Source organism: Gobio gobio (assembly GCF_949357685.1).
Source record: "Gobio gobio genome assembly, chromosome: 15".
NCBI classification, from domain to species: domain Eukaryota; kingdom Metazoa; phylum Chordata; class Actinopteri; order Cypriniformes; family Gobionidae; genus Gobio; species Gobio gobio.
Genome location: NC_137108.1, coordinates 14,601,827 through 14,673,915, shown reverse-complemented (window position 1 = coordinate 14,673,915; position 72,089 = coordinate 14,601,827). Strand labels below are relative to the sequence as shown.

Sequence of the window (72,089 nt, the reverse complement as noted above, 5' to 3'; positions counted from 1 at the left end):
GAGTGCAATCGTGCTCCAAGGCTTTTTTCACAATCAATGTGTGCAACCATGGGAGTTGAGAAGAGCATTGCGGCATCCCAAGGCGGGCTCAACAGACACTATGATGTGAGATTTAGGTCAGGCAGTCAAAAGACAAGAGAGAAAGTAGCACACACATTGAGAGTGAGTATCTAAACAGGGGTTGATGCCATACTGTGAAACGTTGCTTACTTATTTACTCCCTGATCTCCCTAATGCATTAGAGCTCATTTAACAGGGTGAAATTTATACACTTATATTGTCCTGTAGATTCTAGATATTTTAAAACATGATTGGCCTTAAAATTGAGGGGAAAGCAAACAGAAATTTTGGACAGCACTCTCATGCATCCTGTCCACATGAATTCTGCTTTTAGGCCAGGCAGTCAAATGGTGATGGAAATACCTCAAAACTTCTGGGAAAACCTGTGTAAACTGTCTCAGCATGTGAGCCAGCAATATATGTACAAAACTCTGATTCAGACATCCTGACAACAGCAGCTATTTATCCTCGGTTCCATAATCCCTTTCTGCTTCATCTACAAGTGGCACATAGACTCTTCTGAACTTTAATTGAATCAGTGTTGATATTATGAGGTATTAGTACAAAACTCAAACATCTGTCTGCAAATAAAACCTAATTTTACTAAAAGAAGCTATGATCTATGCATAAACATACATAGTTTATTCAATTTATTTATTTTTATTTTGTTTTCCATATAATACAAATTACACAGGTAATGGTAAACAAATCACTGGTTGCATTATAGAGAATATTATTAAACAATATGTTGGAATTCACAGGGATTTTCATTTTGCTCCAGCTGAGCTAGACTGAATAAGAGTCAAAAATGCAAACAGCTTTACTGTTGACAGTATAATAGCTTCTACTTAATCTGTTCTGCTTAATTACCCATGACCCATGATTTTCCAAATGTGTTCCCTTTCCTTCCAAACATTGATTACTCCCTGCTGCTTCTTTATGACTTTCACATGAATCACAGAAATGATGCTTTGAAGAGAGATTACATACTGCATAAGGTAAACAAGAGACATATGGTTCCGTCAATCAGAACAAACAGAGCTGATTGGCTGGAACTTCCTCTAAAATGTTACGTTTTTGGGCACTGGAAATGTATTTTCTGATAAACATGGTGCCAGGTGTGAGCTTGTGGAAGTATTGTTAACTGTTTTAAAAAGCCTTAAAGAAATAAGCAAAATATAAGTTATATAACCTTTCCTGTGTCACTTGCTCAGTACAGTAGCAAAAGAGCTCTCTCCCTCAACCAAACTAAACACTGTTTCTCATCAATTTTCTGCCCTTTCCCCAGTCACCTTCCCCCCAGTCTCCAAACACTCACCAGCCCAGAGGCGAAGAAGACAGCCAACAGAGCCAGGCAGGCACCCATCACAATGAGGAGCAGAAAAACAATAAGTGGATGCTGCTGGCTCATGAGATAGTACGAGTCATACAGCCAGTCTGGGGACCTCTGTCTACGGCCACGCACACCTCCTCCTGTTACATCTTCTCCTGTCCGAGAGCCCCTCTCCAGCAAGTAGCTCCGCTTACGCATGGCCTCCCTCCACATGGAGCTGCAGTGGTGCTCCCCTCTGTCGGACGGTGGCTGGGGTTTGTGAGGGTCGCGCTCCTCCTCACACAGGTCCTTCAGATGGAGCACTGACGCTCGGGCTGTGGTGCGCGACCGGTACACCGGCAGGATAGCTTCCATTGTGGAGCGCAGCATCGCTCAGGCAACATGTTGAACTGCAGACTGGAAGAGTGAGAATGAAAGGAGGCAGTGTGTGTGTGCGAGTATGTATGTGTGAGGGAATAAAAGAGAGAGAGAAAATGGGAAGAGGGAGGGTCTGGATTGAGGCAATGAGAGAAGGAGAAAGCAAATGTGAATGAGAAAGACCAGACAGGGATGGAGGGGTGGAACGAGCTTCCTATCCAGATGATGTGCCAGGTTTGCCAAAATTAAAGGAATAATTCACCCCCATTTTTTTCATAATTTACTTATCCTCAAGTTGTTTCAGCCCTGCATTATTATTTTCTTCTGTGGAATACAAAATAACTTCTAAGGTATATGTCAAAGCCTTTGTTTTAAATGCAAGGAAATGGACAGTCGTTTATGCTGCCAATAAAAAACAACAAAAAGCACAATAAAAGTATTATTTAAAAAAAAATGTGTCTATCCTTCCCTTGTGCTGGAGCTTTCAAATCTCATTTTTGTGATTGTGACGCATAGAAATTGTCAATGATTTCACACCTGGCACAATTATTATTATTATTGTTATTATTATTATTATTATTAATAATATTAATACATTATTATTATTATTATTATAATTCTGTTTTATTGTCTCCCTTAGGAGAAATTTATCTTAGGCAATCAAGAGAGCAGGTTAAGCATACAAAAACAATCCAAAAAAAAACAAAAAAAAAACCCACATATACATTACCTATTACGCAGCACTAAATATTACACTAAACATTGCACGTTGCCCATTGCATTACCCACCCCCAATTCATCACTTCTTATTCAATAATGGAATTGATAATGGAATTAGAGAAAATGTGTACCTATTCAACTTACAAGTTGGTAGGCTACCCTATATCTCCTACCCGAAGGCATCAGCTCATACTCCTTATGGAGAATATGACTTGGGTCACCAATAATTTTAAGGCTGCATCTTTACAGACCTCTCAAAAATCTCCTGAAGAGAAAATGGGGGCACCATACCAATTATTTTTCCAGCTCTTCTAACCACATTTTGAAGTTGTGACCTAAGTTTAACAATGTGTCTAAAGATACCACAAATGAGATTTAAGTTGGAGGTCTGCATTCCCATGGGACACAATTTGATTTTTGAGTTGATTGACGATGGAAACATGCAGGACTTTTATGATTTGTAGGCGTAAATGAGCAGCCTGACAGTAGCCTTTCATTTTAAAATTTGTACATATTTGTGTATAGCATCATAAAGCATGCAGCCATGCACACAGCAGCCATGCACACAGCAGCACATGTGTTAAATAAGCCAGTCCTAAGAGCAGGCTAAAGCAGGACAATTACAATTATTAGGATAATGACAGATCAAAGTGTGGATACATTGTAGTCAGACTTTGGATCTAAATTAAGCGGGAGTGGCCAGGAAAAAAAAAACAATGTAAGCAGAGGGCGGGTGTTCAATGAGTAATGCTTAGCAGCAAGAACAGGCGGTGTGGAATAGAGTCTTATGGGAGCTGGATTTTTAAAAAAAAACTTTGAATATGAAAGTTTGGGAGAGTAATTTGTTTTAGAACCATAATGAGGCACCACTCACTCACTACTGACTGCAGACTTCCAATGTAGATTTGCAAGTAAGAAGAAGTAGGAGGGTACAGAGCGAATAGATGGTCTTAATGCAAGCACCTGTGCCTTGAACTTGAGCCACTAGCAGTTAGTGAAGCAAGACAAAGAGAGTAGTGTAAGTACTCTTGTGTTGAAAAACTTGCGATCACATTAATTTCCGCATGCAGCAAAGCAGATTAAAATGGCATACCATAGTCTAGTCTAGAGATAACAAAATCAGTTGTAAAGCCTGCTTAGGTAGTTGTACATTAAAGGGTTAGTTCACCCAAAAATGAAATTTCTTCCATTAATGACTCACCCCAATGTTGTTCCACACCCGTAAGACCTCCGTTCATCCTCGGAACACAGTTTAAGATATTTTAGATTTGCTATCGCACCAGATAACACGTCACAGCGTCTTACGTCAGCAGCGTCACTGTGACGTCGTGAACGCGGATTTAAACAAAACCGGAAGAGAAGACAATGCTTAATAAAGTCTTAGTTTTTGTTATTTTTGGACCAAAATGTATTGTCGACGCTTCAAAAGAGTCTAACTAACCAAATGATGTCACATATGGACTACTTTGATGATGTTTTCATTACCTTTCTGGACGTGGACAGCAAAGTGTGCATACACTTACATTCAAAGGACTGAAAGCCCTCGGACTAAATCTAAAATATCTTAAACTGTGTTCCGAGGATGAACGGAGGTCTTACGGGTGTGGAACAACATTGGGGTGAGTCATTAATGGAAGAAATTTCATTTTTGGGTGAACTAACCCTTTAACAGTACATTAACAGTGTTAATGTACTCTTCTTGTTTACTGTATTGTGGTCTGTGGATTACAAATTACAAATTTGTACACAAATAAAACAATAAAACTACACAGGATAAAATAAACTACAGCACTAAAATTGTTTGTTAGACACATAGATTAAACTCTCTTGTCTTTTCCATACAGTACCTCCCCCCTTCTCCTTCTCCTCTACCACCTCCACCCCCATCTCCCTAGACAGCTTCTAGATTCAGCTTTCTTCCCTCGCCCAGCTTCTTTGTTTATCCGTTAAGGTGGTTGACAGATACTGGTGAGCTTTGTGACAAGTACTGTACACAAGAACGAATACCACACAGAAGTCACAGTCAATAACTGTTTTTTTTTTTTCTGAGACAAGCTGCCATTTATAAATAGAATCTTAAAAAAGACTTCAAATGGGCTCTGCCGGGGACAGAAAAATCATTGCAAATCATGCAAATGTCCACCCGTTTAAGAGCTTATAAATTTACAAATGTGCTTTTGGGGGGAATATGTTTGGAGAATACTTACATCCTACATGGATATTTCCAAAAATCATTCAAATGCTTTCTAGCTGGTACTGTAGACCTTTTGAACTATAAACATACATAATGTGAATAGCTTAACCCTCAGAGCCCGACGGCATCGCCCACAACGTCACACGGCACCTCCGATAAATATCTATATTATTTCATGAAACTTTTATCGATTTTCTTACCGTTTTTTCCAGCAGAAAGCTAACGAGCTAGCCATCACGGGGGTGTCTTTGGTGTCTTTGTAGCCTTTACAGAAGGTTTTCTATCCAGCCTGGAACATGTGCATCTTTTTGGAGTTGTTCAGCAATAAATCAAAACGCTTACATCCAAGATTTATCCACTTGATGTCCATAATTTATACATTTTCCGTCATTTTTGCTGCTAGCGCGATGCTAGCTGCCATTTTGGATGAGGGTTTGACCATTGACAGGCTGATCCGTCATCCACGTTGGTGTGCGTCATTACGCATGAACCACAGCTCTTTTATTGTGAAGAGAGAGAGACGCACGGCAATAGTGTTGAGGATAGAGAGAGAGAGAGACGCGCTGCAGTTTTTAGTAGTTTTGTGGAGAAAGTTTGAGGAGAAAGTTTGAGGAGAAGTTCCTGATAGGAACTGTTTTGAGGCTTGGCACCAGTAAATATCCAAAATCCAAAGAGGCCAAAAGCGCCTGGACTTTTTTTGGAAAAATGTAAATAGTTTTGGTTCTGTATAAGTTATCATGTTTATTCCTGAGTTCCAGGACTCTAAAGACTTGAACAAACTGTTTTCCAGAGGAAATATGCTTAGCTTTTATTTATTTGTGTGTGTTTTAAATAAATATTTGAGTGATTCAATTTCCGTTTTATGTTTTCATTTGTCTTTATGGTCCCATAACTTATTTTACATTCAGGTGACATCAATGCAACACAAATATACTGACAGAGCAACTTGTCTTAAAAAAAAGAGGTGTGTCAATTGTCTGTGCACAACAGGGTTGATGTTTTACAAGCTTTTTTAGTAAATAACACCAGGCGGAAAATTAATTGTAAAAATACCCTTAGGTCTTAAAGGGTTAAAGCATAAGGATGCATTTGAATTCCAACTCTATAGACAGGGGACCTGAGATGCCTTAATGACCGACTTACAAAACAGATTTTTTTTAAATGCAGCAATGTCTTCTCATTTGAAGGCAACAGTGCAAGTAGATGATTTCAAAGAAGAGTGTGTTATCATTGATACTTTTAATTCTGTTCAATGGACTTTCATATTAGAATGTGGTTCTCTGGACATTGATTACAAAATTGTTAAACTTTAAAACTTCTCAGCTATTGTTTAGTCTTAAGTAATTTTAGTCTTAAGTCTTAAGTAATTTGTGTAACTAGGAGCATGGTGAGAACTGTTATGTTAATAAGAATGTCAGGGTTTAGGAAACCCGACATGTACTAATGACACAGTTAATTAATGTGATTGCAGCATAGCTGGGGGCTACTTGTCTTCTCAGAATTTGGTGTCACGTCGACCCTCATTTATTTGAATGAGCTTAATGACCAAAGGGTTTGCACAGTTCACATAGATATCAGCACACAGACACAAAAAATATAATTGGGTTAATTTACCCAAAATAGAACATAATAAACAAATATGCTAAAATCATAGACGCCTTACTTGAGGAATATACAATTGTTGAATAGAGTAGGACTCATTCAATGTTCCTGGTACTCAGAGAGAGAAAACAAATCAAATCATGGAGGAATACATTTTGCAATAAAGATTTCTGAGATGCTTTTGCATTGCCAGTGAAACATGACTGAATATGCTGCCCTATGCTCGAAAAGGAACATGCCCAGACCCTGAAAAAGTGGCTAACTGCCCATCAGTGTCTCACAGTGAACCATCGCCTACTATTAACCCTCTGAATCCGAGAAAAGCACGGACGCGTTTTGCTTGATGTTTCCTCATGACAGTGTAAAACAACTTAAAATACTCTGTCATTTTTGGCCTCACAGACATGAACAATATCAGGGTTGCCAACTCTCACGCATTTGGTGTGATACACACGCTTTCAGGCTCTGTCTCACGGTCTCACTCTGCCCAACTTAATCTCACGCCAAATTGCCAAACCCTGCTTTTGATATTAAACAAAGTCTAAGCTTTTTAAACAATGTGGCATAACAGTTAAAGCCAGAGGCGTTGAAAAACGGAGTTGCGACATGCTCTCATCTCTGCGCGCGGTCACGTGGTTCACTGAGCAAACAAACAAACCAGCGCTGTCAAAATGGCTTAAGCGGGTACGCAACAGCTTCACTATACAGGTATTTGCAGCAAGTTTTGGTTAACAGTACAGTACAGGTTTACCCAGTAGGTGCCTTTATGGCTCTTTAATCAATATGCATGTATCTAGTTGCTCAAAGTATTGCAGTTTTGCATTTGAATAAATATTTAGATATGGTCAAACACTAGATTTCTTTAAATGTGAAATTTTAAAACGTTAATAACTTACATCCTAATATTTTTAATGATCGGGGCGTCAGACTGGGGTTAAAACCAGTACTGATTACCAGGGGCAGAGAGGGCCCTTGAAAAGTCTGGAATATATATAACATGGATTTTGTGCTACGCCCCTGTTAATGATACTTATATAAGCACACACAAGTGAATATTAATGAATGCGAGCACATATAATTTAACCCAAGAACCGTTTAAAATAGTGCTAAACTTATTTTTCCTTATACAGTAGGCTATATACATATGAATTGATACTGAATCAAGATCGAAATCGATATCGATAATTGATATAAAAAAATCTCACTCCAACCTGAACTTAAAAGTTGGCAACCCTGACGATATGTCTTTATAAAGCTTATGTCTACCTTTATTAGTGTACACTCAAAATAAAAACTAAATGTTGTGCTTTTCGCTAAATAAAGAAAACAAACAGGATGCGCGTTCTCCCATCTGTCTCCCTGTGATGTCCACTCTGAAATACATACAGACTGTTGGTCTGGGAACGCCCCCGGGAACGCCCCGTCACATGATTTGAATTTAGCCCGTGGGGGAAAACATTGCCTTGGCACTAATTGAAATACACGGGACAATCATGCCGAAGAGTTGCTGTGTCGTTTTCTGTACCGCCAATAAACAAACAAATAATGAATTGAAGTTCTACATCCTTCCTAATAATTACACTGAACCGGAAAGGAGGACAAAATGGCTACAAGCAATAAGGCGTGAGGATGATCAAGGGAAGTTGTGGAATTCCTATAGGATTACTATAATATTTTGTCCCAAAATACTACAAGATTCCTATAGTTGTTTTTCATAAGGGATGTCTCATTCACATTATCGTTATCAGCTGAAGGCTCGCTTGAAAGGCTCGCTACGTAATGACGCGAGCCGTGGACTTATGGAGTAGTTTGAGGTCTAAACTCAATACAAACTGCAGTCTGTGAGTTAGGGATAACTGTCAGCACAGTCCCTAGGCAACTTCGTATTACTGATCACCGTTTTACAAAAGGATTAATAGTTTGGAGTGAAGCATACGTACAATTGGTAAGTGACAAGGTTTTATGGATTTATGCAACATATACGAAAGTTGATTGAGTTATAGGCTAATGTTACCGCTACAGCTACCGTGATGTCTTACCTGGAGATTCAACCAGATAACAAAATATGTCTGGAAACGACACCTCCGGCCATTTGGTTGGGTCATTGCCTGTGGCTATGCATGGACTGCACACACACATACACATGCACGTTACGCGCATACACTGGCGTCATGTATTACAGTCTTTTAGCCGACATATATTCATGTATGTATGGACCTGTGTAACATTTGATGTCACTGTGTGTTGTAAACTTGTTGTATGATGTCCTGTATGTAGTTCTACCTGAGTTAAATGAGAACTAGTAACTGTAACACGAGTGTAGATTATAAGAGATAATAAGAGAGATACAGATTATGTTTACCACATTTGAAGAGTCATTTGCCAAACCTATTCAGTTAGACATTCGGTCTATTTATAGGTCTTTGTGTCCACCATCTTGTTCATGGGAGTGATGTCACCGGAGAGTCCATTCTCATAGCTGTAGGAGAGAAAGGTTTCTCAAGTTATTTTTTTTCTTTTGAATATGTATGTTATGTATACTGCATATATGATTTCTTGCATGTATGTTTATTTGTATTTATTATTTTTGTTATTGTTTTTGTTATTTTCATATTTATTACGTATTCCTGTGATGAATGTGAAACGTGTTAACTTTCATGTGGTATGTTCCAGAGTAGGAGGAGTCAGGCCTATAAAATGGCTCCAGAAAGTTAGTTGGATAGTTCAGAGAGAGGAGGCAAGGAGAGGTCTAGCCAGACCCTGGACAGTCTGAGTCTGAGTCTGAGTCTGAGTCTGAGTCTGAGTCTGAGTCTGAGTCTGAGTCTGAGTCTGAGTCTGAGTCTGGCTTATGTAGTGCAGTTGCACATACAGGTCAGGTTATGTTTTATTGATATAGATTGCTTTGACCTTATGTTTTGTGCAGTTTATATTCTGTTGCATCTAAGTTTTGTTTTTCTTTTGTTTTTGTTTTCTTCCCACCCATACTGAGTGACTGTCACCGTGCACCGTAATAAAAGCACTGTTAACCATGACCAGTGTTGGGCAAGTTACTTTAAAAAAGTAATTAGTTATAGTTACTAGTTACTACTTAAAAATAGTAACTGAGTTACATCATTATAAAAGTAACTAATTACCAGGGAAAGTAACTACTGAGTTACTTTGTTTTTTTGTTTTTTTTACTTGGATGCCCCCAATATTAAATATGTTAAATTAATGAATTGGACACGAAATAGAATAAATTATTATTATAAAACATTGTACATTAATGTACACTATTGTAATGTTGCTGTGGGACAATGTGAGACACCTATCAAATTAAATACATTATTATAAATATTATCTGTAGGCCTACTGTAGTGTAAATATTGTGTAAATATTATCAGTATGTTGTGAACTTCTGTTGTTTCTTGAAGTAGAGACCAGGGGCCTCATTTATAAAACTTTGCGTAGGATTTGCGTCAGAAGTGGCGTACGGATGAAACATAGGACGTGTGTTATGGGTGTGCTCAGGCAGGCAGGCAAAGACAGGTAGTAGAATACTCAAACAACGTTTAATACTTGGGAAACTCAGGAGATTGACAGATAGCATAACACACCTTACATAAACATACATAAACCGCTCTACATAAACGGACATAAACGGTGACCAGACCAAGACTGAATGAACAAAGAGGAACTTAAATACAAACACAGATGACTAACTAACGAGGGGCACAGGTGATACAGATGAGGGTAACTAAACACAGCTGAACAGAACTAGACTAACGAGGGTAACTAAGGAAAAGTGGCGGGAAACATAGACAAAGGAACATGTGACAAATGAAACCAGGAAGTACAAAAAACAACAGAGACAGACTGGATATGTGACATAACGCCCCCCTCCCAATAGGCGCGTCCTCGCGCCGTAGAAGACACAAATAGGGAGGGAGGGTGGTCACCCTGGAGTCCTGAGGACGGAAGCACTGGGGTCTGACTGGCTGGGGTGCCTCCAGGGTGGAGCCGTGGGCGACCATGGCGGGTCAGGAGCCGTGGGCGGCCATGGCGGGTCAGGAGCCGTGGGCGACCATGGCGGGTCAGGAGGCGTGGGCGGCCATGGCGGGTCAGGAGTCTTTGGGCGCCTTGGCAGGACAGGAGTCTTTGGGCGCCTTGGCAGGACAGGAGTCTTTGGGCACCTTGGCCGGACAGGAGTCTTTGGGCGCCTTGGCGGGACAGGAGTCTTTGGGCGCCTTGGCGGGACAGGAGTCTTTGGGCGCCTTGGCAGGACCAGAGCCCCACCCACATGTGTGCCACCCACATGTCTCCCACCCACAGGTACATAGCCCCCCCAAAAACTTTCTTTGGGAAATTCAGGGCAGGACTGGAGGGCTTGTGGAATGGGACAGTCCTGCGAGGTGGAGCGGCCTCGTGGAAGGCTGGAGCGGCCTCGACGAAGGCTGGAGCGGCCTCGTCGAAGGCTGGAGCGGGCTCGTCGAAGGCTGGAGCGGGCTCGTCGAAGGCTGGAGCGGGCTCGTCGAAGGCTGGAGCGGGCTCGTGGAAGCCTGGAGCGGGCTCGTGGAAGTCTGGAGCGGGCTCGTGGAAGCCTGGAACGGAGTCCGGGAAGTCCAGGGGTGCTGGAGCGGAGTCCAGGAAGTCCAGGGGTGCTGGAGCGGAGTCCAGGAAGTCAAGAGGTGCTGGAGCGGAGTCCAGGAGGGCTGGAGCGGAGTCCAGGAGTGCTGGAGCAGAGTCCAGGAGGGCTGGAGCGGAGTCCAGGAAGTTCAGGAGTGCTGGAGCGGAGTCAATGAGTGCTGGAGCGGAGTCAAGGAGTGCTGGAGCGGAGTCCAGGAAACACGGAGCGGTAGGATCGCTCCCAAAGTCTATCAACCACCGCTCCAGTGAATCTGCCGTGGTAGAGGACGTCACGACCTGAGACGGGCGCTTAGCGGCAGCTCTCCTCTTCCTTCTGGGCTTGGGGACAGGCAGGACCTTCCCGGCAGACCCACTGGAGGGATATGCAGAGGAAACTGGCTGAGGGTGAACTGACCAGGCAGCGAGCTTTTCTGAGGGGACTGGACGAGGAAGACACATATTCATAGGAACCTCTTCTATTATCTCGAACTCGGAACAATTTAGGGACAAAACCAGGTTGATTGTCTCGACTAGGGAAAAGGCCAGGTCCAGGCCCATCAGAAAAACCGCATTAAGCGGCGCATCTGGCCAGTTCACCAGATAAGCTAGCTCAGAAAATTCCTCTACATACCTCTCCAGTGAGCGACCGTTCTGTCGAATCCCCCAAAGGCGATCCTCCGCTGAACCGCCTTCCTCTGGGGATTCTAGAGAGAGTGGGACCAGGAAAATACCCATCCCAGAGAGGTCCTCTTGCTGTTTGGGTCTGGTCATCTGTTACGGGTGTGCTCAGGCAGGCAGGCAAAGACAGGTAGTAGAATACTCAAACAACGTTTAATACTTGGGAAACTCAGGAGACTGACAGATAGCATAACACACCTTACATAAACATACATAAACCGCTCTACATAAACGGACATAAACGGTGACCAGACCAAGACTGAATGAACAAAGAGGAACTTAAATACAAACACAGATGACTAACTAACGAGGGGCACAGGTGATACAGATGAGGGTAACTAAACACAGCTGAACAGAACTAGACTAACGAGGGTAACTAAGGAAACAGAGAAAGTGGCGGGAAACATAGACAAAGGAACATGTGACAAATGAAACCAGGAAGTACATTCCTGTGACACCTAAAGAAACAGTGAGGTAAGGATGGACTAGTGTGGGAATGCCTACAAGGGAATCTTCGCCGCAGGTTTGGCCCCCGAATCCTTATTGCATTCAGTTCTTTCCTGGGCTCCTCACTGGTCCGTGTCCTATCCTATCCCTGTTGGTGGGGGAACAACTTTACAGTGTGACACATGACTCCAGGTTTTCCTTCCCTGACACAACACTGCAGCTGCTGTAATGTTACCTTCAATCACTTGAGCTGAACCATCAACAAACAACTCCAATTCTGCATTCTCAATGGGAATTTCTGCTATTTCATTCGTAGTTGCGTATGTAAGCGTCACACAATCATGAGTCATTTCATCCTCTAACAAAACTTCGGTCATTGCAGACGTACATGAGGATGGGTTTGTGACTGGTGCACGCTGTAAAACAATGTTCGGGGCTGTGACGCTAAATTTCACTGAATCAACAGGCACATCAGATACTGATTGAATGGCTACATCTGTTTCAAAGAAAGCTTGCAAGTCAGGATAAACGTTATCAGGCTGACTAGCTTCATTCACATCAGTTTTCTCTGCAGCTTTGTTGCGGTTCAATTTCTTAGTCAAAGAAGCTACTCTAGCACAGAGTTCTTTGTTCTGTTTCTCTAGCTCTGAGATATGCTGAGACTGTTGTCTAGCTAGCACTAAACCAAATTCTCTGTGACAACAAATAATGCCTTTCACATTGTTCTTGCAAATACATGCTCCTAAAACTTTTTTACATTCATCAATCGACCAAGTGTTGTCTGGATGGATATCATATTTCTGAGTTAGTTTTTGTCTAACTTTCTCTGTGACAATTAAATTCATCTGCACTCCTAACTGTGATTTGAAATCACTGTCTGTCCACAAAGGAGCTGCGAGACCACCTTTTTCAGTTGTGGGGGTCAGTCTAGCATTCTTTCTAAACATTTTTGAATTTCTTTGTTACCACACACTCACAAACACTGACTTCTCTGATAACAATTATTAGCACGTAGTGCTAATCTTCTCTATGAAGAGGCAAACAACTTCCCTGCTTGAAACAGAGGATGACTCATCTCTAAAAACAAACTTTTTTAGAGGGTAACACAAATATTACATTTCTTTGTTACCACACACTCACAAACACTGACTTCTCTGATCATTTCTTTGTTACCACACACTCACAAACACTGACTTCTCTGATCAACAAACTTGTTAACACAGCTCAACTATTGTTAACTTTCTTTGGCAAAACAGAGGACAACACAAATATTAACTAAATGTTTATCTTCCCTGCCTAAAAACAGAGGCAAAACAATTATTAGCACGTAGTGCTAATCTTCTCTATGAAGAGGCAAACAAATGCCCTGCTTGAAACAGAGGATGACTCATCTCTAAAAACAAACTTTTTTAGAGGGTAACACAAAAATTAACTAAATGCTAATCTTCCCTATTTAAAACAGAACAATTATTAGCTTGTGAGGCTAATCTCTTCTGCCTCAAAACAGAGGATAACTTTCATCTCTAAACAAACTTTTTAGAGGATAACTTAGTAAACCAACCCCTACAGCTGTCCGTTAACTCTTCCCTGGCAGCGCAGAGGAAAACAAATTTGTACTGGTCTTTAAGGTTCTTTTGGATAGAGCAGCACTCATCACAACCCTTGGTTGAAAGATTAATTCGGTCTGGAAATCTTTGTTCAGCTGGAAGTTTCGCTCTGGATTCCAGTCTGGAACGTAGGCAGATTTTTGAGCTTGAAGTTTCAATCTGGATTTCAGGTGAGGAAGCTGGAACTCTATCCGGGTCACGGCACCATCTGTTGTGAACTTCTGTTGTTTCTTGAAGTAGAGACCAGGAGTACTTGGATAGGTTTTTCAGCAGGATTCTTTATTGAGAAAACGTGCTGTCTTTCCGCTGAGGTTCCAAGTCTGACTAAAGCCAGTTGAACCTTGTATTTTATATACATTTCAAGGGGAGGGATTATACAGCAGGGGAGGAGACATAGGAAAATAGAGACACACCCCAAACATTCCTGTCTCATCAGCCGTAATTCAATCAGCATAACAGTGTCATTCAAATGCATAGATGCTAATCCAATCACTTAGGCAGTATTGCTCTAAACTTGTCATGGTAAATAGTCAGGAAGTGCATAAAGACAAAAAACGTAATGTCTCAAACACTTACACAGCCTGACGTAATCTCCTTAGAATTTCCTCAAGTTTACTTCAAAATGTAAAACACAAATATAGATAATGTTTTCAGTTATATTATATTACATTTGAACCTATATATAACAATGTATACATTTGTAATCCTACAAGTACTAAACTACTCCTTTGGTAGTGGAGCTCACGTTATCACCTGGGTTTTTAGCCACTAATTTTGTGGCGGCATGTGATGATGTGAGGTGCTTCATTAGATTAGAATTACTTGCCACCGATGTGGAGAGACTCTTTCTTCCTGGGCATAAGTTGCACGATACATAAACATTCTTACCTTTCAACTCAACAAGGGAAAAGTAGCGCTTATACTTCCAGTTTGCGAAAGCTACCTTTTGAAGTCGTTGGACTTGGTGTGTGTGACTCTGCATATGCGTGTGCGTGCGTGTGTGTGTGTGAGAACTCAACCACTATCAACCTCAATGTAACCCATGTAAATATGACATAAATAAGAATAAATAGTTTAAAAGCTGTATAAATAAGTTTGAATGTTAAGTGATTCATTTAATGTAAGTTTATTCATCAGAGTTAAAAATGTTAATACAACAATTTAATGTTTAAGATTACAAGTATGCTGACAGAAAATTAATGTCACTGCCCCTTTAAGAGACTAGTGACGTTAGACGCAGTACTTCAGTGACGCTGCAGCGCGGAAGCCTGAAGGTGAGAGCAGAGGATAGATCGGAGAGAACGAACTGTGTTTAATTAGCAGAGAAAAGAGTGATAAAGTTGATTTTGCAGCTGAAAAACATAACTTACCTGTATGGGAACTGACAGGGATTTTATGAGAACTAAGCCACCCCGGTTTTGGTGAGTTTTGAGTTGTTTTCTTGCATTTTGCCATGTTGTATTTTTTTCTTTTTCTGGCGGAGAGCTAACATTAAAAACGTAGCTGTTTACAAGGAAATGCTTCGCCATAAACTGTTTACCAGTTAATATTTTGGGTTTATGAAAACTGTGAATGTTATAAAAGTGAATGTATGCTTTGTAAATGAAAGATGTGTGCGGTAGTTGTGTGGAAACGGAGCTGTGTTAAAAGAGACCGCTCCGCCGCCATTTTAGAGGTGAAAAAGCACTGTAGCAGTAACGTTACAACTCAGAGACTGAAACATTTATTTGTGTAATTTGAGGATTTAAAAATTTATTTATTGTGCTTATGACCTGTTACACAGGTCAGGTTTTTTGCTTGGTTTGAGGCTCGGTTGGAGCAAGGATTGGCCTGCAGTGTGTGAGTGTGCACATGGCATGCACAGACAGGATTCAAGATGGCGAGCCAGACCCAGACTTTCAACTCATCTTCTCCATCGCATCAGTGAGGAAATCTGCTGCGTATGGTGACTCGCTGCCAGAGTGGTAGGAGTATCAGAAATTGTTTTGAACTGAACTGGAAACCGATTGAACTATCATTTTTGAACTGAACTGAATTGAGCTAAGACTTTTCATTGGACTGAACAATTGAACACACACATTTGGACTTGAACTTGAGTTTAAGGTTTCACACTTTTATTTTTAAATTGAGTTCATATGTTGAATGTTACTTGAAATGCTTGTGGTCCACTTTGATTGGTTGTGTAAATTGAAGGTATTTTCTTACCTGTAAAAGAAAGGAAACAGAGTTAACTCAGGAAGAAATTGGGAATTCTAAGATAGAAAAAGACCGGTCTAACTTAGATTAGTCTGACTATAACTCAGGTGAACTAAAAAACAGTGAAAGAGAGTGAAATACCTTTTCATTTATTATACTTACCTCAATATTAAGAACCTGCAGGGTATTTTTCTTTGTTTTGCATTCTGTTTATTCTATGTGTTTTTGCATTCAGTAAATTGCCGGCCTTTTGTAGTTAAAGCAACGGTCTCTGGTGTAATTATTTTTGCTCCCCACTCCTTAGAACCTAGAACTGGTCCAGTGGCGCAGTAAGTGGTGTGATACCGGTGCTACATCAACCTTGTCTCCCACCCACCAATCATCATCAGTTATGTGTTCCACCCCACCCACCCCCCAACTCGCATGGCATGTACGCCCGCACACACACACACACACACACCAATCAGAGAAAAAAAAACACGTTGCAGGTCCGACTGACAGAGAGCCTGTTCGGATGAAAACCGCTTCAGTGAGCTCAATTATAGTAACGCCGCGTTTTTTTTCCTCAGTAACGCTAACGGCGTTGTAACGGGAGAAACAGTAAATTGTTTGATTACTCATTACTGAAAAAAATAGTTCCGTTAGTAACGCGGTTTATCTATAACGGCGTTATTCCCATCACTGACCATGACCAACTGTTTCCTCTGTCAATTGGAGCCTCCAACCGCTCAAGGCGTTCGTAACAATACCGTTGCCCATCGGCCGGCGTCAATGACTCGCAATACGACATTTTTATCATTCAAATACACACGATGTCCGCGGAGTTCCCCCCACCCGCCGCCTCCACCCTCGCCATGCCAGACCACGCCCCCAACTATGACTACATGCCGACTGTTTGTATGCGTGTGAAAATGAACAGTAACTCCCCAAAAAATTACCACACCGACACAACAGATATCTCTATAAAGCTTGGACTGTCTACTTTTAAATGAAGTAATTTATATACAAAAAAATATTCTCTGTTTATGTAATCCGTATGAAAACAGCGAGAGGCACAGTTCCTCGAGCGGAGCCTCATTATCTTTACCCACGAGCAAAGCGATTCATATGGGGTGCTTCTCAATTCTTATTTGTGCATCCTCGTTTCCTTTCCTAGGTTCCTTTCCTCGCGTCTTATCTCCATCCCTTCAGGATGTGAGGGAAGGACACAAGGAAAAGACGTGAGGACGGAGGAATAGAATCAAGTGAAATGATATATCCCCGCTCCCTTTAGCGTCACTTCAAAGCGTCGTCAAATAATGATGACTCTACACCGCTGGATTTAGTTTGCACATCGGGATTCTTGAACATTATAGATAACTATTTATATTGTATAGTTTCAACCCCTTCAAAACACCACATTTGTCAATATTTTATTTAATATTACCAGTTATTAATAACAACTATTTATTCCCTGTTATTAACTGCATTTTATTTGTTGTTTATAGTATAACAGTTTGTTTCTTTCATTTTCTTGTGCTTTGATATAATTCTGTAACTGTTATTTGACATACATTTGTGTCAATAAACTGTGGCAAGATGTGAAGGGGGAGGAGAATTAATATGTGCGTCAAGTTTAGTCAATAAAACACTTCCTCAAAGGATACACCCATGTATCCTCGCTCATGACTCCTCAGGAAGCCTCCTCACTCCTTGATCCTCGCCTCCTCGCGATGCAATTAGAGAATTGAGATGGCTGAGCTCTGTCGGTTTCCGGGTCATAGGATGGATGAGCGAGGAAACGAGGAGGGATATTGAGAAGTACCCATGCAAATCATCCACATGGAAGGAACGCGAACCTGTAAACGCCCCCCATCACCTCAAAACAAAGCATCATCTTCATCATTCTTCTACTTTTCATCGAGTTTGGAAGAGAGGCTGTGAGTTTACATCGGATTTACCTCAGATGAAGAAGAACGCGATTTTAAAATGAGAATTTTTAAGGTAAAACATTTCTTCTTACTTATATTAGCATTATTGATGCATAAACTTCACATTGTAGGCTACTAGTTGAACTATTGCCAGACTAAAATGTATGAAATCAACAGAAACATGTTGAAAATTGAATATAGACAGGTAGGCAACCTTTCAATGCTAAATAAAGATACACGTACTACACGAGGGTATTTTATGCTCTATAATTTTAAAAACAGCATGATATAAAAGTAGGGTTGCCAACTGTCCCGTATTAGCCCGGACCTCCCGTATATTGGGCCTAAATGTCCTCACCTGTCCAGTTTGACTGCTACACTCATCTAACCATTGACTAAGTGGTCGTTCACATCTCTCACGCTCAAGTTCGTTTTTATTGAACGGCGTGTTGCTCATGTGGTGCGGCGCCCTCGTTTTTCAAAATATTTAAAGGGTTAGTTCACCCAAAAATGAAAATTCTGTCATTAATTACTTGCTCTCATGTTGTTCGACACCCGTAAGACCTCCGTTCATCTTCGGAACAGAAATGAAGATATTTTAGTTGAAATCTGATGGCTCTGAAAGGCCTCCATTGGCACAATGGCACTTTACACTCTCAAGACCCTTAAAAGGTACTAAAGACGTCGTTACAAAGTCCATCTCACTACAGTGGTTCTAAAATAACTTTATGAATCGGCGAGAATAGTTTTTGTGCGCAAAAAAACCCTAAATAACGACTTACATAGTGATGACGATTTCAAAACAAGGCATCATGAAGCTTCGAAGCGTTATGAATCAGCGAGTTGAATCAGCGGTTTGAATCGCCAAATTTCAGCAGTTTGGCGGTTTGACACGCGATCCGAATCATGATTCGGCTCACTGATTCATAACTCTTCGTTCAAATAAAACGCCTTTAAATGTGGCAGGAACATCTGTTTGTGAATGCATTTGTAGATTATTTTGCAAAGAAATCATGATAATCAACTGTGATACTGTAATGGGAGATCCACGTTGAAAACAGTTGTGTTAATTTTTTTCAGGATTCTTTGATTAATAGAAAGCAAAAAAAAACAAAAACAGCATTAATCTGAAATAGAAAGCTTTTGTAACTTTAAAATGTCTTTACTGTCTCTCTTGACATGTTTGCTGCATTGTTGCTGAACAAAACTATTAATTTATTTTTTAAAATATTAATTATTTATAAAACTATTAATTTAAAACAAATTATTACTGACCCCAAACTTTTGAACTGTTGTGTATAATGCTACAAAGGCTTTTAATGGTTTGTGTGTAACAACTGACATTGATTTCTATGATGTTAAAATTCTTTTTAGGATTAAATTGTGCATTAATAGTTTGAGCAAATCAAATGTGTTTATATCTGAGAGCATTTTATACACAAACTTAACTGCTGACACTGAAATAACATACAACCACAAATCAGAAAAAGTTGGGACAGTATGGAAAACGCAAAAATAAATAAAAAAAGAAGTGATTTCTAAATTTAATTTGACTTGTATTTCATTGCAGACAATATGAACAAAAAATATTTCATGTTTTGTCTGGTCAACTTCATGTCATTTGTAAATATGCATCCTTTCCTGTCATTCAGACCTGCAACACATTTAAAATAAAATTGGGACAGTAAAGCATTTAACACTTTGTAATGTTGCCATTCCTTTTCTCAACACTTAAAACAGGGTTCTTGCAGGTTTCAGAAAGTCAAATTTAAGACCATAAAGATTGAAATGTAAGACCTATACGACGCATTACCAAAATTATTTAAATCAAAGAAATAATAAAAAAGCAATAAAGCAATGACATTAGTAACCCTCCACAGCCAACAACGTGCCAAATGCCCAAAACCTTAGGCCCAAAATGAAAATAGGCTAAAACAAACTTGCCCTCAAATAGAATAGATTACAAAACAGCATATTAATAGCCTAATAGAGATTGAACAGGGGATGCACTAGGGAGATAGGATAAACTAGGGATGCACGATTTGGGGAAGATATCTAATTGCGATTATTCTGGTTAAAATGCAAATATTATTTTTTTTTTTTTTTACAAATGAAAAGTTTATGCATATAACATTTTATATATTAACGAGACTAATAATAATGATTATATTCAATAAATACAAATATTTAACTAAATTAGAAATATTACTATTACAATAACATTTTAATTATTAAAAAATTAAAAATAGAGTATTTAAGAATAAATATAACAATATAATAATAATACTAATAAAATAACATTTATATTTTACAGAAAACTTATTTTACAACAAAACCCTGCTGGGTTACCTATTAATATGCAGACAGCCTATGACTAAAAATCATTAGAAAGGTCTAAAGATGTATTGTAAAAAGTAAATTAAAAAATAAAGAAATTCTGTGCTTTTTATCTGTGATATAAATTTCTTAAAGTCTATGTATTTAATATGAAATATGAGCCTCTTATGCATCCACTGTGGGGGAAAAACTGTACATTGGAGAAAAACATATGTTTTTGTCATATACATTTATTTAGAGAGAAGTATTATTTTTCATATTTGTTACCCAAACTTTCATTCATACTGGAAGCCAGAGGGCGTCCTCGAGCAGAAACTCCACATTTCCCTCAAAGAAGTAATCCTTAGCCCTAATGTGAAGCTAGCGATGTAGGATAAACTGAAGATAGAAACGCTTTGACTGATGAAACGAAGACAATAAACACGACTGCATCAAGCTATGGTGTATTTGAGTTCTTCAAGCCTTCACTATTGTCATAATAATAAGGTATGCAGTGCTGATTGAGTGCAGACTTTATCACTGTTTAGAATAATATAAAACAATGCATGTCTGCCTCATTCTGTCCAGAAAAATACAACGTTATTAAACGTAGACGTATTTTGCGGGCAGGTAATTGCATTTATCACAGGATTTGTAGTTTTATCACCGGCTACATGTACCAACACGTAGAAAAGAACTTTCCCCAGAAAGAACTACAACACCGAACGAACGCTCTGAGGGCGGCGCAGCAAAGACTCTAGTGCTCCGCTTTCGCGATTCTATACTTTTTTGCTACAGTGTAACGTTAATAACTTTCTGCAGCCAGCATTTCTGGAAATGAACGAGGATAACACTTCTTTTAAGACCTAACTAAATTAAATTTAAGACCTTGGATCGGGTGAAAATCTGGCCATTTTTAAGACGTTTTAAGGCCTTAAATTTAAAAAAATTAATTTTAGACATTTTAAGACTTTTTAAGACCCGGCGGGAACCCTGTTAAAAGACGTTTAGGGACTGAAGACACCAAGTTATGAAGTGTTTCAGGTGTAATTTTGTCCCATTCTTCCTGCAAACAAGTCTTAAGGTGGGCAACAGTACAGGGTCTTAGTTGTCGCATTTTGCGCTTCAAAATGCGCCACACATTCTCTATTGGAGACAGGTCGGGACTGCAGGCAGGCCAGTCAAGTACCCGTACCCTCTTCCTCCGCAGCCAGGACTTTGTAATGTGTGCAGAATGTGGTTTTTCATTGTCTTGTTGAAATATGCATGGACGTCCCTGGTAGGGATGGGCAACAGTGGTCGAGTAATCGAGTACTCGAACGTGACAGCGATCATCGATCATGAGAACGATGATCGCCCTGAAAAAAATATATTTGTCTCTTTTTTATTGGTTATTGCATCGTTTTGCGGAGGTCTGATTGGTTAGCGTTTTACAGCACGCCTCCAGACCGCGGCGAAATAAAGGCGTGCACTGCATTGATGTCTGGAATCATGAGATCATTAAATGGTTAGTGCAAGATGTGCAGCGCCAATCTGTCATAGCCTACATAGCATTATAATGAAAACACGATGGAAATAGAATGCTGTAAATGATCTGTGTTTAGTTCCCCGTGTATCAGCTGATCCACAGAGAAACTAGCGAGAACACTCAGACTAGCTCGTGAAGTTCAATCAATCAAATCAAATCAAATCAAATCACTTTATTGTCACACAGCCATGTACACAAGTGCAACAGCAGGTGAAATTCTTGGTGCAGTTCCGAGCAACATAGTAGTCACGACATGACATGTACAACATTTAGAGCAGCATCAGATTACACTGATGCGCCCACAATTACTCACAGCACAGTAAACTCTACAATAAACAATAAATAATTTACACAATGTGAGTGTGGTTCTCACAGCTTTAACCAATATACACATACTTACAATATACATATACTTTAGACAATATACTTTAAACAATATACACACTAAAACATACATTAAACAATATACATTACGCTATAATAATAATATACAATGTACAGTATACATTATTATTCACAGTAGAGATCCAATGTACAATAGGTGCTATATGATAAATAATAAATTATAATAAATGTGTATATAATGTGTGTGTATCTACAGTGGGTTGTGCTGAGTGATATTCTGTCCAGTGTGTTATGGTCCTGATGGATCAAGAGTTCAGGAGTCTAATTGCTTGTGGGAAGAAGCTGTTCTGGAGTCGGCTGGTGCGTGTTCTGATGCTGCGGTACCGTCTGCCTGATGGCAGCAGTGAGAGCAGCCCATGGCTCGGGTGGCTAGAGTCTCTGATGATCCTCTGAGCTCTTTTCACACACCGCCTGGCGTAAATGTCCTGGAGGGAGGGAAGCTCACCTCCGATGATGCAGCTGGCCGTACGCACTACCCTTTGCAGGGCTTTGCGGCTGCGGGCGGTACTGTTGCCGTACCAGGTGGTGATGCAGCCAGTCAGCAGGCTCTCTGTAGTGCTGGTGTAGAACCGTGTGAGGATGTGGCGGCTCATTCCAAACCTCCTCAGCCGTCGCAGGAAGAAAAGGCGCTGATGAGCCTTCTTCACAACGGCCTCGGTGTGGACGGACCATGAGAGTTCCTCTGTGATGTGGACACCGAGGAACTTGAAGCTGCTGACTCTCTCCACCGGTGCTCCATCGATGGTGATGGGGCGGTGTTCTCTCTCATTCCTCCTGAAGTCGACCACCAGCTCCTTGGTCTTGCTGACGTTGAGGGAGAGGTTGTGCTCCTGACACCACCGTGTCAGAGTGTGCACCTCCTCTCTGTAGGCCGTTTCATCATTGTCAGTGATGAGACCTACCACCGTCGTATCGTCAGCAAACTTGATGATGGTGTTGGAGCTGTGGGTTGCCACACAGTCATGTGTGTACAAGGAGTACAGGAGTGGGCTGAGAACACAGCCCTGAGGGGCTCCAGTGTTGAGAGTCAGTGGTGAGGAGATGTTACTGCCCATTCTGACCACCTGACGTTTTTTTGACAGGAAGTCCAGGATCCAGCTGCATAACAGGCTGTTTAAGCCGAGAGCCCGGAGTTTAATGTCAAGTATGGAGGGCACAATGGTGTTGAATGCTGAGCTGTAGTCTACAAACAGCATTCTCACATATGTGTTCCTCTTTTCCAGGTGGGAGAGAGCAGTGTGAATAGTGGATGAAATGGCATCATCAGTGGAGCGGTTTTTGCGGTATGCAAACTGCAGTGGGTCCAGTGAGGGGGGGAGAACAGAGCAGATGTGGTTTCTGACTAGTCTCTCAAAGCATTTGCTGATGATGGGGGTCAGAGCAACAGGACGCCAGTCGTTTAAGCAGGTGGTTTTTGCTTGCTTCGGTACAGGAACAATGGTGGACGTTTTGAAGCATGTGGGGACCACAGACAGGGAGAGGGACAGGTTAAAGATGTCCGTGAAAACTCCAGCCAGTTGGCGCGCGCACGCTCTGATGACGCGGCCCGGAATGCCGTCTGGACCCGCGGCTTTACGGACGTTCACCCGCCGGAAGGATCGGGTTACATCCGCGACAGATACGGAGAGTGCACTAACCTCTGTATCTTCAGCCACGAGCTCTCTCTCCGCGAGGGCGGTGTTAGTTCCCTCAAAGCGAGCATAGAAGGTGTTTAGCTCGTCCGGGAGAGAGGCAGCGGTGTTCACGGTGGAGTTTGTGTTCCCTTTGTAGTCCGTGATGATGTTAATTCCCCTCCACATGCTTCTAGAGTCGGTGGTGTTGAACTGTCCTTCAATCTTGTCCCTGTACTGGCGTTTTGCTGCTCTGATGGTTTTCCGGAGGGCATAACTTGCTTGTTTATGCTCCTCCGCATTACCGGAGTTAAAGGCGAAGGTCCGCGCATTGAGTGCCGCGCGAACATCCACATTTAGCCACGGCTTCTGATTTGGGTACAGCCGTACTGTTTTGGTCGGAACAACGTCTTCTACGCACTTCCTGATGAAACACGTTACGCTATCGGCGTAGACCTCGATGTCGTCATCAGAGGCCGACCGGAACATCTCCCAGTCCGCGTGATCAAAACAGTCTTGTAGCATAGAGTCCGATTGGTCCGACCAGCACTGGATGGTTCTGAGGGCGGGTGCTTCCTGTTTCAACCTCTGCCTGTAAGCGGGCAGAAGGAGAATGGAAGAATGATCCGATTTGCCAAATGGTGGGCGCGGGAGTGATTTGTAACCATCCTTGAAGGGAGAGTAACAATGATCCAGAACTCGGTTCCCTCGTGTGTTGAAGCTAACATGTTGGTGGTATTTGGGTGCGATGCGCTTGAAGTTGGCTTTGTTAAAGTCCCCGGTCACAATAAACGCAGCCTCAGGATGCGCGGTTTCCTGCTCGCTCACTGTCCCATACAGTTCCTTCAGTGCCCGGTCTGTGTCGGCTTGTGGGGGAATATACACCGCTGTGATGATGACCGCTGTGAATTCCCTCGGTAGCCAGAATGGTCGACACATAACCGTGAGAAATTCCAGATCAGGAGAACAGAAAGACTTGATAGAATGTACGTTCCTCTGATCACACCAGGATCGGTTGATCATAAAACATACACCCCCGCCTTTGCTTTTCCCGGAGAGATCTTTTTCTCTGTCCATCCGATGCACGGAGAACCCCGTGGTTTCGATGGCCGAATCTGGAATCTCAGCGGACATCCAAGTTTCTGTAAGGCAGATAATGCAGCAGTCCCTCGTCTCTCGTTGGAAAGAGATCCGTGCTCTCAGCTCGCAGAGTTTATTGTCCAGAGACTGAACATTTGCCAGTAAAATACTGGGAAGCGGGGGTCGGTTTGCGCGGCGTCTTACTCTGATGAGCGCCGGCTCTGCTTCCCCTTCTCCGGCGGCGTTTCCGTGGTCGGGCCGCCCAAACAAAAGGATCCGCTGCTGTGTTTGTAAGCAGCGGTTCGTCACTGGAGAATTTAAAGTCCGGTTTTCGGTGTGCGATTGCCGAACCAATGTCCAAAAGTGTCTGTCTGTCGTACGTAGTGAGGCAGACAACATCCAAGACAAAAAACACAAAAACTATAAACAGAACAAACAAAAAACTACAATGTTTCAGCAGAGCTTGCGACGTTGCGGCCATCCTCGGCGCCATCTCGACTAGACTATCATGTGCGCATTCGCGTCCTTATCAGCAGATGCACGTTGTAAGATACTTTTATGTTGTCTATATCTGATTAATCTAATATAAGAAGCGTTTGGTTGAGCTTAATAAGATAGAAAAGCGCTGCCGTTATACCGGCTGTTGTTCATTCTCTTCAGTTTCAGCTCAAACGCATATTTCATGCTCGACATGATGGTTTAGAGACAGTCATATTCTTTTTAGATAGGCTATTTCTTTCTCAGAATCATTGATATTAGTAATGCAGCACTGCTATACTGTTCTCGTATTTTTTAACAGTAGACCTAGTTTAAAGTTGGTTTTTCGCTATGAGTTCGAAAACGCGCAGTGATGTCTGTAAACGCTTCGATCATGAATAATAAAATTAAGTGCATGATGTGCAGAGTCAATCTGTCAAAGCATTATAATGAGAACAGGATTTTAATAAAATGTTGTTTCTGTGTGCTTTCGTTGTCCGTGTATCAGCATTGTTAAGGGAAGAGCGCATTCAAAATGTTCCGTTTCAAACCCACAGCCTGTAAAATCTAGCACGCTGAAGTTCACGTGCGCATTCACGTCCTTTTGTGTTGATTTGTCGTAATAGGTTCATAATAATCTTCATATTAATATTGATATAGGGTGCGTTTGGTTGAGTTTATTAACCAGCTAGCAAGCTCTGCAGGGTGGTGTTATTTCACAGTTTCAGCTCAAAGGCAATGCTCGATATTACTGACTTGGTTATTTGAGACGGTCATTTTATAAAGATGTTTCTTTTTCAAAGACATTTATGCATCATAATCTAGCAGTTATTTTTTGTTTTATATGTTCATGTTTTCATGTCACGTTTGTATTTGTCAACAACCATTTTCATAACAGTATTTTCATTATCTCAATGACGGACATGCCCCGCCCCCTGCACATGCCCCGCCCCCAATTACTCGAGTACTCGTTTTTGAGACCTATCGATGATCGAAATGAGAAATTGACAAAAATGCCCATCCCTAGTCCCTGGAAAATATGTCTTCTTGAAGGCATCATATTATGCTCCAAAATCTCTATGTACTTTTCAGCATTAATAGTCGGGGAGCCAAAGTCTCAAAAGCTCAATAAAATGGGTTGAACCTGACATGGTCTGCCATACTTTTTATTTGTGTTTTTTCTGTTAACTTTGACCCTAGGAACCAATAATTGGAGGGTCTGCTCTGCCGGAAATATCGCGAAAAAAAATTGTGGCCATTTTCATGTATGCACCCTTTATTTTTATCAGAAAAATGTGAACAATTATTTTTTTCCTCAAATCCTCAGTGGGTTGGGTAGGCTGTCAATAAATGCATTCCAGATACACAGAACACGTGCTGACAACATCCACTGAAAAAAATAACTCTTAAAACACATTTCTACATGATTTTGCATCAATTTAATGCAAAAAATAGGCGTTTTCTCACTTTTTTCCAATATTTCAATCTTTACTTCATTGGCAATCAACTATTCCCCCAAGTTATGACATCAGTCAATATGCCATTCTTTTCACCAAATAGTATACTCATTCCACAGAAAAAAATTATAAAAATCCAAACAAAATCAATGGATCTGTGATGATTTCACTACTAGTTGGTGATCAACAAGCTCAGAACCTAAATAGAATTTTAAGCTACTCTCAAAATTATGAAAAACATGCTGGATATTTAGCATCATGGCACACTTATGATCTTAGTCATTTGAATGAGTTTGGAACAACCAACAAACGGTAACCAACGGACTTCGAAGCTGCTCATCATTGTTTGTGGTATGTGACAGGTCTGCCCCAGCATTTTGGGAAAAGAACGGTAGGCCTAATATGGATATTGTACTGGTAATTAACTGAAAGGACCACACCAGTCTTCAAACAAGTACATTTCTGTTGATTCCTCATCCCAAACGTATCCCTGTAGCAGCAGCAGAATTCATTCTCTACTAGTTTACTTAGCTAGCTTTAGCCGTTTTAGCTAATTTCGGTGGTTTCTTTAAACGGCCATAACTCCTCAAAGGGATGTTTTTTTTTTTTTTTTTTAAGTACGTCTACGACTGCTCCCTGCCGGTCAGCTGCTTTAGGGGGTCGGGAACGAGGCTCGGTTGACACCCGAGGCCAACCTTGAGAGGCTGGTTCCCTTAGCAGATTATCTCGGTGCATGGTTATGCCTTCCGAATATATCTGCTTGGGCCCTACAACTGTAGAAAAGGGATACAGACAGCAGTTCGGCTGCCCTCCCCTGAAGTTCAACAGGTTGGTCTGGACTGCAGTGGTCCCAGAGCAGGTTCGGGTAAGGGAACAGGAAGTTCTCTCTCTGTTGGTGAAGGAGGCCATAGAACGTGTTCCTCTGCCAGACAGGGAGTCCAGGTTCTACAGCCGGTACTTCATAGTTCCCAAGAAGGATGGGGGGGTTGCATCCAATTTTAGGTCTGAGGTACTTGAATCGTTCTCTGAGGAGATTCAGATTCGAGATGCTCACAATTCCAACCATCGTGAGTCAGATCCAGTTTGAGGACTGGTTTGTCACGATACTTCCATGTATCCATCCTTCAGGAAGTTCCTGAGGTTTGTTTTCGGGGGCGAAGCGTACCATTATCGGGTTCTTCAGTTTGGCCTGGCTTTTCCCTCTCGCATGTTCACCAAGTGCATGGATGCAGCTCTGGCTCCAACTGAGTCTCCGAGGCATCCGTGTACTGAACTACATCAACGACTGGCTCATATTGGCCCAGTAGTGGCAGTTCGGCATTGAGATGTCGTCCTTGGCCTTCCTGGCACATAAATTGCCTTAAAATCCTGGCGGTCTACAAAGCTCCGAGGAGCTTTTTCCCGGACCTACGCGGCCACCATGTCCTGATATATCAGTAGTCTCATATCTAATTCATCAAGGGGGTCTGAGGTCGCAGTGGTCAGCCCTCTATGCAGACTGGCACACCAGATCCTCCTGTGGTCACAAGGGAGACTGTTGAGCGATATATGTCCCCAGGGACCAAAATCAGGGAACAGACGTCCTGTCAAGGCAGGGGCTGAGGCCTGGGGAGTAGCAACCTTACCCAGAGGTTGTGAAAGCCATGTGCGAGAGGTTCGGCCCAGTGGAAGTGGATCTGTTCGCGTCTCGAGAGACATCCCACTGCCCTCTGTGGTTTTCTCTCAAGTGCAGACGTGGCTGCTGCGTCTATGCATTTCCCCCGTTCACTCTGCTCCCGGGAGTCTTGGAGCGGGTCCGCCAAGAAGGGATCAGCCTACTTTTAATAGCACCCTGCTGGCCGACCCAGGTATGGTTCTAGAACATCGTAGCACTGCTAGCAGGCCTCCCGTCTCAGGCAGGGGGCACAATATTTCACCCCTGGCCAGAGCTGTGGAACCTTTGGATCTGGCCCCTGAGGGGTCTGGTACCTAGAGGCGGGCCTATCGGCAGGTGTAGTTGAGACCTTACTCAGCTCCAGGGCTCCTTCCATGAGGAGATTGTACAGCATGAAGTGGAATGTGTTTTCCACTTGGTGTAGAGAGCATTAGGTGGACCCAGTCAACTGCCCAGTGGCTTCAGTGCTGGAGTTCGTCCAAGATGGTTTCTCCGCCGGTCTTACCCCATCCACACTTAAGATGTACGTGGCTTCCATTGCAGCTTTCCACTCGTCTGTAGGTGATGGGCCTCTGGGTAAGCACCATTTGGTTGTACGTTTCCTCCATGGAGCTCGGAGGATGAGGACTGCGACTCGGTCCAGAGTCCCAACTTGGGATCCGGCAGTGGTTCTGGAAGGGTTGTCTGCGGCTCCCTTCGAACCGTGTCGGCTGAGGCAAAGAACCTGACCTTTTAAGGTGGCCTTTCTTCTTGCTATCACTTACTGAGGAGGGTGGAGGACCGGGGTCGGTTGCGCCAACTTGCCTGGAGTTTGCCCCTGGTGGAGTTAAGGCCATCTTACTTCCGAGGCCGGGCTATGTGCCCAAGGTGCCATCGAGTGTGGCACGGTCAGTGGTTCTTTAGGCCTTCCATCCTCCACCTCACGTGACGGTGGAAGAAAGGAGACTTCACCTGCTCTGCCCGGTCAGAGCAGAGTTCTGGAAAAAAGAGTATCTGGAGAAGTCTTCACAGTGGAGGAAGTCAGACCAGTTGTTGGTGTGCTTTGGCTCACCCAAGAAAGGGCTTCCAGCGTCAAAACAGACAATCAGTAAGTGGATTGTCCAGGCTATAGCCACGACTTATCAGGTGCGTAATTTGCCTTCAATGATAGCCATGAGGGCTCATTCCAGAGACATGGCATCCTCTGTGGCCCTCCTTTCTGGAATCTCGCTTCCTCGCTGGCACTAGGGTGCTCGCGTCCTAAGTGTGCCTGGGTTTCAGCTTCACACTAGGTTGGGCGTGATTCTCGTGTGGCCTAGTGGGTATTCGTTCCCCAAAGTGTCGTTAGATGCAGTGCGAGTTCCCTCGAAAGGGAACGTCTCGGGTTACAACTGTAACCCTTGTTCCCTGAGAAGGGAACGAGACGCATGGAGCGTCTGCTTGATCGCTATGCTTAGGGAGCGTCCCCAAAGTGTCGTTAGATGCAGTGTCTCGTTCCCTTTTCAGGGAACAAGGGTTACAGTCGTAACCTGAGATGATTTCTTTCACCTGAATGCACAATATTTCCCATTTGCAGATTTGGTTCTGATCTTATTGGGTTTGCTGTGGAGGAAAAGATAGTGAGAAGAGAAGGCAGCAGAGGATTGGGACAGTAAAGAGGAGTGGAGTGGAGAGGAGAGTGGAGGATTGAACGGAAGAGAAGCGTGGAATGAGGAGAGAAGAGTGAAGAGGATAGGGGTGGAATGAACAAGAGATAAGAATAGTGGAGGAAAAAGAGGAGTGAATTGACCAAGAAAGAAGAGTGGAGAGGTATGGAGAGGAGAAGAGGGAAGAGGAGAATAGTGGAGAGGAGTAGAAGAGGAGAAGATTGGAGAGGATAGGAGAGGAGAGAAGAGAAGAGTGGTGAGAAGTGGAGTGGATTGGAGAGTAGACTAGAGAGTGAAGAGTACAGGAATGGATTGAACAAGAGAGAAGAGTGGAGAGGAGTGGATGGAATAGGAGTGGAGAGGGGAGAAGAGAAGAGAGGATTAAACAAAAGAGGAGAAGCGTGGAGGAGAGGAGGAGAGGAGTGAACAGGAGAGAACAGGAGAGGAGTGATGTGAATTGGAGAAGAATGAAGGATGAAGCCTGAGTTCTTAACCAAACAGCTGAAGAGAAAGCTGCTCAGTCCTAACTATACTGCTTGCATAATATGTCAGAAAACCGACAGTGACGCTAGTCCTCTTCAGAAACTGACAAATCAAGGCTACCCTTCCCTCCTATATGCTGTAACCAACAGAAAGGATGATGTCTCATACAGACTTGACAATGGGCTGAAACCTCAATGTGACTTTCTGAAGAGGAATACTTTGTGGCACACACAATGTTGTGCGAGGTACACAGATCGTAAAACTGTTGACCAGAAGAGGAAAAAAGTTGAAAAGCCAGAAGTCAAGCTCTTTCATCCAGCTCATTTCAATTATTCCATGGTGACAATGCGGGCAGATCAGTAGAGCATCCCTCATTTTGATCGCCACTTATGACAGACAGAATGCAGTTTGGGAAAAAGCAAACAAACTTGAAGATGAAGAGATACTACACAAGATTTGTGGTCCTGATGGAAACAAGTGTTCTGATATGATTGCTGAGGTGTTCCGGTACCACAAGGAATTCATGACCAACTACCTGCCAAAGCGTCTTCGTTCACAGGGAAGGACTAGTACTGCCACCACTCCATATGATGCTGCACTAAACCAACTCATATCTCGGATAGATGAGCCCTTTTTCAAAGAGCCATATTCTTAGTTACAGCTTTGAGGGATGAATTCTGTAAATACTTGGAAAGCCTTGGAGTTCAGAATGTTACCTCATACAGATGTCAGTCCTTGATTGCCCGCCTTAGAAGGCACAATGAAGTAGGTGGCAATTGTAAAATAATGGTTGTTCCACAGAAAAGATGTTCCAGCCTGAATGTTCCAGCAGATATTAATGTTGGCTGCATGCTCTCAAATTTGAAGGAACTTTAAGGGTTACTTCAGTGATTAAGCATTAAGCTTTGTATCAGTAGAAACCCAGTAGTATATTCAAATTATGGTACTTTCCCCCCTCATATCCCCCTGAGACGAGATAATTATGCATTTTATTTCTGGAAAAAATCCTCAGATGATGCAAATATCTGAGTTGACAGCACCAGATGATACCATAGTCTCTTCCTACAACACTGCAAAGAGAATATGGAAGGACCTCCAGAACCAACGTAAGCAGATCCGGAAGGAAGCAAGAGAATCCAGAACAGCTCAAGCCAGTGGAAGTCAGCGGATGCCTGGAAGTATGACTGAAGACCCGTCACTGCAGCTAGAGATATCATACCTGGACACATCCCGAAGAGTGAGCTCTAACCTGTATAACCATCTGGCATGGATGATAACAGATGCAACACCACAGTTAGGCGAGGACGACCGGGTGAAAGTCAGTCCTAAGCAGCAAGAGCAAGAACATTCCACTTCATGCTGTCTGAACCTTGCCCAGGATGACGCCAAGCAGTTGCCAAGATCCCAACACTCTTCCATTGGGAGAAAAGGGTTATGTTGAAATTAAAAAGATGCCTAGGCCATGATGTTTAACAATGTGGACATTTACAACCATGTTAAATATCCAGTATATCCAGAGTAGCCTAAAATTCTATTGAGGTTCTGAGATTGTTGATCGCCAAATAGTAGTGAAATCATCACAGATCCATTGATTTTGGTTGGATTTTTATAATTTTTTCTGTGGAATGAGTATACTATTTGGTGAAAAGAATGGCATATTGACAGATGTCATAACTTGGGGGAATAGTTGATTGCCAATGAAGTAAAGATGAAAATACTGGAAAAAAAGTGAGAAAACGCCTATTTTTTGCATTAAATTGATGCAAAATCATCTAGAAATGTTTTTTAAGAGTTATTTTTTCAGTGGATGTTGTCAGCACATGTGTTCTGTATATCTGGAATGCATTTATTAACACCCTACCCAACCCACTGAGGATTTGAGGGAAAAAAAATCATTTTTCAAATTTTTCTGATAAAAAATAAAGGGTGCATACTCTAAAATGGCCACAATTTTTTTTCGCGATATTTCCGGCAGAGCAGACCCTCCAATTATTGGTTCTTAGGGTCAACGTTAACAGAAAAAACACAAATAAAAAGTATGGCAGACCATGTCAGGTTCAACCCATTTTTGAGACTTTGGCTCCCCGACTATAATGGTGCCTTCACAGAAGTGCAAGTTACCTTTGCCAAGGGCACTGACACAACACCATACCATGACAGGCCCTGGATTTTGGACTTGTTGCTGGTAACAGTCTGGATGATCATTTTCTTCTTTGGTCCGGAGCACACAGCGTCCATTCCTCCCAAAAAATACCTCAAATACTGATTCATTTGACCACAGTACACGTTTCCACTGTGTGATGGTCCATCCCAGATGCCTCCGAGCCCAGAGAAGTATATTTACAAATTACATGAAGTTGACCAGACAAAACATGAAATATTTTGTGTTCATATAGTCTGCAATGAAATACAAGTCAAAGTAAATTTAGAAATCACTTTTTTTTTTTTTTTTTTTTTTTGCATTTTCCATACTGTCCCAACTTTTTCTGATTTGGGGTTGTACACTTTGAGTGTCCCTTATAAAGAACCACTATTTTCCCTTATTTTTGTCCCACTTTTTGTCCTTTGTGGTGTATGTATCTTCCTGAGCGCTGGCTCGCGGCGCCTCGCTGACAGATATTTCTAGAGCTGCGGGCTGGGCGACATCTAACACGTTCACTAGATTCTAGAGCCTCCATGTAGAGCCGGTATCTTCTTGCGTGCTCACTTCCCATAGTCAGTAACCCTGAAGTGCCCGTTCTAGTGTCGGCTTGCTGCGCCACTCCCTTCCCCACAGAACGGATACGTGCGCTTATATGCTTTTTATGCTTATATGTTCCCCAGTATGGCGAACCCTGTCAAGTCCTCCGCACCCCGCGGCAGACGCCAGATCTAACACTCGTATGCATTGGTGGAACTTGTGTTAGGCTGGGTTCCATATGTTGTGACCCCCACGGCGGTCCCATGTGTATTATTCCACGATTCGGTTCCCTACGGTGAGCCCGTTTCTTTCCCTTGGCAGTGTTTCCTCTGCCATCTCAGTGCGGTGTTGTCTCCCGCCTACATTGGCCGGGGCCACCCCTGGGACTCCCGTATGTTGTATTGCCCAAGGCCAGTCTATACGTGTATTCTCCACATGTTAACTCCCTCTGGGCATGATCTGGCTTACGCAGCGGCCCTTCCGGGCACGCTTTCCCAGCGTTATCCAATAGTCTGCTGAGTGGGTCTTGCGGAACAGCAGTGTGACTCTCCCTGCATGAGTTTTCCCGCCCGGGGTCGGAGGGTCTCTTCGCTGGGCGCTGAAAGTGGTAGTAACTGTGGCGTTTTCCAAAGGGATCCCAATTCGATGGTACGTCCAACGTACATCGAACGTGATCGACTGAAAGGGAACGTCTCGGTTACGTATGGTAACCCTCGTTCCCTGAAGGAGGGAACGGAGACGTACGTCCCGTTGCCACAGTTGCTGTACCATCACTGCATGGCCGAGTCACTAGTTCGGCTCCTCAGTGAAAAACAACAGTGCGCTGCTCTCGCTTCCGGTTTATACCCGCGGCGCGGGGCGGAGCACAAGATGCAAATCTCGCACACCAATGTTCCATGGCCTGTTCTCTATATCTCGAAGCTGATAGGGGCTCTCTGAAGTGATCCCAATTTGTCGGTACGTCCAACGTACGTCTCCGTTCCCTCCTTCAGGGAACGAGGGTTACCATACGTAACCGAGACGTTTTGGTGCCACCACCACGTCGGACCCTGGGTAATTTTTTTAAATGATACCTTGTTGTTCAAGTTTTTCGAGTTCTTGCTCCAGTTTCTTTCTGATATGGAATGTAACTCATCTGTGTGGTGGCACTGCAGGCTTCACAGACTCATCTATGTGTAACTTCACTTGAAAGTCTTTCAGCTTTCCGGTGCCTTGAAAAAGGTCTTGATAATCTTCTAGTAATTGATTCACAGTGGGAACTTCAGCTGGTTGGTCAGACACTGCGCTGACTATTAATTAATTCCAACTTCTGTTGCAGTGTTGTAGCTTAGCAGAGAACCAGAGTGACCATCGATTACATAAAACGTGTTGTTGAAGGTGATTCTGGCTTGAAATTTTCCTTTTAATGGAAGTGGAGTGGAAGGATTTTTGCATCAGATGGTTTTAATGCGATGTTGCGTTTCATTTTGCGATATGCAGTGTCATCAACTATATACGCTTGCACCAGAATCGACGATGACCCTCACTGGCACTCCTGCGATCTCCAGTTGTGACTGAGGAGGTGGCGAATGTTGAACTGTGTGTATGACATATACATAGTCTTTGTCTGAACTTGTTGACGCTTTAGTGTGTGTTTTGCATGCTGCATCATCTGTATGCACAGTATTCACTTTTTGTTTCACCTTTTGAAATTTGTGCTTTGCTGGATTTGGGAAATTGGTTGTATAGCGTGTTGACATGCGATGAACTGCAGCTTAGTATTATTTGTGATTTTGATTTCTTTGTCTCAATCTAGTGTGATACACATCCAATGTTTCATCTTCACATTGTCTTGCTTGTCTGAATAAATATGTTTCATATTCAGGATTGGCTTTTGGACAGAAATACGCGTCTATCTCTCTCCACTGTAGTGTAGTCTTCTCCGGTTTCTGGCAGCGGATCAAAAATGTCAAACACGTCAGGTCCCGTGTCATGTAGTAAGAGTGCTCTTTTCTGTTTGTCCTTCTCAACGTTGAATACTTGTAGGTAGTTATCGAATCGACTCTGCCATTGTTTCCATCTCGAGCCAACTGAGCTGGGTTCTGAGTGAAAATCAAATGTGGGAGAGTCGTCATCTCGCAATCCATGCGATTCAAGCAGCAGTTTTGTTTTTGCGTGGTAAACTCACACATACAGTTTTTTAAACCCGTTCATCACTCGTCGCCAAGTTGTAGTGTTCTTTCTTGTCTAATAAAAGAAAGATCACAGGGAAAGGGAGAGCTGCTCTCAAACGTGCAGTTTACTTTTCACTTGCATGCACTTGTACTACATGACAAATCAACTTTTTTGGTTCCCCTGTGTGCTTATGTCACAGTAAGATGTTGAACAGAAAACATGGAATAGGAGTTACATGCAAACACTACTCACTTTACCTAATGTTTGGTTGAAAATTTGGTTTGGTAAAGTCATTTGAACCCTTTAAGACCTAAGAGTATTTTTACAATTAATTTTCCGCCTGGTGTTATTTACTAAAAAAGCTTGTAAAACATCAACCCTGTTGTGCACAGACAATTGACACACCTCTTTTTTTTCAAGACAAGCTGCACTGTCAGTATATTTGTGTTGCATTGATGTCACCTGAATGTAAAATAAGTTATGGGACCATAAAGACAAATGAAAACATAAAACGGAAATTGAATCACTCAAATATTTATTGAAAACACACACAAATAAATGAAAGCTAAGCATATTTCCTCTGGAAAACAGTTTGTTCAAGTCTTTGGAGTCCTGGAACTCAGGAATAAACATGATAACTTATACAGAACCAAAACTATTTACATTTTTCCAAAAAAAGTCCAGGCGCTTTTGGCCTCTTTGGATTTTGGATATTTACTGGTGCCAAGCCTCAAAACAGTTCCTATCAGGAACTTCTCCTCAAACTTTTTCCTCAAAACTACTAAAAACTGCAGCGCCTCTCTCTCTCTCTCTCCTCACTACTAGCCGTGCGTCTCTCTCTCTCCACAATAACAGCGCTGTGGTTCATGCGTAATGACGCACACCAACGTGGATGACGGATCAGCCTGTCATTGGTCAAACCCTCATCCAAAATGGCAGCTAGCATCGCGCTAGCGGTAAAAATGACGGAAAATTTATAAATTATGGACATCAAGTGGATATATCTTGGATGTAAGCGTTTTGATTTATTGCTGAACAACTCCAAAAAGATGCACATGTTCCAGGCTGGATAGAAAACCTTCTGTAAAGGCTACAAAGACACCAAAGACACCCCGTGATGGCTAGCTCGTTAGCTTTCTGCTGGAAAAAACGGTAAGAAAATCGATAAAAGTTTCATGAAATAATATAGATATTTATCGGAGGTGCCGTGTGACGTCGTGGGCGATGCCGTCGGGCTCTGAGGGTTAACAGAAGGCTAAAAATGTTTTTTGCATGCATGAAAACTTGGTACGCACAAATCGCCTAGGCTGTGTGACATATTTATCATCAAAATTAAGGAATTTACCAAGATACAACTTTGGGGCACTATTAATTTTTTACCTACAATAATATAAGATTAGAGTGAACTTTATAGTTAACTACACAATGTGTAAACTATGGAATATTAATAAAATACGTTGTCCATCAACGTACTGTATACAGTGGGGAGAACAAGTATTTGATACACTGACGATTTTGCAGGTTTGCCCACTTACAAAGCATGTGGAAGTCTGTAATTTTTATCATAGGAAAATCACATTGTGTGATTTTTAAGTATATTTGCATTTTATTGCATGACATAAATATTTGATACATCAGAAAAGCAGAACTTAATATTTGGTACAGAAACCTTTGTTTGCAATTACAGAGATGATACGTTTCCTGTAGTTCTTGACCAGGTTTGCACATACTGCAGCAGGGATTTTGGCCCAGTCCTCCATACAGACCTTCTCCAGATCTTTTAGGTTTCGGGGCTGTCGCTGGGCAATACGGACTTTCAGCTCCCTCCAAAGATTTTCTATTGGGTTCAAATCGGGAAACTTGAAGGCCACTCCAGGACCTTGAGATGCTTCTTACGGAGCCACTCCTTAGTTGCCCTGGCTGTGTGTTTCGGGTCGTTGTCATGCTGGAAGACCCAGCCACGACTCATCTTCAATGCTCTTACTGAGGGAAGGTTGTTGGCCAAGATCTCTCAATACATGGCCCCATCCATCCTCCCCTCAATATGGTCGTCCTTGCCCCTTTGCAGAAAAGCATTCCCAAAGAATGATGTTTCCACCTCCACGCTTCATGGTTAGGATGGTGTTCTTGGGGTTGCATTATTTTCTTGTTGGTGCATTATTTTCATGTTTAACACTGTGAAGCTTCTTTGAAACAATCTGCATTGTAAAATCCATCCATCATCTTTTGCTTATCCGGGGCCGGGTCGCGGGGGCAACAGTCTAAGCAGAGATGCCCAGACTTCCCTCTCTCTAGCCACTTCCTCCAGCTCTTCCTCCAGCTCGTTCCCAGGCCAGCCGGGAGACATAATCCCTCCAGTGTGTCCTAGGTCTTCCCCAGGGCCTCCTCCCGGTGGGAAGTGCCTGGAACACCTCCCTGGGAAGGCGTCCAGGAGGCATCCGAAATAGATGCCTGAGCCACCTCAGCTGGCTCCTCTCGATAAGGAGGAGCAACGGCTCTACTCTGAGCTCCTCCCGAGTGACCAAGCTTCTCACCCTATCTCTAAGGGAGCGCCCAGCCACCCTACGGAGAAAGCTCATTTCGACCGCCTGTATCCGGGATCTTGTCCTTTCGGTCATCCCCCACAGCTCATGACCATAGGTGAGAGTAGGAACGTAGATCGACAGGTAAATCGAGAGCTTTGCCTTACTGCTCAGCTCCTTCTTCACTATGACAGACCGGTACAGCGACCAAATTACTGCAGAAGCTGCACCGATCCGTCTGTCAATCTCCCGTTCCATCCTTCCCTCACTTGTGAACAAGACCCCAAGATACCTGAACTCCTCCACTTGAGGCAGGAACTCTCCACCAACCTGAAGTGGGCAATCCACCCTTTTCCGACCGAGAACCATGGCCTCGGACTTGGAGGTGCTGATTCTCATCCCAGCCGCTTCTCACTCGGCTGCAAACCGCCCCAGTGCATGCTGAAGGTCCTGGTCTGAGGAGGCCAACACGACAACATCATCCGCAAAAAGCAGCGACGAAATCGTATGGTTCCCAAACCGGACACTCTCCGGCCCTTGGTTGTGCCTAGAAATTCGGTCCATAAAAATTATGAACAGAATTGGTGACAAAGGGCAGCCCTGCCGGAGTCCAACATGCACCGGGAACAGGTCTGACATACTGCCTGCAATGCGAACCAAGCTCTTGCTTCGGTCATACAGGGACCAAACAGCCCTAAGCAGGGGGCCGCCGACCCCATACTCCCAGAGCATCCTCCACAGGATGCCATGAGGAACACAGTCGAATGCCTTCTCCAAATCCACAAAACACATGTGGACTGGTTGGGCAAACTCCCATGAACCCTCCAGCACCCTGGAAAGGGTATAGAGCTGGTCCAGTGTTCCACGACCGGGACGAAAACCACACTGTTCCTCCTGAATCCGAGGTTCCACTATCGGCCGAATTCTCCTCTCCAGTACCCTGGCATAGACTTTCCCGGGGAGGCTGAGAAGTGTGATCCCCCCTATAGTTGGAACAAGCTCTCCGGTCCCCCTTCTTGAAAAGAGGGACCACCACCCCGGTTTGCCAGTCCAGAGGTACTGTCCCCAACCGCCATGCGATGTTGCAGAGGCGTGTCAGCCAAGACAGCCCCACAACATCGATAGACTTGAGGTACTCAGGGCGGATCTCATCCACCCCCAGTACCTTGCCACTGAGGAGATTTTTAACCACCTTGATGACTTCAGCCCGGGTGATGGACGAGTCCACCTCCGAGTCCCCAGCCACTGCTTCCTCAATGGAAGACATGTCGGTGGGATTGAGGAGATCCTCAAAGTATTCCTTCCACCGCCCGACGATATCCCCAGTTGAGGTCAACAGGTGCCCATCTCCACTGTAAACAGTGTTGGTAGGGCACTGCTTCCCCCTCCTGAGGCGTCGAACGGTTTGCCAGAATCTCTTCGAGGCCAACCGATAGTCTTTCTCCATGGCCTCACCAAACTCCTCCCAGGCCTGATTTTTTTGCTTCCACGACTACCTGGGCTGCAGTCCGCTTGGCCTGCCGGTACCCGTCAGCTGCCTCCAGAGTCCCACAAGCCAGCCAGGCCCGATAGGACTGCTTCTTCAGCTTGACGGCATCCCTTACTTCCGGTGTCCACCACCTGGTTCGGGAATTGCCGCCTCGACAGGCACCGGAGAGACATTACGGCCACAGCTCAGAGCGGTCGCATCGACAATGGAGGTGGAGAACATGGTCCACTCGGACTCAATATCTCCAGACTCCCTCAGGATCCGGTCGAAGCTGCGCCGGAGGTGGGAGTTGAAGATCTCTCTGACGGGGCTCGGCCAAACGTTCCCAACAGACCCTCACAGTACGTTTGGGTCTGCCGAGTCTGTCCAGCTTCCTCCCCCGCCATCGGATCCAACACACCACCAGGTAGTGATCAGTTGACAGCTCCGCCCCTCTCTTCACCCGAGTGTCCAAGACATACGGCCGAAGGTCAGATGAGACGACCACAAAGTCGATCATCGACCTCCAGTCGGAGCACTTTCCAGCACCCCTCCCAGAGACTCCAAGAGGGCCGGGTACTCCGCACTGCCGTTTGGCCCGTAGGCACACACGACAGTGAGAGACCTAGCCCCGACCCGAAGACGCAGGGAAGCGACCCTCTCGTTCACCGGGGTGAACTCCAACACATGGCGGCTGAACTGGGGGGCTATAAGCAAACCCACTCCAGCTCTCTGCGTCTCACCATGGGCAACTCCAGAGTGGTAGAGAGTCCAGCCTCTCTCAAGAAGTGTGGTTCCAGAGCCCAAGCTGTGCGTGGAGGTGAGCCCGACTATCTCTAGTCGGTACCTCTCGACCTCCCGCACAAGCTCAGGCTCCTTCCCCGCCAACGAGGTGACATTCCACGTCCCTAAAGCCAGATTCCGTGTCCAGAGATCGGGTCGTAGGGGGCCTCGCCTTCGACTGTCGCCCGATCCACTATGAACCGGCCCCTTACGCTCCCTCCTGCAGGTGGTGAGCCCACAGGAGGGCGGCCCCACATCACTCCTTCGGGCTGAGCCCGGCCGGGCCCCATGCATTGTAAAATGCGCTATATAAATAAAGTTGACTTGACTTGGGGTTGTATTCATCCTTCTTCTTCCTCCAAACACGGCCAGTGGAGTTTAGACCAAAAAGCTCTATTTTTGTCTCATCAGACCACATGACCTTCTCCCATTCCTCCTCTGGATCATCCAGATGGTCATTGGCAAAATTCAGACGGGCCTGGACATGCGCTGGCTTGAGCAGGGGACCTTGTGTGCGCTGCAGGATTTTAATCCATGACGGCGTTGTGTGTTACTAATGGTTTTCTTTGAGACTGTGGTCCCAGCTCTCTTCAGGTCATTGACCAGGTCCTGCCGTGTAGCTCTGGGCTGATCCCTCACCTTCCTCATGATCATTGACGCCCCACAAGGTGAGATCTTGCATGGTGCCCCAGACCGGGGGAGACTGACCGACATCTTGAACTTCTTCCATTTTCTAATAATTGCGCCAACAGTTGTTGCCTTCTCACCAAGCTGCTTGCCTATTGTCCTGTAGCCCATCCCAGCCTTGTGCAGGTCTACAATTTTATCCCCGATGTCCTTACACAGCTCTCTGGTCTTGGCCATTGTGGATAGGTTGGAGACTGTTTGATTGAGTGTGTGGACAGGTGTCTTTTATACAGGTAACGAGTTAAAACAGGTGCAGTTAATACAGGTAATGAGTGGAGAAGAGGAGGGCTTCTTAAAGAAAAACTAGCAGGTCTGTGAGCTGGAATTCTTACTGGTTGGTAGGTGATCAAATACTCATGTCATGCAATAAAATGCAAATTAATTATTTAAAATCATACAATGTGATTTTCTGGATTTTTTAGATTCCGTTTCTCACAATTGAAGTGTACCTATGATATAAATTACAGACCTCTACAAGCTTTGTGAGTAGGAAATCCTGCAAAATCGGCAATGTATCAAATACTTGATCTCCCCACTGTATATTACAAACTATTAAATGTTTTTTTGATAGTACTAATCTGTATTTAAATGTTAGAAACATAAAATAAACATATGTTTGAAAACACTGAACAGCTGATGAAGCCTATAGAATGCAGTTAGAATGTCCCTAAAATTCAAGATATGAGGCAAAAATGCCCGTTTTAGTCTCAGGGCGTTTTTACACTGGGCATGTTTGTTGTGGTCGGCCTGCGTTAGAGCACGATTGTTCCTGACGATGCTATGCGCGAATACACTGCATGCTCACTTTTGCTTGTATCCAAGGTAAATCATCAACACTATCATCCCTTACAAAAAGAATGCGCAGGTTACTTTACAGGATAAAATTCACGTAAATCGCGGCACAGTTTGAGTGCAAGTTGCGCAACAGAACTCTGACCACCTCCTTCAGGCAGTCTCGAATTCGGTAACCCTGAACTCAGCTCACCCAGGTCCGCATGACAGCTTTCACATTACCAATTTCTCATGTGAACCGTGCCGTTTTGAACTAAACTGCCAGTGTGAAAACGCCCTCACATTAACATCATATAAGCAATATCACATGAATAACAAGTGCAATATCACACAAGTTCTGATTTTCTATCCAGAATAGCACGAGTGCAAATAAGATACTGATACTGATCTTATCTTAAACTTAACAGTTTAATAAAATAAATAAGCTAATATTGTGTTGTTTTAGACAACGTGTTGTTTTTAGTCTGTTTTGCTGCAGTTTTGCCAACAAAAATATTAAGACAAAAAAGAACTGTTCGTCTCCGACTCCGAGGAATACACAGTGGCGTTTCATTTCTGAATCTGCGTTTTGGAATAATCGGGTCGACCAATTATTCAATAGACCATAAAGAGAACCATTTACCATTTTCATAAAGAGAACCATTTACTTTCCTGGTTCATGACGCCACCGCAAGTGGTATCTCAACCATGGACTGATTTCACACTTGTTTCTTGACATAATCACGCAGAGCATTCCCACAGTGCCAATTCGACGCAGCGTCTAATTCCCTCTTCAAGGAACGTCTCGGTTACATATGTAACCCTCGTTCCCAGAAGGAAGGGAACGGAGATGTTACGTCAGTTACTGACGGAATGCAGGTTTTGCTTAGAAGCCAATCGCCTTCGAGATCTACAAAACGAGCCAATGGCATGAAAATGCCATGGGTCTGCGGAATTTGCATAGCGCAACTCCGCCCCACCTTGTGGGTATAAACATAATGCACTCTTGCATTATGTTTACCTGCTGAGGAGCAGAGGCTGAGCACCCCGGCCGTACCAGCGGTACAGCGGTTGTGGCATGGGAATGTACCGTCTCCGTTCCCTTCCTTCAGGGAACGAAGGTTACATATGTAACCGAGACATTTACTAATGGAATGGGGGTCCCAATTCAATCACCTGAGCTCCCTGCCATGAGTCTTAGCATGAACGAGGTGCTAGGTTCAATGCCAATACCCAGGTACACTGGGAAGCATATCCCACGTTAAGAAATGCAGCACAATGCCTGCCCGAAGGGAGGACTTAAGAATACATGTATGACCCCCCGTAGTAGGGGCTACATAAGGAGCACTCTGGGGTATCCAGCCGCAGGTGGAATATTTCAACCCAAGGAGTGGCAAGGTGTCTTGCCATGGGAAGACACATGCTCGAAGAGACTTACCGTGGAAAACACATGTGGGGGTTGCCCAACGGGGGAACCATGCACATGGAGGTACCTGGCCTAACAAGAGGGCTGACCACGCAGACATGCACTCTGGTGTCGGCGTCAAAAATGCAGGAGGAACTCAGAGCTTACTGTGAAACTCACCTGAGTAGAAAATGCGCACGATTCCAGTCCGTGGAGTGGAATGGCTCAGCAAGCGATGACACCTGATCCTGTCCAGTTACTGGCCACTTGGGCGAGTAAACGAGAGGATACTGGCTACACTCGGGGATTGTAAATTCTTACGAATGTGTTGGTTGTTGCCCAGCCTGCTGCTCTAGTGTCTGTTAACAAGGCGCCATACGCTAAGCCCAAGAGGAGGCAACACTCCAGTGGCCTTTTGGGACCTCACAGCGCAAGGCAGCGCTTGCAGTTTCAGCACCTGAAGTGGTGGGAACCTTGGGCACGTATCCAGGCCGGGGTCTCAGGATCACATGAGAGTTAGCCGGCCCAAATTCCAGGCACGCTTCATCAACCTACCCCCTTTATAAAAGCCAGAGCAATCAATAGCGCCACTTTCATTGAAAGGAACTTTAACTCAAAAGGACTGCAAGGGCTCAAAGGGAGTTCTCTGCAGGGTAGATAACACCACTGCGAGGTCCCAAAAGGGCATGTAAGGAACCTGCGAATCAGGTCGTGCTGTCCTACCGTTTTTGAGTCCACCAGGTCGTGGTGAGCCGTTATAATGGCCCACCTAAACCTTCAGGGTAGAAGGAGACAGACATCGCTCCAACCCTACTTGGAGGAAGGAGAGCACAGACATGAATGGGCATTTCCTGGGGTCTTCTCACCGAGAAGAGCACCAGGTGACGAAGAAGTTCCATTTCAATGCATAGGCCTGTCGTAGACAAGGCCCTGGCGGAAGTGATGGTAGCCACCACCTGTGGTGGTAGGGTACTAAAACCTGCCGCGTCCCGTCCAGGGCCCACACATGTAGGTTTCCATATACCGGAACATGGGTGCCAAGGGTGCCCCGTCTCTGAGTAAGGAGGTCCTTCCTCAGAGGGATCGACCAGGGAGGTTCTGTCGCAAGGAGTAAGAGTTCAAAGAACCAGGTCCAGCCGGGTCAGTACGGAGTGACCGAAAGGACCTGCTTCCTGTCCTCCCTGATCTGCACAGAACCTGTGCGAGAAGGCTAACTGGGGAAAACGCATACTTGCGTGGGCCCCGCGACCAGCTGAGCACTAGTGGCAATGGGAAAAGTCGTGGGAGGCAAACAGATCTATCTGTATGCCGCCGAACTGTTCCCCAAACCAGCTGGACCGTCTGGGGTAGAGTCGCCATTCCCCGGAAGTGGCTGAAACCGAGAGCTCGTTGGCTGCACAATTCAGTTCTCCCGGGATGTGAACGTCAGACCTCACATGTTTCTGACTCCATAGGAGGTGATGGCGGGCGAGTTGCGACATCCGGCGGGAGCGTAGACCACCTTGTCAGTTGATGCACACTACTGTCCCTGTGTTGTCTGAATGGACCAGTACATGTTTGTCCTAGAGCAGGGCTCGAAAGCGGTGCAGGGCAAGACATACAGACAGCATCTCAAGGCAATTGACATGCCATAGGCACTGAGATCCTTTGCAGGAGCCCGCAGCATTATGTCAATTGCGCATGACACCCCAGCCCATGGCAGAGGGATTTGTTGATACAATCATATGCCCGAAAACTCGTTCTAAGGCAGTGCTTCTCAATTATTTTCTGTCACGCCCCCCCTAGGAAGAAAACATTTCGCGCCCCCCAACTCTCCGCCGCGACTGTAATAGTATAATTTGTCTATAAAATTACACCTCTGCAAAACATTGTATCCTTATTAATATTAAAGAAAAAAGAAATATAGATCAACTTACAACAAAGAATAACTTTATTAACATTGTTTTTTAGTCTGTAGCAGAAAAGACTTAAAATGCATCAATTTGCTTGAAATTTAAAAAATGAAATCAAATTAAACATAATCAATAAATAATAATAAAATTAAATTGATCAGCAACATTAACTCAGGAGCACAATCTATAAAGTCTGTAACAGAAAAGACTTAAAGTGCATCATAAAAAAGCAAACCTTATTTAAAGTGTAAACATTTTTTGACCATTTCATACTGAAAAATAAAATGTAATCAATAAATAACAATAAATTCTAATTGATCAGGTACATTAACTCAGAAGCACAATATATAAAGTCTGTAACAGAAAAGACTTAAAGTGCATCATAAAAAAAGCAATCCTTATTTAAAGTGTAAACATTTTTTGACCATTTCATACTGAATTGCATGACAGAGACCTTGTCTAATGCTGCAGGCAGTATCAGCTCCTCTGCTATGGAGTGGGGTTTTTTGCACTGAGCAATTTGGTACGCCACCTTATATGATGTCAACAGTGCTCGCTGGTTAACTGAAGTTGCATTCACAAAGCGGGACGATTGTCGGCAATATTCGGCACGTTTTCGATGAAAAAACTCAAGCGGCTTATCACCGTGATTGGGGTGTAATGTCTGTAAGTGACGCCTTAATTTATTTGGCTTCATACTGTCCGCTGCCAACATTTTTAGACACAGTAAACATACCGGTCTTTCTTCGTCTCCCACCGTAGTCGCAGTGAAGCCAAGCGCAACATACGCTTCGTCATATTTCCTCGTCTTAGCTTTCGGGAGGCTTAACGTGTTTCCCTCATTATCTCCGTCTCTCTCCGACTTTCTTTTCATCCCTGTTAAATATTTGTCCATGGTGTTTGTTATCTACACTTCATATCTCCTGCTCTTTGATGTGTGCTCTTGTTCGGTGCAAAAAAAAACACTTCCTGAAAAAGTATTTTCCCCGGGGACTCGCGCGCGCCCCCCCTGGTGTCGCTTCGAGCCCCCCCTGGGGGTCGCTCCCCTCTATTTGAGAAGCACTGTTCTAAGGGAACTCTGGCCCGTAGAAAAAAGAGGTTTGCATGGAGTAAAGGTATGACAGCAAGCCCAAGCCACTGGGACCCGGAGCGTGCCCTGTTGCCATGCCCATCTCGGGACTCGATTGCGAGGCCAGTGCTGAAGTGGTCTCATATGAAGCAGTCCGAGTGGCGTTACCACGGCTATGGATGCCATATGCCCCAGGAGCCTCTGAAAGTGGAACCACATTCTTGCCCTTAAATTGTCGAAAGCAAGTCAGCATTGACTGCGTGCTCACACTGCGTGTACATGGTGACCGAGTCCAGAAAAGAGATCCTCTACCCAGGGGAGAGTTTGCTCTTTTCTCAGATGACTTGAAGGCCCAAGCGGGCGACGTGTTCCCTGTGTTCGCAAACCTGGTCTAGAGAGTGAGCTAGTTTCAGCCATCCATCGAGATCAGGATGCGAACCCCGTGTTGCCTGTGAGTGAGCCAGTTGGACAGTTTGGGAACTCTAGCTAGGTTCCCAGAAACTGAACCAGCGGGGCCGTGCGAGCCACAGGCGTACTCACGATGGGGCAGCGAAAAGGAATGACCGGCCCAGACATGGGCGGCGTGGCAGCGTCCCGAGGTGTGGGTGGGCTCGTATTCCGTCCCTGACAGAGGAGACAAGGGAAGGACCAGCATTCCACCTGGGTCTCTTCTGACAGGGGGCTGGCGACAGAGAGAGCTGAAAGTGGCGAGGTTGTGCGTCGCACACTGCCAGCCACGCGCCTTCTTGGGGCTCGGAGGTGAATATGTCAGTTCTTTCTTTAACCATGAATAGGGTACCGCCTGCCGTGAGGCCAGCGGCGTAATGGGAAAACAAAAGATTCTGGAGTTGTCCTGCCACCATATACTGGGAGAGAACCGAGTTCCCCTACTAGCAGCCCGTCTCATCCACGAACGCGTGCTCGGCATGCACGAGGCCCAAGCACACCAAACAGCATTCATGTCCGTTAAACGGACGAACCTACCGACCACACCCAGAAACGAAACACGGCGAGACATCATGAAAAAGACGTGCCACGAGCAGCTCTTTTAGAGAGGAGTTTTACTCTGCAGAAGGACGAAGCACCCAGGGAGAACACACACGCTGTGCTAGATCACTGCACAGATCAGACAGGAATGCGGAACATGCTGGAATGCGCCGTAACACGCCGTACTCTGGAGAAACACTCGTCTTGAAGAGGAAAAGCTCAGGAAGGCAAGTAACACTCAGCTCCGAACCAGAAGCACAATGAGAGAGTGCACCGCAGCTCCTTATATACCCATGAGGTGGGGCGGAGTTGCGCTATGCAAATTCCGCAGACCCATGGCATTTTCCTGCCGTTAGCTCGTTTTGTAGATCTAGAAGGCGATTGTCTTCTAAGTGAAACTCCCATTCCATCAGTAACTGACATAACTCGTAGTGTGAAAGAGAACCAATGTTACAGTTGTAACCGAGGTGTTATAAATCTTTGAAATACAGAGGGAGTGTTGGCCAGGCCATATGGCATGACCCATATTCATAGTGGCCAATGGGGGTCATGAAGGTGGTTAGGGTTAGGTTAGGCTTCCAGTCATCTCCCTTATATATAACAAGGTTGTCAGTGCTCCGTGTCAAGCTTGGTGAACTTCACTGTGATCTTTTTTAAAGGCTCTGTAATATATGCAGGGACTCAAGAGTCTTTGTTTTTGGCCACAAAGAAAAAACTCAAGGTGGCAGGGAAATTAAAGGGACAGATATATCTCTGGTTCATTGCCTCCTTCACATATTCCTCCATGGCCTTCTGCTCCAGACAATGGGTAGATCCATCTTCTGGACAATGGCACACCTGGCAGCAGGTCAGTGGCAATGTGGTGGAAGCTGTGTTAAGTACATTGGGAGCTGACTACGTCCAGGTATGGCTGATATTCAGGGAAGTCACTAGGATTGGAAGACAGGGGGGGCTTAGCCCCCAGGGTATTTGTAACTTGTGTTTGCAAAATCTTTGCACTCACATCTAGAGCTACACTTATGTCAACAACCAGTCAAGAAACCAAGATGTTAACAAGTCAAACGCTTCGGTTACTAACGTAACCTCGGTTCCCTGAGAAGAGGGAACGAGTATTGCGTTTGCTAAACGCTATGGGGGAATTCCTTTCCTCTAGATATTGAAGCAATTTTTTATCCTAAAAATACCTAATAACACGCAGTGCAGCTGCACAGCTCTCAGCAGGAAGCTGCTGCGTGCTGCTTGGCTGTGCCGCTGCAACTGCAGCAACCTATGGCGAGACCGCTGGGCGGGACGGACCAATCAGGTCCTTCTATATTCCAGCCACAAGGGGCAGCAGAATTTGCATAGCCAAGGGTATATAAGACCCTGTCTCGCAAGGTTAGTCAGGTTAATCGACAGAAGCGACTCCTGAGCAAGCGAAGCATGGCAAGCAAATGCAATACTCGTTCCCTCTTCTCAGGGAACCGAGGTTACGTTAGTAACCGAAGCGTTCCCTTTCGAGAGTACTCTCGTATTGCGTTTGCTAAACGATATGGGGGACCAATGCAAAACGCTGTGCTTGCTTAACGGCTCTGAAGCCCGGAGACACCATACCCAAGCCGACATAAGTGGGCCCGTAATATGATATCATGAAGTCCCAATATGAGCCAGACCTGAGTCGGGCCATTTAATGAGAATAACACACAAGATACGTGTAGCATATATATATATATATATATATATATCTATATATCTATATATCTATATATCTATATCTATATCTATATCTATATCTATATCTATATCTATATATCTATATCTATATCTATATCTATATCTATATCTATATCTATATCTATATCTATATATCTATATCTATATCTATATCTATATCTATATCTATATATCTATATATCTATATATCTATATATCTATATCTATATCTATATCTATATCTATATCTATATCTATATCTATATCTATATCTATATCTATATCTATATCTATATCTATATCTATATATCTATATCTATATCTATATATATATATATATATATATATATATATGTGTGTAGACCAGACATAGTCGGGCCAAAGAATAATGAATGATCAGATAATTTGAGTCGTATAAGGAATGTGCTTATTACTTATACAAATACTTAACCCAGGCCAGACTATCGAGCCTTAAGGGGTTAAATGTATTACACCGCAAGAAGCCCAGCCTGTAAGGCAGGGACATCTAAATTATAAAACCTGATAAAAGTGGACGGGGAGGCCCAGCCTGCCGCCGCACAGATATCATTCAGAGAAATGCCAGTAGACCAAGCCCACGAAGAGGCCATACCTCTAGTAGAATGGGCTTTGACGCCTATAGGGCAGCTGAGATCTTTAGACTCATAAGCCAGCGAGATGGCATCCACTATCCATCGTGACAAGGTCTGCTTTGTAACCGCGTACCCACGGGTGCGGCCGCCAAAGCACACAAAGAGCTGTTCAGTTTGCCTGAAAGCAGCGGAACGCTCTATGTATATTCTCAGCGCTCTGACAGGACAGAGAAAATTAGCATCTTCATCTAATGATGATGAAAGTGCTGAAAGTGAAATGACCTGTGCTCTGAACGGAGTTGAAAGCACTTTAGGTACATATCCATGCCTTGGTTTGAGGACGACTTTAGAATCGTTTGGCCCAAATTCCAGACAAGAGGCGCTCACTGAGAGCGTGTGCAGATCACCCACTCGCTTAACTGATGCGATCGCTAGCAGAAAAGCGGTCTTTAGTGACAGGAGCTTTAAGCTCACCGAATGCAGAGGCTCGAATGTAGAGCCTTTCATGGCATCCAGGACCGTGGACAGGTCCCATATAGGGACTGAAGGGGGGCGAGGTGGGTGAAGCCTTCTGGCCCCTTTAAGGAAGCGCACGATAAGATCGTTCTTTCCCAGTGACAGTCTGTTCTCTTCAATGTGGTGCGCTGCTATAGCGGCCACATAAACTTTGAGCGTGGAGGGGGAACGACCCGTGTCCAGTAGCTCTTGTAAGAATGTGAGCACTTCTGACACTTCACAATTATGTGGGGTCAGGCTTCGTGCTTTACACCAGTCCGAAAAGACTGACCATTTGCCTGAATAAAGCCACCTGGTCACGGGGGCTCTAGCTTCAGAAATAGTGTTTAATACATTTTCAGAGAAGTTCTCATGTACCCGTTGATGGGCCAGACATGAAGTGCCCATAGATCGGGACGGGGATGCCAGATCTGCCGTTTCGCCTGCATGAGGAGGTCTCTCCTCAGCGGTATTGGCCACGGAGTTGTATCTGACATCTGACTTAGCAGTGAGAACCATGGTTGATTTCTCCAAAATGGAGCTATTAAAAGCACAGCGCACTTGCTCTCCCTGACCCTCTCTATGACCTGAGGTAACATTGAGATTGGGGGAAAAGCATAAAGAGGAAGGTTGGGCCATTCGTGGGCCAACGCATCCTTGTGCTTGCAGAAATGTATTCGGCATTGAGCATTGTCTTGTGAGGCGAAGAGATCCACTTTTGCCTCTCCAAACCTGCCCCAAATTGTCTGAATCGTATGTGGGTGAAGAGACCACTCTGCTGGGGACACTTTGCCCTCAGCGAACTCAGGTTGCGCTCTGCCCATATTAGGACTTTTTCCGCCATTGTGTGCAGATCGATAGATCTTAGACCGCCCTGGCGATTTATATAGGCTACCACTGACCTGCTGTCCGTTCAGACCAGGACATGGTGGTGCTTTATGTACGGAAGGAAAGCTCTAAAGGGCTCCCCAACCTAGGTTGGATGCGTCTGTCGAGATAACTTTCCACTTCGTAACAGTGCCCAGGCTCACGCCCATCTGATACCAGACGGGATTTTTCCAAGGAGCCAGAGCCAACACACAGCTGTGGTCTACCTTGATTTGTAATCGGCCCGAGAGCCATGCGTGAGCTGGAACGCGGCGATTCAGCCAGCGCATGTGTAACAGACCAAAGTCTCAGAACTGGCGCCGCCAAGGCCATGAGACCCAACATTCTCTGAAAGTGTTTGAGAGGAGTGAGTGCACCGGACCTGAGGGAAACCGCTCGGTTCTGAACAGAGAGCGCGCGCTGTGATGTCAGTCGCGCGTTCATCTGCAGTGAAGTCCAATACTGTTCCCAGAAACGAAACGTTCTGTGTGGGAGACAATGAGCTCTTTGCCACGTTGATTCTGAGGCCCAAGCATTTTAAATGTTGGAGACGCCAAGATCTGTGGTTCAATAACTGTATCTCTGACTGAGCTATTATGAGCCAGTCGTCGAGATAGTTGAGAATTCTCATTCCCCGAAGCCTCAGCGGGGTTAGCGCCGCTTCCATGCACTTCGTAAACGTGCAGGGAGCCAGAGATAGACCAAAGGGTAGCACCCTGTATTGGTATACTTTCCCCTCGACGGCGAATCTCAAGAATGGCCTGTGATGAGGGGCTATTTGTATGTGGAAATAGGTCTCCCCCAATCTCCCGGGCGAATGTGCGCAAGGATTTGTTTCATTCTCAACATTCTGAACAGGCGCTTCATAAGGGCTTTGTTCAGATGTCTGAGATCTAGGATGGGTCTGAGACCACCGTCCTTTTTTGGTTCAAGGAAGTAACGACTGTAAAAGCCTGACCTGCTCTGTGAGGGGTGAACGGCTTCCACTGCCCTTTTTATTAACAGTTTTGATATCTCTGTTCGAAGCACGTGACTTGTGTCGCTTCTCACCGTTGACTCTTCCACGGCGCGAAAGCGCGGTGGTCTGCGAGCAAACTGTAGCGAGTAAGCTTGTTCTATTCCGTTCAACACCCATTTTGAAATGCCGGGAATGGCCTGCCAGGCCTCGGCCTTCGAAGCCAGAGGCTGAATTAATTTGTGGGGCGAGTCGCTGAGTAACAGGGACTCGGTGGCCCGATAATGTTGCGCTAATGTGGCACTTATGAGGGAATTGTTTCCCGCCGCCTGAGTGCAGGGGGCCGGGGGAAATAGAATATTGGTGCTTGTGTACAGGCGAGTGTGTTTGAGCACGGGCTCGTTGACTGTGAGGATGGTGTTTCCAGCCACCTGAGTGCAGGGGGCTGGGGAACATGGGGGAGTGATTGAGTGTAGGGGTACATGCTTTAATGCTGGCACACTGCCTACAGAGAAAAAACTCTTTTTGTGACTCATATGGGTCGCCGTGAAAGCGGCGTTTGTGTACAGGCAAGCGCGCTTGCTTGCGGGCTCGTTGGCTGTGTGTGTGATGTTCCCAGCCACCTGATTGAAGGGAGCTGGGGAACGTTTTGGAAGAGAGCGCTGTGGTAAACTGGCCGAAGCGGGTGTTATCCACCTTCTCTTTGTGCCTCTGGCTAGGACGGATTCGGCGGATCAGGTTTCGACACATTGCTGGGTCGGGGACCTCAACGCTCCGGCGGTGTCCGGGCTTAGAAGCCGCGCGAGGCTGGTGAGCTGGTGGCGCCACCTTGGTGGGCTGGGCTGGTCCAGCTTTAGCGTGACGGCTAGCAGAGGAGCTGGAACGCTTGGGCAGGAAATGTCGCATTGCCTGCGAAGCCTTTTGCGCCTCGGTGAAGCGTTCCGTGAACCCAACCACGGAGGGACCGAATAGTCCTGAAGGCGACATGGGCACGTCCAGGAAAATGGTCTTGTCCGAGTCTTTCATTTCAGTTAGGTTGAGCCACAAATGGCGCTCCAACACCTTCAAGTTGGCCATACATCTGCCGATCACCTGAGCGCTGGCCTTGGTAGAGCGCAGGGCCAAGTCAGTGGCGCCGCGCAGATCCTTCAGAGCCTCATTATCAGGGACAGACTCATCCAGGGAACAGAGGAGTTTGGCCTGGAAGACCTGAAGCACCGCCATGGAGTGTAGCGCTGAGGCTGCCTGGCCGGCGGAGGCGTATGCTCGACCGGCGAGGCTGGAAGTGGTGCGGCAGGCCTTGGAAGGGTGCACAGCTTTTGACTGCCATCCTCTGGCGGAGGGCGGGCAAAGGTGTGCAGCGACGGCTTCCTCGAGGGGAGGAAGAGCTTGGTATCCTTTTTTCTGAGCGCCATCGACCACCGAGAGCGCTGGAGAAAAAGAGGATTTGGCGCGAGACAAAAATGCCGCCTTCCACGATTTAGCTAGTTCCACGTGGACTTCTGGGAAGAAGGGAGCGGGCTTTTGAGCGGTCGGTTGGCGACGGTTCTCGAAAAACCACTCGTCCAGTCTGCTTCTCGTGGGCTCCTCGGGTTGAGACCAGTCAATGTCGAGGTCGTCCACGGCCTTCGTGAGCAGGCGAACATGACAGGCGATGGCGAGGCACGCGGGGAAATGCCCAGCGTGTGCTCGTCAGAGCGCTCCGGGGGCCTCTGGTCGCGACGTTTCTTTTTCCGTGGCTCGAGAGGCTGAGAGCACTGGATGGGATTCGGGTCGAAACTAGCGAGCAGAGCCCTAAGGGTCTGCAGCGTCAGTTCGTCGCACTCTGGGCAGCCGCCCTGGTTGAGTGCAGCCTGCGCGTGGTCTCGTCCGAGACATGAGACGCAGATGATGTGCCGATCCTCGTCCAAGAGAAAACCTCTACACGAGGAGCAGGAATGAGACATTTGATACAACGTCTCGGCTCTTTTTGAGTGTGTAGCAACGGCAAACACACGGAATGGTATTGTATAAAGGATATGTGCCGGATGGCGCAGCTGGAAGGCAGGCTGAAGGCGGAGAGTCCGACGTCCTCAGGCTGCAGAGTTCCGCTGGGTGCATGTCGACGGCAGGCTTCGATCCAGAGCTCAGCAAGGTGAGTCGCTGAAGAAGAATTAATCTGACTAACCTTGCGAGGCAGGGTCTTATATACCCTTGGCTATGCAAATTCTGCTGCCCCTTGTGGCGGGAATATAGAAGGACCTGATTAGTCCGTCCCGCCCAGCGGTCTCGCCATAGGTTGCTGCAGTTGCAGTGGCACAGCCAATCAGCATATGTTATATGGTATTTTTAGGATAAAAATTTGCTTCAATATCTCGAGGAAAGGAATTACCCCATAGCGTTTAGCAAACGCAATACGAGAGTACTCTCGAAAGGGAACGTGACAGACATATCCTCTTCTTCCATTTCTACTCTGTTAAAGAAAAGTTACTTTAATGTTAGCTTTTAGACACATCAAAGCTGATTGGGAAATTGACTTAGGCCAGACTTTGCTCCAGATGAGTTACTATAAGCAATGACTTAAATGCTATCTGTCTGCTCATGTTAATGTATGATAAATAGCATATTGTATCTAATTCCTCTCTATATAAGATAAGTTGTCCACAGAATGCTATTTAATTACACAGAACCATATGTATTCAACCCATTTTGAGCTAAAATACAAATATACAGCTAAACCTAAACCTAAATTAAGCTAAACCTATACAAATACCACAGCTGTACAATTTTCACACCCTATACTTAATTTACCCTGTAATATAAACATTCAGTGTAAGAGTAAACAAATGACATAACATTATTTAATATTTGAATCACAGCTTATATAGTGTTTTGACATCGACAACTCAAGTGCTTTTTACCGGATTTTACCTCAAACTTGCGACTAGTTAACTATCTAAAGTAGCAATCGCTTCTCGGGTCGACATTAACACACTGACAAAATTATATTCTGAATTAAAAACATTTTTATATGACTTTTTAATGTGTGATTATGTAAAGGTGTTCACGAGATGCCAAACTTTCGCGAACTAGCTTTCAACGTCGAACACTCGTTCTCATGGAGACGGCGGTGTGCACGGAGGGGAGGGGGAGGCTGTGTGTGTGTGTGTGTGTGTGTGTGTGTGTGTGTGTGTGTGTGTGTGTGTGTGTGTGTGTGTGTGTGTGTGTGTGTGTGTGTGTGTGTGTGTGTGTGTGTGTGTGTGTGTGCGCACGTGTATATGAGAGAGCATGAGTGAGAGACGCAGGGAAAGGAAATGCAGCAGAACGTTATTTGCTCTATGAAAGACATTGATAAAGACGAAAACTAAGGACATTTAATCTTATTTTATTTTAAATTTTATTTTAGTTAGTTTTGCCAAACACACATTACAGTTTTGGTTAGTTGTCGTTTTTTTTGTAATGCCTCGTTTTTATTTTTATTTCAGTTAACGACAACCCACGTAGTTTTCGTTCGTTTTCGTTAACGATTATAACCTTGACAACGACGCGACGAGATGAATCCTCCAGGCAGTTACTTGCAGTAGCGCTCTGGTCTGCAACGCTCTGAAAGCTGCCACATTTCACAGCAATGCAACGAGATGCGGTGCATCATCTTGATAGCGCAACGACTATTTTTCGGCTATTTTTTGTAGCTGGATATATATAATTTGTTGCGTCTAAATATGATTGAGGATACGGTTATTGATAAATCGAACTGTTATTGTTGTTCTTATTATCAATTAGGGGGGCTTAGGAACATTTTGGGGCAGCTTCAGCTACAAATAGTGTACTGTAAAATCAACCTTAGTTAAAATAATAATAATCTAGTCATAGTGACTACTTACAGATTTTTGCTAAATGAACAAAAAAGGAATATTTGAAATCTTCCTTCAAAAAGCTGTGGTTGTTGAAACAAAACGGCAAAGAACAAAGAAACTGTAACGATATGTAGACACAAAGGGAGAACAGTCAAACACCAGTTTATTGTGGTAGCAGAGAGAATGACAAACAGGTACTGATGCAAATAGCGGGATGATAGAGGATGGTAAATTAACTGAATTTAATAGTCCTTTCCTGGAATATAGCAGAGCGGGAGAATGATGGAGGAGAGCACACTCCTCAGTTGCCGATGAGCAAGAGGAAATCACGATGACAGGGAAGGGCACGGAGATGAAGGAGGGAGACAACAGAGAAGGAGACAGAGTGGAGATTGTGGAACGCTGGAGAACAGGAAACTTCGTAGAATCGTCGTCACTTGGTAAGTAGCGTAACGAGTGTCAGTCTAGTATCCACTTGGGAGAACAGACAATAGCTGTGTCCCAATTCGGGGGCTGCATCCTTCAAAGGCCGCATTTGAAGGCCGATTGCGTCACCGCAGTGCGACGAAGGCTGTCTCAATTCGAAGGGGCCTTCAAATGCAGCCTGCCGTCCGTGTTGCCAAGTCCACGTTTTTTCAGCAGAATTAGGCTACTTTTAAGTTGTTGCCGCAGGTGAAAAATTATTTCCGCGGGTTTGTTTCTACCCCATAAGTACGATTTCGCCGCTCCAACACCCCAAAACGTACAACTGCAGTGGAGAATTCGGCCGCTTGATGGAGAAAATCGCATTGAGAGTTTTGGAATACTTTTGTTGCAGAGACCTGGCAACCCTACCCACCGTCTGTCTCCCCGGCTGCGAAGGATAGAACCAACCAGAACAAGTGGATCCTTCACAGTGTATTCCTCGGCCCATCCCGCGGCCGAGGAACACTTAGTGATGGCCAAATGAAGCGTTTTGAAGCATTATTGCTTTCTGACACAATTGTGTCGAAAATGGTTCATTACTCGAAGCTTCATTCAGATAGAAATTGTAGCACCATCTCCTGGTGAAGTAAATGTAATGCAACAAAGCTGACAACCATAAAATGCAAGTTATATGTTAATGCCCCGTTTATTATGTGTTTACCGAGTCGATCAAAGCTGAAGCAGTGTTAGTGCTGTGAAACTCATTTATGTAGGTGCATTTTACAGATACTGATTAATTTAATGTGTTCACCTTGATAATAAAACATTAAGCATGATGTGTGTGTGTGTGTGTGTGTAATTATTTCTTTAGACAAGGACAGAAGATCAGACCAGCTTAAAAAAAGTTGGAAACCATCACAGAAATTCTAATGGTTTCTATTAAAATACCAATAGGAACCATTGGCTTTTACTATTTAAACCACTACAGAATTATTTTTTGTAGTGTGTTTGGGACATATTCCATTAGGATTTAATGCCCCCACCAATAGAACCCAACACATATCAGTAGAGACCCACAGAGACCACTATAATTACCATTACAACCAATAAAATTCCCATGAAAACCATTAAATCCAATAGAATTCCTGTAATGGTTTCTATAGTTTTTTTTAGCAGGGCAGTAGCATGTGTGAAAGCTTTATCTTGTTTAGCTTTGTACTTGTATAATGTAGCAGAGGGTTTTTGAAGTTTCTGTATTTGATGCATGTTTTTATGTAACAATGTTCATATGTTCTCTAATTAATAATAATAAAATAATAAAATAAAAAATTCGGCAGAGGGTGACACTGAAATAAACTCAATCCACTCTCCTCAACAATAACGCCAACTACTACAACCCACGGTGTTGCCATGGTTTGGCTTCACTTTTATAAGAAATTCAGTCCGCCAGGTTTCAAACCTGTCAACACTGGATTGGGCTGTCAAAGCAGTCTGGTGGTTCACTACAGGAGTGAACCAGTGTGTTTGCTTCAGACGTCATTTTCACGTGACTAATGACGTAATGATACAAGCTCCGAAGCAGTGGTTCTTTGCGAGGACCGTTCGAGTTTGAAGCAAGCTTCGGAGCGTCGGTGTCAGACGTAACATCACTAGGAACACTTATAAATGTAAGTGTTATGTTTTAATTTACTCAAATAACCAACAAAACGTTTTAAAAGCCGGTGGTCTTTATTTCTGTGTTACCACTGCACGGCTTTATTCGTTAGGTGATCTGATGTAATATTTAGTTTTGTTTTATGGATGAAGTAGCAGACAGCTTTATTAAAGCTATGGTCTATGATTTCAAAGATTGTTCATTATTAATAACCACGTTTAGATGCTGGTTATGGTTCTACAGTACAATCCTAACAATATGAAGAGAAAAAAGAATGAAAAAAATCCATTCACTCAATTGGGTGTACACCCGCAGAGAAATTGACCAATGTAAGCTGTCCGGCCGGACAGCTTACATTGGTTAACTGCTCTCATCCAATCCCCTGCTCCACTCACGTCTCCACCCACTGCACCCCACCCCGCCCCCTCCTGCGACATGAAATTTTGCGGGCAAGTAGGCAGCATCAACTCAGCAATGGAGAAAAACCAACAGACAGCAGCAAGCGGCCCCTGCTCGCCCCAACAGTCAAGGTTGGAAGAAAGAGAAAGTCAATTGAGGAAAGAGCAGAGATTTAAAAAAAAAAGTGAAGAACGCCGGACTCAAAGCCGAATCAATATAGGGTCCACCATTGCCCGTTGGAGGAAGCTTCAGAGAAACCTTTGGACTTAAAACCGACGCTGACTTTTTGTTGAGCAGGTATGCATTTATTTATACTTTTATGGTGTGTATTACATAAATAGCTTTTTATCAGTCTGACAACATGATCATGCTGCCGGTCGGCATTGGAATGTTAGCCGTTTAGCATCGCCTATCACGGGTCAAAGTAATTATATTTCTTGAAGTGCTTGACTGTTTCAATAGTCCTAACGTTACCGGTTTTCTGTTCGAGCCGATAGAACATTGCATGTGTTGCTAATCTTGCGTGGGCGTGAACTCAAATCGCACATGGTACATCTCTGTTCCGATGTTTACTCCTGCTTGACTGAGTGACGTTGTTCAGGTCGTTTCCCGGTGGGAGGGATCAGGTAGCACAGAGGGGAGGGATGTGCGTGTGGAGGGGCGGGATGAGTTTTTTAAAAAATTCAGGCTTTCTCGACTGATTTTCAACATCGTAGACTACAGCTTTAAAATGAGGGCAGCAAATGAGTATTTATTTACCGGGCCGAAAAACTCGGCCAGGATTGGAGTACGACCCATTTGTAGTATTTCCATAGGTCCTTGTGTAGGTATAGGGGGGGCCTTATCCTATACAAAGCCCACAACAAAAATAATATAGAATTTGAGTATCTATAAATATGATTTCTGGAGTATTTTGTATGTTTGTAGGCTACTGATGCATCATATATTTTTTTTAATTTTCTTAAGATTGCACCCCTGCCTTGCAGGTAAAAAAAGAAACTTATTACAACTAAAAAAAAACTAAAAAAACAAAGGTATACAACTTAATAGACACATCTTTACTGAAATGTATTGTGCTGTTGTGTTTGTTGTTGACAGACATGTTTATTTTCTCTGCCTTAGGAGTGAAAGTGTCCTGGGACAGGTGAGGGAGTGGGAAACTTGGCCATGGTTTGTCTTCATGAATGAGGTGTTGGGACAACCCCACTGTCCTCATTGCCTCCATCCCTGAGGACACACCAGGGCCAAGTTCAGCAGTGGATGACCAAGATGAGGAGGAGCAACTCCAGCCAAGAGGAAACGAGACCGAGAGGATGAGCTGATGGAGATACTGAGGGAGGACAGGAAGTTTCAGCGAGAGACAGAGGAGAGCAGGGAGAGAATGGACTGATTGTTTTATCTTCTTGAGAGATTGTTGAGAACTAAAATTTTGTTTTTGTAAATTAAAATGTGTAAATGAAATATTATCGTTCTACACATTATTTTTGTTATGCAAGTTACAATTTGTAAATGAAATATAATTCTGTTCATTTATTTTTGTCATGTTAATTAATTTGTAAATGAAACATTAAATTGTTCTATACATTTTTATTTACAGTACTTTTTACAACTATTTACATACTGTTAACTATTTACATTAAGAGTACATAAAACAGATGGAAGAAAATGTTTTTATGTAGACTTTTATTGAGCTGGGCTGGGAGACCCTGGTGAATCCTCTGTCAGCGGGACATCATTGACGCAGTGTCTCGTTCCCTGTTCTCGGGGAACATAGGTTACATATGAAACCTGAGATTGTTTTCTATAAAAGTCAGTGTTCCATCAATGCCAGCAAGAATATTTTGAAAAGCCGACAGACAAACTCATAGCTCAGAGACTTGAAATTACATGGATGGTGCGTGTATCATTATTGGGCTTGATGAGGCTCTGCTTCCATCCTGAGATGTGAAAAATGAGGGTTGTCTAGGAGCAAGCAACAGAGTGAATGTAAACAAAAGTAGGCTAAATGGCAAATATTCCCTCCAAAACTCCCATTGGACAGCTATGTGCCCAGAGCTTACTCAGGCTAGTTCTGTCAGGTCCATTAAGTCAAGAACACACATGACAATAAAAATGATTTAGAAATTTTTATTGAATTGCAATCAGTTGATGAATTCTGAATTAAATTTGTTTTTGGTGGTATGGCTCTGTTCAGGGACAGCAGCAGCATCAGGGAACGCTTACCAGTTTAGGACTGGGAGAGCTTAACTATTCCCCCCAAACAAACCATACCTGGCAATCCTCTTGAGAATGACACAAGAGGATTGTGTAGAAAAATGCTTATGAATTTTATGAATGAATTACTAATTGGTGCAATATGGTTCTGTTCGAATGAGTCTCCTGACCTTTCATGAGCACCATGAAATAGCAGAGAGTCAGGGGACAGAAGCAGCATTAGATGAGTCTCCTGACCTTTCATGAGCACCATGAAATAGCAGAGAGTAAGGGGACAGAAGCAGCATTAGATGAGTCTCCTGACCTTTCATGAGCACCATGAAATAGCAGAGAGTCAGGGGACAGAAGCAGCATTAGTGGACGCTCACGTGAATTAGGACTAGGGGAGCTTAACTATTCCCCCCAAACAAACCACACCTGGCAATCCTCTTGAGAATAAAACAAGAGGATGGAATTAGACAATTAAGATTCTTAGACGTCTTATGACTAAATTACGAATTAGTGCAAAATGGTTTTGTTCAGATGAGTCTCCTGACCTTTAATGAGCACCATGAAATAGCATTGAGTCAGGGGACAGCAGCAGCGTTAGTGGACGCTCATATGAATTAGGACTAGGGGAGCTGAACTACCCCCCCCCCCCCCAAACCATACCAGGCAATCCCCCCTGGCTCTTTCAGCTAATTGAAGAGACAGCAGAGGATAAAAAGCAATTTAATCTAGCACGAGGATGTAGCTACAGTTATTGATACGAGTAAATAAATAGTAAATAGGTGATATGGCTCTATTCTAAATTCCCCTTCATTATCATGGGGAGCTCCACGAAATCCAAAACAGGGAACAGCAGCAGCTTCTAGGGGCAATCATCCTATTTTATAGACTGGAGAGTAGCATAAATCCCCCCAATAGACCATAACCAGGCAATCCTTTGTTTCCCAAAAAAAAAATCCCAAAAAGAGCCACGGAGGATCCAAAAGAGTGTTTCGAGAGAAGGCAATCGAACTGAATTTAATTGTAAAGATCCAATCGATCTACGTGAAGCTAGCATGATGAATGTAACCAGCTAATTGATAGAAGTAATTTATATACGTCGACAGCTACTGAAGCTATAATATTAAATTTCCCATGCAACGATCAGAGAGCAGCACTCATAGCTTTTCTAATGGATGGCTCGAGCATCGGGCCAGATAAAACGTTCATAAGCAGATGAAGACAATCGCATGAATGGCCTTCAAATGTAGAGACAAGAGTGGAGGAAGCTGCAGTTGTAGCAGCCATAATGCACAGAGAATGAGCTGTATAACGCTCTGAGGGAAGCTTGCGGTATGCATAGCGGCGGAGACAGGAGGCAAGCCAGGCTCTGGACACAAGCTTTCCGCACTCCAAGGCAAATAATGGATCCTGCTGACCAGCTTGTGGATGACTCCTCAGGTAGGCTAACATAGATGACATAAAAGCAGAGTCAGATTCAGAGATAAAACGCCATTCATCCCCTTTCCTATCAGTTTAGTGTGCTTAGAATTATGCAGAAGTGCTAGGAACAAATTGATACATAAGAAATGTGAGGTCATGTGACCGCAAGTAAAACGTATCTTAGCAATATATCAGGATAAGGCCCAAAACACCTCTATCAGCTTTAATAATATCAAATTCCCATAGTGCCTATAGCTTTAAGAAAAGCATATTTCCAAATTTCCAATAGCACTTTAGCTTGAAGAAAGATTTCCTGAAAGAATCTTTAAACAATTCTGAAAAGTAACTTCTAACTCTAAAGTTCGTTATAACTTAAGAACAAGTGTGTTTCTAATAGCACCTACAGCTTTTAAAACAAGCATGTTTCCAAACTCTACTATAGCTTACGATATCACTTTAAGACAAGCACGTTTCCAACATCTATAGCTTAAGAAAAAGTAGTTTTCCAGTAGCTATATCGCTTTAAGCCAAGCATGCATCAGATTTCCAATATTTATTATAGCTTTAAACAAGCATGTTCCCGATATCAACTATTAATTAAACGACAAGCACTTCCAATATTAATTATAGCTTTAAAAACGAGCACTTCCAATATTAGTTATAGCTTTAATATTGATTATAGTTTTAAGAACACACGATTTTCAATATTACTATAGCTTTAAGAACAAGCCTTTCACTTTTAATTAGAACTTAAGAACTAGCACTTCCAATAGTAGCTATAGCTTTAAGAACCAGCGCTTCCAATATTAATTATAGCTTTAATAACAAGCACTTTCGATATTAGCTATAGCTTTAAGAACAAGCATTTCCAATATTAGCTTTAGTTTTAAGAACAAGCATTTCCAATATTAATTATAGTTTTAAGAACAAGCATTTCCGATATTAATTATAGTTTTAAGAACGAGCATTTCCGATATTAGCTATAGCTTCAAGAACCAGCGCGTCCAATATTAATTATAGCTTTAAGAACAAGCATTTCAATATAAAGCTAAAGCTTTAAGAACAAGCATTTCAATATTAGCTAAAGCTTTAAGAACAAGCATTTCAATATTAGCTAAAGCTTTAAGAACAAGCATTTCAATATTAGCTAAAGCTTTAAGAACAAGCATTTCAATATTAGCTAAAGCTTTGAGAACAAGCATTTCAATATTAGCTAAAGCTTTGATAACAAGCATTTCAATATTAGCTAAAGCTTTGAGAACAAGCATTTCAATATTAGCTAAAGCTTTGATAACAAGCATTTCAATATTAGCTAAAGCTTTGAGAACAAGCATTTCAATATTAGCTAAAGCTTTGAGAACAAGCATTTCAATATTAGCTAAAGCTTTGAGAACAAGCATTTCAATATTAGCTAAAGCTTTGAGAATAAGCATTTCAATATTAGCTAAAGCTTTGAGAACAAGCATTTCAATATTAGCTAAAGCTTTGAGAACAAACATTTCAATATTAGCTAAAGCTTTGAGAACAAGCATTTCAATATTAGCTAAAGCTTTAAGAACAAGCATTTCAGTATTAACTATAGCTTTAAGAACAAGCATTTCCAATATTAGCTTTTTAATACAACACTTCCAATATTAATTATAGCTTTAATAACGAGCACTTCAGATCTCAACTATAGCTTAAGACAATATCCAATAGCAACTTTAGCTTAAAACAAGTTACACATTTACAAATACCACTATAGAGATGAAAACAATATCCATAAGCCTAGCATTTACTGAAAACGACTAGCTTAAGCAATGCAGATACCATTGTCAATTATGTTGCCAATTACCTGATAATTTTTAACAGGGTTTTAAAACGAAGTTAGCTTCATGAAGACACAGAAATTAATGAGAGTGAAAATTGCCAGCTGAGACATATGCTTGATATACTTACCTTGTGGAGTGCAGATTTCTCTGAAATTGTTCTTGAGTCAGTCACATTAAGTTTTAAGTATAACTTCAGAGAGTCCATGAAAATAATGCAGCGATGCATCTCCAAATTAGACAGTTTATGAACCATGCGACAAAATCGCAAGTTCAAGTTTACAACCTGAATGAATGTGAGGTGAACCGTGTGGGGGTGAATTGCTCGCTATATTTCGCACTGCACAATCCTTGTGATATGATTCTGTTTTGCCTGCCGAATTCAACATTTAATTAGCTACTGACAAATCTTGTATTAAAGCAAAACATGCATTTAGGCAGTGAGTGATTTTAACTAATAATACCTCTCTGACGGCCACCACTCAGGATCACGTCCGTGATGATCGGCCGCCGCCCATCGCTGCTAAACACACTGCAAATGGAACACGTATCCCAGAGCCCGAGACACAGAACCCAGTGAAACGTTTGCCAATTTATATAATTACAGGCTCATTCAAGCGGGGTTGCTTTCGTTGAGAAAATAGCTTGTAATGTTAGAACTTGGACCGGCACACTCGGATAAGCTGGAGAAAAAAAGAAAAAAAATCATTCTTACGAGACAGCATTTAGTCTAGAAATAAGCTGACGAAAGTATCCAACACATGGTCATAATTGTTGCTGCTCCCATAGTTATAGTATATGTCTTGATATAATTCTGATGAAAATGCAGCTGCTGGCGTTTGTATGTAATATTGAATACATTATTTGCAAAAATAATGCTCACATTGCATGATTGAATCATTAGCCAACACATACTTATCTCACTCAATAGAACACAGAGTGAAAGGCAATGCACTTTAAAAGAGCCTTGTGTGTATGTTCGATGATTTGTTAAAGCAGACCGCACAAAATGCATACTGATAAGCAAAGGAAAACCAATAAATTCTTATCCTGGTTGCAAAGCAGCGAGCAGCTAGTAGTAAGAGCGAACTTGATCTGCTTTAAATAGGCGCCCTGCTTTTAGCGTAGTCATTAGTAACGAGGGGAGTTGAAACAGCTGATGCAAATCAGCTGATGAGACAGTGTTGTTACCAATAGCGTTAGCAGCGTCTTGACTACTTGGCCTGCCAGAACTGACGCTGACGCTCAATTTGTTATTTCCTTAAATACGAGAGAAGAGAGGTCCTTACTCACTGAAAGTAAAACTTTTGTTTCAGTAATCTGATAGCTGGTGTGGCTCGCTACATTTGTTATGTTGCTAATGCAAGTGAAGGGTGACAGCTCTTTTCATTGTAAAAAAACCCCTGAAAAAACATTATTATTTACGGTGACGCATTGCTGCCACATACATATTTTTTTCACTCAATTATGTCGTAATAACGAGATGTTATGTCGTTTTAACAACATATTTTCTTGTAATAACGAGATCTTATGTCGTTTTAACATCTTTTCTCATAATAACGAGATCTTATGTTGTAGAAACAACATAATTTTCTCGTAATAACAAGATGTTGTTTTTAAAACACATTTTTTTCTCGTTAAAACAACATTTATTTCCCCCTAATAAGGACATGAGTTGTATAGTGATGTGTGTATATTATGTCTGTATCCACATTAGAGAATTCATATAGCCCATGCCTTTGTCACACTTCCATGTTTGAAAAGCAGAAGCAAGCTCAGTAAAATAGTCTCATCCGCTCTATCAGTGGCAGTGCCCATTGCACGAAATTGTAATTTATTGATGTAGCCTATAGTTCTTAAAAGCCATGGGTAGCAGGTGCCATGGATCGCTCATGATCAGCCTCATTGGCGTAATGGACCCCAGTGCAGCCACAAATATCATAACTATCTATAAGGCCTACTGTAATTAAGATATTCAAGAAATGTATTCAAAACAGAAAGATTCTATAGTTTCAGCCTTACTCAAAGGCCGCGGAAACATGGCCAGTGGGTTCGTTACACATCAATCCATTCCCGGCGTTCTTGGTTTGCTTCTTATTTTTTAAATATACAGGCAATTAGATGAAACCTTGATCAAAATTAAAATACAATTTGTAGAAAACGAAATTCACTTTAAAGAAACACTTTCTACAAACCAAAACTCAATAAAAATCATGTCTGACCCCACTCCACGTCTCCCGACATATTTCGCATCTTATAGCCTATCTTACTCATGCAGACACTTCGTTATTTTGGCTTAGAATTTCGTTTGTTGGAAATATGAACTGAATTTAGAAATGCTTTTGAAATTAAAAACGTTGCTTTTAATAAACAAAATATATATTTTTAAATGAAGATAGGAGGGGAGTGCATGCCAAATAATCTGTTCCCTGAATCCACGGCATTTCTTGTTATTGTGAGTTTACACAAATAAAAGTAGACCGTTTATAGTTTATAATTATGTCTTGAACTTATCTGTATGGCTAAAAATGATGGAATATTGTTATATTATTCCATTGTCATAAAGGAAAAAATACAGCGCTTTCGTCGGACAGAGGGTTAAAGAAAACGTAGCCTATATTTAGTTTCATAGTTAGGCTATGTTTAAATATTAGCCTATTATATTATTTTGTAGAGTTCGAATGTTGATTATGGAAAGTGAGCAGCATGAGTAGACGCACAATATGTCTTGAGACATGGAGTGGGGTCAGACATGATTTTTATTGAGTTTTGTTTTGTAGAAAGTCTTTCTTTAAAGTGAATTCCGTTTTCTATAAATTGAATTTTAATTTTGATTAAGGTTTCATCTAATTGCTAGCCTGGTTAAAACCAGACCATTCTCAGTAGTAACTGAGTTATGGTCTGGCAAAGCTTCATAGACAAATCATTTCCAAAGGGGCGTCACCAACGGGCGTTGCTCAAATGCCTCTCGGCGCAATTGGATAGACCTAAAACCAATCAGAGCGATGAAGGAGATGACGTATGCAGAGCGACGGAGAAACATCTGTGACTCTGGCCGTTTCTCAATATGCGTTCTTGTCTGTACTTGTGTTCTCAAATAGGAAATGTCCCCGGTTTCCATTTCAGAAATCTGGTCACCTTACCTAAACCACATATTAATGTTTAATATATTATTTTTTTTAAATGTAAACGAAAAGAGGCAGGGTGTTTTGTACTTCGTTTTATTATAAATATATAAAATAATCAATGTAGGCCTAGCTACGCGTTGCCTGAACCACATTCGTGTGGCTATTATTATGTTCATTTTTTTTTTTTTTTTTTATGAAATGAGGCAGTGGTGTTTTATGACATATTTCGTACGTGAACTTCTGACTTGCATCCGTGACTTAGGCTACCAAGTTTGACTCCGGAGAACGAACTCCCGAGGACGGGAGGACACTAGTCCGCCTACTCTGCTAATGGACAAGCAGCGTTCTTGACAGTATCACGCAGTATATATGTAGTGCAGGCAATGCATATTATCTTCAATGCATGTTTATAACAAAACGAAATATAAAAAACCCAGCCTCTTTTCGTTTACATTTAAAAAAACACACACACATAATATAGGCATAATTATCACTGTAATACATTAAATATGACACAAAACACAACCCAGTCTCTTTTTGTTAAATGTCAGTTTATGTGTGATCATCAATAGCAATTATAAAAGTATAAGTAAAAGGTATAAGAAGCAATACAATAAATAAAGCAATTCAGTCAAAGTCAGCGCTAGGAGACTACAACGGTAAAGTTTAATATCTTAAAAATATAAAGTTATGAAACTTCACTTTGCCCTCAGACAAAACGATCTGTCTAGGAACAAATTATAGATTAATGAGAGCAAAGATCAGCCGTTAGATCTACACAAGACGAGACGGTTTAACCACTACAGAGACATCAGAGCCAGCGGTAGACGGCAGAAGGACTGGCCGAGGAAAGGCGCCTCTCGGCGGGCTCAATGATCGATTGAGCGCCGCTGAACCACTGGAGCTCACAACTCCGAAAACGGCAGATCAAATTTTAAAAAAGGCGCTCTCTTTATAAATAAACCACAGATTTGAGCTTTAAACAACTACATTCATACCTGAAAAGGACTTAAAACTATATTTTGTAAAACATTAACACTACCAGAGGGCTCTCGCTAAGACCCATTCGTTTAGCCACCAAAGGGCCAAGCTGGTATCAGACTTTTGCAGAATCCAGTCGGTAAGACAGCGATAACATCTTTTTTTAGATATGAAGGCTTCGAGTGTTGTTCTTTGCTCGGGTTTTAACGAAAAGGAAAAGTTTAAATCGCTTAAAACAGACGCGATAGCTGATTCGAACGAGTGATGCTCCACAAATCTGCTTCAACGTCGCTGCGCTGTCGTCATCGTCTAAAGCCCGCCCCAACGTTTCTAATTGGTGCCGCGATTTCTAGGGTTTAGAAATGGGCTTGAATGGGCTCTTTGCCAGACTACTTGCAGAGCAAATCTAAATTTGCCAGAAGTTGTCTGGGTTTTCCCAGGCTATCTAATTGCCTGTATATTTAATAAATAAGAAGCAAACCAAGAACGCCAGGAATGGCCTTTGAGTATTGCTGCGTTCACACCAAATGCGAATAGAGCGTCAAAATCGTGTCTACCGCATCTAGTTGGACGCTTGAACATTTTGAATCTATAATTTGTTGTCTGCCAAATCGTTTTGACTGCAGGGCAAAGAGAAGTTTACTTAACTTTATTTTTTAGGATATTTAAATAGGCCTACATGCAGTGAAGACAATGACCACATTTGTGTGGCTATTAATGTTAAATAGGCATTTTATGACATATTTCTCCTGGAGTGCCATGAACGCGCGTCTATTTTGCTTCAAACACTCGATTTATACGTGCGTCCAATTCACTGTGGACGCGCAAATGGATTCAAAATGTTCAAGCGTCCACCTAGACGCGGCAGACGCGATATTCGCGTTCGGTGTGAACGCAGCATGAGACTGAAACCAGTGGTGGAATGTAACGAAGTACAAATACTTTGTTACTTTACTTAAGTACATTTTTCACGTATCTGTAGGCTACTTTACTTAAGTAGAATCAATAGTGCATACTTTTTACTTTTACTTCGTTACATTTAGCAGCAATTATTATACTTTCTACTCTACTACATTTCTACAACGTTTCGTTACATTTTCGTAACATTTTCTGATCTGTTTCAGGGCTCGACATTAACACTTGTCTTCTTGTAATGATAAAAGGTAAAGGTTGTGTTGTTGAGGCTCGCGCAGCCTTATGAGGACAAATGGAAACAAATCAGTGCCGCTCACACAGAGAAACTCAGTCACATACTGCAGTAATGATTCAAAATGTGGAGTTTTTATATTTATATCATATAATACAGTTAAAAACTTCAAATGACCAAGAGTGCTGTTTTCCTGAATGCCATCACGACTGAAAATGTGTCACTGATTTCATATGACACTGACAATTCCATAAACAATTAATTAACAAAAAGTTACTTACATTTTGGATGCAATATATTGACTGTTTTTGTTCTATTTCAGCAGCAAAAATAGTTCCAAACAAAGTGTTACTGAATGATTCAGTGTTTTGAATGAATCAGTTGAATCAAAGATTCAATGACCTGTTCATAACCGACTGCCTCATTCTTGAACAAATCAGCCGTTTGAACGAATCGACTCAATGATTCACTCATTAAGACCTGCCACCCCCTACTGGCAGTTTAGTTTCATGTTAAAACATTCTTTCCAACATTTCTTATTTGTATTAAAAAAGAAATACTTAAAACAATCTCATAACATCATTTAATTAAGTTGTAATTTTTCAGTGTAAATTAGTTAAATTAGTCCAGTGTTAATTGGTAACAGCTGTATATTGTCTTATTCTAATTGAATGTTTTGATAAAATTTAAGAATATAAAAAGAAAGCTGAAGCATATCCTATATTTAATAAGATTAGTGGAAAAAGGCCCTTTATAAAAGGTAAAAATTTCATAAATATAGGTCCCCAGATTTATTATTGGCATATTGCTTCAGAATAATGATATTTAACTCAGATTACTGACAGATAACCAGAATTGTAAGTCAGAATGTAAACTGGGCCACAGATGGTAAGCACAATTACATTAACCCAAAACTAACTTAGTTAAAATGCCACAGCCCATAATGTTTTATTTAATTTTTTATTATTATTAGAATATAGACATTAAGAGAATAAACTGTTATGCAAGTACTTTTACTTTTAATACTTAAAGTACATTTAAAATCAGGTACTTTTTACTTAAGTAGGGTTGTCATTGTGGTACTTCTACTTTTACTAAAGTAAATATATCTCTGGGTATTTGTACTTTTACTTAAGTACTGAGATTCAGTACTTCCTCCGCCACTGGCTGAAACTAGCGTCTTTCTGTTTTTAATACATTTCTTGAACGTCTTAATTACAGAAGGCCTTATAGATAGTTATGATATTTGTGACTGCACCGGGGTCCGTCATTACTAGGTTAAAGGTACGCCACTCATGAGCGGTCCATGGCACCTGCTACCCATGGCTGTTAAGAACTATAGGCTACATCAATAAATTACAACAATTTTGTGCTATGGGCACTGCCACTGATACAGGCAGCGGATGAGCCTATTTATACTGAGCTTGATTCTGCTTTTCAAACAAGTGTGACAAAGGCATGGGCTAAATAAATTCTCTAATGTGGATACAGACATATATACACACACATCACTATACAACACATGCCCTTATTAGGAGAAAATATATACTCACCTAAAGGATTATTAGGAATACCATACTAATACTTTAATACTAATACGTGTTTGACCCCCTTTGAACTGCCTTAATTCTACGTGGCATTGATTCAACAAGGTGCTGAAAGCATTCTTTAGAAATGTTGGCCCATATTGATAGGATAGCATCTCGCAGTTGATGTAGATTTGTGGGATGCACATCCAGGGCACGAAGCTCCCGTTCCACCACATCCCAAAGATGCTCTATTGGGTTGAGATCTGGTGACTGTGGGGGCCATTTTAGTACAGTGAACTTTTTGTCATGTTCAAGATGATGTCCAATTTGAAATGATTCGAGCTTTTTGACATGGTACATTATCCTGCTGGAAGTAGCCATCAGAGGATGGGTACATGGTGGTCATAAAGGAATGGACATGGTCAGAAACAATGCTCAGGTAGGCCGTGGCATTTAAACGATGCCCAATTGGCACTAAGGGGCCTAAAGTGTGCCAAGAAAACACCCCCCACACCATTGCACCACCACCACCAGCCTGCACAGTGGTAACAAGGCATGATGGATCCATGTTCTCATTCTGTTTACGCCAAATTCTGACTCTACCATCTGAATGTCTTAACAGAAATCGAGACTCATCAGACCAGCAACATTTTTCCAGTCTTCAACTGTCCAATTTTGGTGAGCTCGTGCAAATTGTAGCCTCTTTTTCCTATTTGTAGTGGAGATGAGTAGTACCTCGGTTGTAACGAGTGTTTTTTTCAGTCAAAGTTGCTCTTCTATCAGCTTGAATCAGTCGGCCAATTCTCCTCTGACCTCTAGCATCAACAAGGCATTTTTGCCCCCAGGACTGCCGCATACTGGATGTTTTTCCCTTTTCACACCATTCTTTGTAAAGCCTAGAAATGGTTGTGCGTGAAAAGCCCAGTAACTGAGCAGATTGTGAAATACTCAGACCGGCCCGTCTAGCACCAAAAACCATGCCACGCTCAAAATTGCTTAAATCACCTTTCTTTCAATTTCTTAAATCACCGATTTAAATTCTTAAATCTTAAATCACCATTCTGACATTCAGTTTGGAGTTCAGGAGATTGTCTTGAGCAGGACCACACCCCTAAATGCATTGAAGCAACTGCCATGTGATTGGTTGATTAGATAATTGCATTAATGAGAAATTGAACAGGTGTTCCTAATAATCCTTTAGGTGAGTGTATGTCGTTTAACAAGAAAAATATGTTGTATTAACGACATATGATTTCGTTATTACAACATAATTGAGTGGAAAAAATAATATGTATGTGGCAGCACTGTAATTATTACATGCAGAAATGTTATAAAAAGGACCACATATATAGACAACCTTTTAAACAAACTACCAAAAAAGAACCACATTCATGCTCAAATAACAACCTACAAAAGTTGAGTTAATGCCTGATGAAATGTGATTTATAAGTGGGTTTACTCAATTACTCCTCCATAGCCTACTTAGTACAACACGGTACAGTAGGTTTACAAATTACTTTTTTTATATAGAGGACCGACTGTGACTCATAATCCTTTCAATGAAAGATTAACAAAGAATGAATAGATTTATCATGTAAGGGACTAGAAAATGTAATGCCCCATTGAATAGAAAGCCATTCAGGTACAGCTCAACTCAGCCTGTCCAGGAAGAGAAGACAAGAAAAAGCTGCATTTAGAATACAAAGAGAAAACTGTTCTTGGAAGGCATACATTTCAGCTAATTCAGTTCCTTTTTTCTGTATTTCGGGTACATTTGGTTAATTAAGCCAAATGCTTTTTTTAAACTATGCATTTAAACATAAAAGATGCTTTGCTTGGGTTTACATGAACAGTTTGTGTTGATGACTAATTTTCTTTATGTTTACAAAAAAAAAAAACATGGGCAACAATTATAAAGCACCTGAAGGTGTGTTGTCACTATGTTTGTTGTACTCTAATCTATTGAGTTATGCACTTAAATATCTACTGTTGTGCTCACAGGTTTGCATACCCCTTGCAGAATCTTTAAGATGTTTAGCAATAAAATAATAATAATAAATATTGTTTTGACAATACATTTTATTGCACATCTCTGCTGCTTTTACACTTGGCATTATCATGCGATCACCGCGATCTGATAAAGCAGTTCGGATCATCAGCCAAACCACCATAATCTCATGTCGAACCGAATGCGGC

At 42.9% G+C, this 72,089-nt stretch overlaps 1 protein-coding gene across 1 annotated transcript in view; it reads right to left on the bottom strand.

The window, feature by feature from the left end:
* adcy2a (adenylate cyclase 2a) overlaps nt 1-1,762 on the bottom strand; it is a gene marked incomplete at its 5' end in the record, with an annotated part of 286,803 nt that extends 285,041 nt beyond the window's left edge. The window contains one exon of the mRNA XM_079837559.1: nt 1,379-1,762. Coding sequence (XP_079693685.1) covers nt 1,379-1,762 — 384 coding nt within the window. The remainder of the gene's footprint in view (nt 1-1,378) is intronic.
* Nucleotides 1,763-72,089: the final 70,327 nt, after the last annotated feature.